Genomic DNA, 72,089 nt, shown 5'->3' on the forward strand with positions numbered 1-72,089 from the left:
TCAAATAACCACTCGTTACAAGCAAGGCATGCAGAATACCATCTCTGAACACACAACACGTCGAACCTTGAAGCAGTTGGCTACAGCAGCAGAAGACCACACCGGGTGCCACTCCTGTTAGCTAAGAACAGGAAACTGAGGCTACAATTCGGACAGGCTCACCAAAATTGGACAATGGAAGAATGGACAAACGTTTTCTGGTCTGATGAGTCTCGATTCCAGCTGCAACATTCAGATGACAGGGTCAGACTTTGGCGTAAACAATATGAAAGCATGAATCCATCCTGCCTTCTATCAACTGTTCAGGCTGCTGGTGGTGGTATAATGGTGTGGGGGACATTTTCTTGGTACACTTTGGGCCCCTTAGTACCAATTGAGCATTGTTTAAATGCGACAGCCTACCTGAGTATATTTGCTGACCATGTTCACCCTTCGCAGCCCGGAATACTCAAGCCTCTGTGCTGCTCTTTTCCTTTAGCAACCACTAGTGGCCACCCTTCCCACTTTGAAGCACCCAGACCTGATTACCATGTTCAGCTGAACCCTGTTACCTGATCAAGCCTGCCAATTTAAACCTGTCCAGCCCTTCAGTCAGGGCCTTTGCATTGAAGTTGGTGGACCATTTTCCTCTGGCCCTGTGTACCTGATTCCTGACTTGCTATTTGGCTTCCCCGCCAGCAGGCTTCCTGCCTAGAGACTTAACACCTGTATTTGTTGTTTATTTCATCATCTGCAATACAGATCATATCACCGTATTCTGCCTGTGGTTTGTTTCTTGCGCCTGTCTGTAACAACCCCCAAGTCATCATGCATCATGAGGTACAGACAGAACCCCTGGTATCCCCTGCACCTGGGCACCTACCAGATCTATTTACCCGGTTTGTGATACTTTATGACCACAGTGTACCCATCTTCTGATGGCTACTTCCAGCAGGATAATGCACCATGTCACAAAGCTCATATCATCTTAAGATGGTTTCTTGAACTTGACAATGAGTTTACTGTGCTCCAATGGCCTCCACAGTCACCAGATCTCCATCCAATAGAGTACCTTTGGGGTGTGGTGGAACAGGAGATTCAATTCTGCAGCAACTGCGTGTTGCCATCATGTCCATATGGACCAAAATCTCTGAGGAATGTTCCCATCACCTTGTAGAAAGTATGCCACGAAGAATGAAGGCAGTTCTAAAGGCAAAAAGGGGTCCAACCCGGTACTACAAGGTTTACCTAATAAAGTGGCCAGTGAGTATATATATATATATATATATATACCGTATTGGCCCGAATATAGGCCGCACTTTTTTCCCCCACTTTAAGTCTTTAAAGTGGGGGTGCGGCCTATATTCGGGGTCTAGCGCCCGACATGTCCCGGGCGCCGGGCAGGCGGCGGGGTAAGGATACAGATCCCCCGCAGCGGTGCAGGGGACCTGTATCCTACTATCTGATACGCTCAGACAGCCTCCCGTGCCAGCACTTCCCACGGGGGGGGGTACCGGCACGGGAGGTTGTCTAAGCGCATCGCACGGACGTTCACCGGCATCGGTGATGCGCCGTTGCCGGTGAACGTGCGCACGATGCATTCGAACCCCCCCGACTTACCAGGGCAGACTCCCGAGTGTCTTGCAGGGCCGGCGGAAGACATCTACGCAATACGCGTATACAACTTCCGGTGCCGGCACTTCCGCTGAGTGCTGGTACCGGGAGTTGTATACACGATGTGCATAGATGTCCCCCTCCGGCCCCGTAAGACACCCGGGAGTCTGCTCTGGTAAGTCGGGGGGGGGACAGAGTGGCAGCATATCGCGGGGAGGACAGAGTGGCAGCGTATCTCGAGGGGGGGACAGAGTGGCAGCGTATCTCGAGGGGGGGAGGACAGAGTGGCAGCGTATCTCGAGGGGGGGGAGGACAGAGTGGCAGCATATCTCGGGGAGGGGGGGAGGACAGAGTGGCAGCGTATCTCGGGGAGGGGGGGAGGACAGAGTGGCAGCGTATCTCGGGGGGGGAGAGGACAGAGTGGCAGGATGTTTTTTGGTGCTTTTTTTAAAGAAAAATACTTTTTCTTTAAAAAAGCACCAAACTTTTATGGTGCGGCCTATATACGGGGGCGGCCTATATCCGAGCCAATACGGTATATAAATTATTTTTTCTTTTTTAGGTAATAGCAATATGATGTGCATGGACAGTTAGTTTACTGGCATGGAATTACCATTGTCCACTGCACCCAGAGAGGTAAATAGAAATGTTTTTGTATTAAAGGTGTTTATTCACTAAATCAGAAGAGGTACTGCTTCAGTTTAAGCTTGGTCAGTCTTGTATAAGGCATAGATAAATGGAAAAAACTGCAAAAAACATAATAATTCTTAGTACTGTTGTAGATTAGTGCTGGCTACTATGTTCCTCATAGATACATGGAATTAATAGACAGAAATATTGGAATGATAGACCTATGATGACCTAAATACAAAAAACACCTTTAGTCCTGGAATGCTTACATCCAACATAAAATAACTAGCGGCCAAAAGTACAAGAAACAACGGATATTTCAGTATAGAGCTATTTTAGAATGGTGCATGGTGTTCATTGTTCCTGTTCCTTCTTTCCTTCCAGTAGCTATTGATCTCTCACCTACGACCTGAGTGTGCAGTTAGATTGAACTACTTCAACAATCAGGTAAAGAAATCACAGTAGGGTCTGTGGGATTTTTTTTAAAATGTGTTTTATGTAAAGTACGCAATTTTACGTAAAATTCATTAATAGTTAAATGCACTCCTGATATCCTGTGAGTTAAAAGGATTCCTGACTATACTTGATTTCCTCTGAAATCTGCATGTGTCCCATGACTCTTAACAATCTTTTATTTTTGATATTTTCCGAAAATCATATTTGGTTGTAAAATATGTATACAAGTATACAAATGTTAAATGGATTGCATCTGAAGACACTGTACAATATTTGTATTCTGCTTGCAAGTTGCCATATCCATGCCAAGAAATGTTACTTAACGTGTCAGCAGATGTTCCATGAAGGCACCAGATTTCTATTTACTGTAACATCAGAGACTTGCTTTTGCTTTGAAAGTTAAATGCTGCACCCTGGGATATTGTTGTCTATCAGAAGCATCTCAGCTTCATACAAATACAGACAGGGAATTATTCACTATTAATTTTTCCCATCATATGTATGACCTTTCATACTTGTTATTCTTCTTGTGAATATGTATATCTGACTCACACCGTATTTAAATGCTTAATATTAGACTTAGAAAAAAGAAGATAAAAGCTAATTTTCACAATAGAAGAACACTTACAAAATCATGTTTTAAAATTTCCTCTTCCCCTATGTATATGTTACATGTTATTGTTATGTGTGATCTATTTAGCACTGGGGATATACTATATGGACAAAAGTATTTGGACACCTGACCATTACACCAACAGGCACTTTGATGACATTGCATGACATTGCATTCTAAATACATAGATTTTAATATGTAGTTGGTGCTCCCTTTACAACTATAACAGCTTCCATTCTTCTGGAAAAGCTTTCCACAAGATGTTTGCGTGTTTATGTGGGAATTGTTGCCCATTCATCCGGTAGAGCATTTGTGAAGTCAGGCACTGATGTTTGACAAGAATGCCTGACTCACACTCTCCATTGCAGTTAATCTCAAATGTGTTCGATGGGTCGAGGTCAGGGCTCTGTACAAGCCAGTCAAGTTCTTCCACACCAAACTCATCCAACCATGGGCCTTGCTTTGTGCACTGGGACCCAGTCATGCTGGAATAGAAATTGTCTTTACACAAACTGCTTCCACAAAGTTGGAAGCATAGCATTGTCCTAAATGTCTTGGTATGTCCCCTTCAACAAAATATTGTCATTAGGCTTTATTTAAACAAAGTCATGACAGTGAAGACAGATAAAATCTCCTTTCACAAAAAAATATATAATTTAAATGGAAAAGTTCAGCAAAAGCATCCCTACCGAGGACACGGTGCCATCCCTGGATAATTCACTTTTAATACTAAGGCATTACTATAGATGCATGACCATTGATACATTTTTATATAGCTATGCAAGCTCGAGACATGGATTTGATGAGACATCCTTACGTTAAAACATATTACTAATTTAGTTTTTTGGCATTTTAATATGCGGGCTAAAACGAAAAAAAATCTAGTTCTAACCAAAGTTTTCTTTCTGATCTTTTTTCTTGAACAAAGCTTAAATCCTCTGATTAATCTAGCATATACACAAGGGTAGGTTCCCAATTACTTTTTCAGAAGAGATGTCAGACACACGTGTGACTTGCATTTCAGATTCTGTTAAGAGAAACAACAGTGGGCTTGAAGCTTCATTCGCCGCATTAATGATCATTGGCAAGGGAATTAGTTTGTATCCACACATGGATGGTGCAAAAACATGTAAAGAAACAAAAGCATGGAGGGTTTTGGTTGTTGTAACTGGTAAAAAAAACATCTTGTGTAAAGTCTGTAAACATCTGTCACTGCCTGCAGTGTTCTGGTCCTTCTAAATAACCCAACGTAGCCTGAGGAAAAAACAATTGTGGTCTTAAAAATGTTTTGTTCTTTTTCCTTTTTATGATTGTATGGACTTTAATCCCAACTAAGTTCTCTATAGTTGGCATAGACCAATCTGTTCAATGGAACAGTCGTAAAAACTTAGCCGTATCATTATTCTTATTGCGTCGATGTTGAGGCATTCAGCAACATTGAAATCTAAGGCAGGGGGCCCGTCTGATCTCTCCAACGTGCACAATATTGAAACGGTGTTATTGAAATGACACAATAGTGAGGCATTCAGCGACCACAAACCCGAGAGCAAGTGAATGGAGTCCAGATTATTAATCATAATGTGAATATCAAAATAAATGAAAAGATAAAAAATAAAAATATAACAATAGTTTTTTTTAAAAAAATGTGACATTTAAAAATAACTTACCACTGATGTCACGATCAGGAGAACCATTTCAACAAAATAAAAACAAAAAATGTCCAAAAATAATAATTATGTACGATTTGATAAGGTAAATTGAATTGGCCAGGTTCAAAGATGTCCCAAATAGGACATCAGCACCGACAAAATTCCAAAAATGCATACCTCCCAAATGTGGCTTTTCCCCCCAAACCAGACAAACCCATGCATGGGTGGTATCACTATACTTAAGAAATGTTGTTGTGTTTGGCAGGGAGATATACTAGGAGCTGTAAATTCATACCTAAAGTAAGATGTGCATGAAAAAACACACACAAAAATACTACTGGAAACTGTGACAAAGGCTGGTGGTAACATTTGAAATACTCTGGATTTCATGGGGTAATTTGAGTTAGCTGGCTTCATAGGATATTATATTAGGGACCAGGAAACAGATGGACAAAAAGCATAGCAAACAAAGCCAAATCACGATCCAAGAGCATATTTCAAAAGACAAGCCGGTGTCAGTAACCAAGGTGGGTACAAGCGGCAGTCAGGAACAAGGGTATCAGCAATGTCAGGAACAAGCCAGGAGGGACATGAGGGAAAGCCAGGTCATTCACAGGTAATCATGAACGCAGAAGAAGGCACTTGCAGCCAGAAACAACACAAGGGCAAGGAGGAAGTGAACCGTTGCTGTTTAAATAGTCTGAAGGGGCTGGCTGGATAATGGGCTGGTCCAAAGGAGAGCAGCCATGGTAACTCTGACTGTTAATTAGCCTTTAGCTGAGTAGTAACTATGGTTGTAAGCAGAACAGCAGACAGACCATTACACATGGGGCAGAATTTTCAACATGTCAAAATTCCAATTTGAAAATGTACACCTCCCAAATGTGGCCCTTTAGCCCCAAATAACCTGTACTCAGAAGATGTTGCCCAACACATATTGGGGTGTTGTTTGACAGTGACATATACCAGGAGTGGTAAATTCACACCTGAAGTACAATGTGTGTGGAAAAAAAACAAAAAAACTTTTTAAAATAGTTAATAACATGATACAATTATAATAATGATTGTTATCATAAACCCATATTATCCTGAAAAAAATAATATATAACTTGTGTGGGTACAGAAAATGAGAAAAAAACAAAATTACAGCTAAACATGAGCACCGCAGAAATGCTTAAACAGCCATTATTATGAAGGATATAAAAAACAGCTCTGTGCCTAAGGGGTTATGTAACCTATTTGAGATTACTTTTTAACCCTTTTCAGATTTATGCAAAACAACAATTCTTGATTGTAAGTATTCTGAGACATATTTTTGTGAGGCATGGGTCATATCAGAGAGTGTTTTGTTTTTATGAAAGTAGCAAAAACACACCTTCAATCAGCTGGGACAAAGATGAAGATTATATCATATTTTAAGACAGATTTTTACATAAATGCTGGTAATTCCAAAGGTTAATTTACTTTTTCTTGCCACTGTATATGTATATGCTTATTAAAATGTTATCTTTGAATTTTAGGTGGACTTTGCTAATGCTTGCAAGTAAATCATCACTTTAGTTGCAGTTGACAAGCACTTTTCCCCTTTGTGATTTCAAACTCATCAGACTTTATTACTTTAGACAGAATCAGTCTATTCACCTTTCCTTCATCACCTGTCTTTCATGGATTTCAAGTCAACTCCTATAAAAAATTGAGCTGTGTGCTATTCAGTAGTGATATATATATATAATTACTATTAGGGTTACTAGATAGTGTGTTAGTAATATACTCCACATCGATAATATCAATGAAGGGTTATAAGAAGCAATTAACAGACCTTTACATTCTTTGCCATACTTATATATTAAAAATATCCTGTTTAAACTCAGAAACCTCAGTAATGCCTACTCCATGCATGCTTAAACTCTTTCACTGTATTAACCTCCACCACTTATGCTGAAAGGTTATCCCATGCATCCACTGCTCTCTCATTAAAATAATATTTCCTGATATTACTCCTGTGCCCCTCTAATTTTGGACTATGGTAGTTGTTTTTCTTCTTTTAAATATATTTTATCATGTTGATTCTCTTTATGTATTTAAATGATCTTATCAGAGCCCACGTCACGCCTTTCTTCCAAACTATACATGTTAAGATCCAGTTTAGTAGCCCTTCTTTGAACTCTCTCCAAGCTGTACAATAGTCCAAATGAGGTCTCACGAGTGATCTCTATAAGATCACCCTCTTCTCCTTTTGTACCAAATTGTTACTTTGTGTGATTTTAAATTACTTTAGTGACATTGTTGTAACAGTGCTCGGGAATATGCTGGAGCTATGTAAATAAATGTAATGCACTTAGTGTGTAGTGTAGGTCATCATAACCCCAGTCTATAACAACAATCCCCATATCCCCAAATATTATTGTAGACGCAAAACAAAAGTTAGTGTTTGTACTGAAGACTTGTTGAAGTCCCAAAAAAAACCCAAACTAGAGTTACCAGTTACTATTCTAACTATTGCTGTCTCAACATCATGGGACTTGCAGTCAGGAAAAATGAATGCTGTGTTTTGTAATGTGGAATTCTGAGGTATTACAAAAAAAGAAGGTAGTTAGAGAGGACATAAAGGCTTTGGACCAAAATAAGACACTTGGTAGTCTTCCAGCTGTTGTGGTAACATTAGGCACTCAATGCGCTTTTATTACATTTGTCATGATGTTCAGCCAACTAAATGGATGGCCGAGAATCATGAGTTGTGAATTCCACAGCAGCTTCAGTGCCAATCCATAATGATATAAAAAAGAACCATTGACACTCCAGATGTGCTCATTTTTCCATGTTGCTTAACATTCCAGGTTGGCTGAGAGTCATGGGAGCTGGAATATTAATTAACCCTAACTGCAATACATGTTTGAAATAAAACTACTTTCTGTCTGCAGTCTGCAAAGTGTGTCTCTGCCCAGAGTGAAGGGGAGGAGACCAGCTAGAAGAACAGAGAAAGAGAGCAGACAAACCACTGTCAGGTGGGGGGTGCGGAGCGTGGCGCAGGCACCACTACACAAAGTCCAGTACGCAGTACAAAGAGGGGCAAATCCAAGAGAAGAGTCGGGGTCACGGTCCAAAGGTCAAGGCAGGCAGCAGACAGCATAAACGTGGGACAAAAGCCAAATAGTCAGGATACCAGGGATTCAAGGAATACAGAGAGGTTATACGCTATGATGAAGCTTAACAAAGAAGCATTGGTGTAGAGGCTTGTGGGGATTATATAGGGGCAGGTAATGAGTTATCCACCCCTAGCACCTGATCCCCTCCCACACTAATTGCTTGTTCCCCTCCCTGCTGCTACACCTGAGTGGAGGGAGAAAGAGCAGTGTCTATCTCCTCCCCCTCCCTCTGGTGGCTGTGGAGAGGGAGGTTGCATCAACGGGGCTAAGCCCCGCCCCCTCCTCTCCGAGAGCGCGGCCCGTGCACGCAGACCGTGAGGCCGGGAGTGCGGCCTGCCACGAGGCAGGGCCGCGCCGTGATCGGGAGGTCCGCGGGCAGGAGTAGACCTCCTGCCTGACGGTTCCCGCAACGCGTTTCTGCATCTATGTGTGTTTCTGCATCTATGTCTAGTTAACCCAATATAAACAGCCTACTGTTCTTCCTCCCCGGCTGCTGCTACTCGGGGAGGGGGTGCCCCTCTTGCCCCCCTCCAGACACCCTTGGTCACCCTTGATTAGAACTTCCCCATTTAATGTCATTTTAGCTATTTCCTCAATTAGTAGGTTATCAAACTCTTCTACTTGTCTTGGGGGTATATAAATCAAACCTACATTAGATACTATACGTTTACCAAATTCTAACGTAACCCAAACTGACACTATGTTCGCTTCACTAACTTGTGTTAGGTTACATTCTTTGTTATCTTTCGCACACAAGATCACCCCCCCCTTTCTTGCCTTATGTCTTCTCTGTAAATAAAAAAGAGTACCCTGGTTTTGCTGTGTCCCAGTGATTCTTCCCATTATACCATGCCTCAATAACAACCACTAAGTCAACATTCTCAGTTGCCACAACTGTTACAAGTGCATGGATCTTATTCCCTAAACCGCAAGCATTTGTAGACAAGGCTCTAAGTTTGCGAGTGTTCGAAGGCCATGTCACATAAGTATAAGGAGCCATCTATAATAAGGTCTGCAGTGTTTAAGGTAATATTTTCCATAATACTGGATACAGAATTGCAGAGCACTTTATTCCATCTGCTTCCTGGACTGGCAGCCTAACCTACCTCAGCCATCATTCATTTCTAGTTTATAAACTTGAATTTTGTTTTCTCCTAGGCAAGAAAATAACATATATTTACCGTATTTGCTCGATTATAAGACGACCCTGATTATAAGACGACCCCCCAAAATCTGAATATTAACTTAGGAAAAAAAGAAAAAGCCTGAATATAAGACGACCCTAAAGGAAAAAAGTTTTACCAGTAAATGTTAATTCATGTAAACTATTTTTTTTAATAAAAGCTATGATTGAGAAAAATATTTTTTTTGTTTTTATTTCCTTGTATTTTCCAACCTGCCCCCAGTTACGCACATCTGCCCCCAGGCTTGCCACACCAATATGGCACTGTGGCCCATGATATGCCTTTTAACCCTCTATATGCCACTGTGCCCCATGGTATGCCTTTTGACCCCCTATGTGCCACTCTGCCTCCAGAAATGCCTTATACCCCTATATCCCATTCTGGCATTTAGGGGGTTAAAATGCATATTATGGGGCAGAGTGGCATATAGGGAGGTATAAGGCATTCCAGGAGGCAGAGTGGCATTAAGGGAGTTAAAAGGCATTATATAGAGCACTCTGCCTCCAGAAATGCCTTATACCCCTATATGCCACTCTGGCATTTAGGGGGTTAAAAGGCATATTATGGGGCAGAGTGGCATATAGGGAGGTATAAGGCATTTCAGGAGGCAGAGTGCTCTATTAAATGCCCCCTTAACGCCACTCTGCCTCCTGAAATGCCTTATACCTCCCTATATGCCACTCTGCCCCATAATATGCCTTTTAACCCCCTAAGTGCCAGAGTGGCATATAGGGGTGTAAGGCATTCCAGAAATGCCCTACACACACACACACACACACACACACACACACACACTTACTTACTTACCGGTGCTTCCAATTTCCTGCTGTATTGCCGGGGCAGCGGGTTGACGTCTCATTCCGCGGCAGCCGGAAGGAGGTGGAGTTGGCAGCGGGGGTTTGTATGCGTCCGTCGCAAATACCTTCCCCGGCTGTCAGCGATCAGGAACTCTGGAACTCTGATCTCTGACAGTCGGGGAAGTTATTTGCGACGGACGCATACAAACCCCCGCTGCCAACTTCACCTCCGGAAGCACCGGTAAGTGCGTGCGTGCGTGCGTGCGTGCGGGGGGGGGCGACGATAGGAGGATCCAGGTCCCCTGCAGCGGTGCGGGGGATCTGGATCTTAGTCTCCTAATCAGACCTCTATTTGAGGTCTGATTAGAAGACGACCCCGATTATAAGACGAGGGGTATTTTTCAGAGCATTTGCTCTGAAAAAAACCTCGTCTTATAATCGAGCAAATACGGTAGTTAATGCTGCTAAATTTAACACTAAATATTGCATACATTTAGGGTAGTCTAAACCGTAAGCAGTATATTGTAAACCTAACCTAATCAGTTTGAGTAATTGTGATCTTGCCTTTGGTGGAAAGAAATCAATAAAACTGAACTATTGCATGTGAATGAGAAGGGGATGTGTAGCCTTCTCTGCTGTTCCGCATCACTTAGACGTTTAATTACCCTATACATGTACCTTACAGTAATAGGATGGATGGTAATTACTGTGTGCAGCAATTTCCTATTTTTAATCATGTTTCAATTTGCAATAAATTCCATAAATCTCTAAAACAATGACGGACCAAATTAAGGCTAAGAACATTCTTCAATCTTAACAATCCTGCATTCATGTTTTAAATGAACATATTTTTAATGCTTATAGGAATAATTTGTAAGGTGTAACTTGTCAACAATAGCCATCTTTCTTAGTGACAGTGCAGGAGCAACGCACATCCAGCTGATTGCTAGAAAATGTATTACTTCAGTCACTTATTGTAATGGGATTCTGAGAGGTGATGACCATAAGAAATGAAACTTTATAACTGTTACTAGAAATAGCAAAATATATACAACAAGCAGCGTAATACAGTTACTGAGTGAGACAGCAGTCCTCTGCAGGTGACAATAGTTGTTCATAAATTATACCCGTATAACGCAGCAACCCGTGTGCACATTTAAAGCTTGCATAAATATAATATATACAAATATTTTATGTAAAAATATACAAACTACGGATTTATTCATGTCATAAATTTTGAACAAAAATGAGTCCATAGAAACTTTTTTATGGATTATTCTCACCCCAGGAGTTTGGAAGTAAACTCCAGCAAAATTAATTTTGTTTTCTGGGAAGAATGCGGTGATTCATAAAAAGGCGGTTGTGGTTTTACATGAAATTAGTCAACACATAAGCAGGGATAGTTAAATAATTAAATCATCCTAGAAACAATGGAATTTATTTACTAAAGTGACATTTCATGGAAGCTTTTGCATTACAGCAGTATTTTAGTTCCTTGACCCAGGTGCTGGATTAACATATGGGGCTGATGGAGCTGCAGCTCCAGGCCCCTCCCTGAAATAGTTAGGGGGGACTGGGTTTTGGCAATACAAAATCAATATTAACGGGGGTGGGTGGCTGGGGTGAATGAATGTTTGTGAATCAGTATGTGTGTGTGATAGCATGGATGTGTAAGTGTAGGGGGGTTATATATATATATATATATATATATATATATATATATATATATATACAGGGCCTGTCTGGGGCATCAATACACACGGGGCAACAATACAAAAGGGGCAGTTAATGACAAAGTAGTGTAGAAAATATATTTGTTATGCTTCAGTGTGGCAGAACCTGTCCTGATGTGTGTGTTTGGTGTCGGTGTGACATATCCTGTCCTGGTGTTTGTGTGTTTGGGTGTCAATGTGGCAGAGCTTGTCCTGGTATGTGTGTGTGTGTCTAGGTGTCAGTGTGGCAGAGCCTGTCCTGGTGTGTGTCTGGGTGTGGGTGTGACAAAGCCTGTCCTGGTGTATGTGTTTGGGTGTCAGTGTGGCAGAGCCTGTCCTGGGGTATGTGTTTGGGTGTCGATGTGGCAGAGCCTGTCCTGGGGTCTGTGTTTGGGTGTCGGTGTGACAAAGCCTGACCTGGGGTGTGTCTTTGGTTATCTGTTTCCTGGCACATTACTTACTGTAGAAATAAGTAGAACTATTTAATTTTTACTTATCCAGAGACAAAACGCGCTCATGAATTTGTAGTCACTTCAGAGGACAAAATTTTCTAAGCCTAGAAATCAGTTAGAGGAAAAATCCTCAACACCACGCCCATGATGATCTTAATCCGGCCCTGCCTTGACCTCACTATCCATTATGAACATCCAACCCCAGTAAGCTCTTACAGGAAGATCTTTGCTGGTCCTGTATAATGTATAATTAAGTCAGCAAGATTTCTTCAGTCTGTGTACACACTGAATTATTCATTATACAGGGCCAACATAGCCTTTCTAGCTGCAGGAACCTGCCAGTGTTAGGTTTTCACAATGAATAGTGAAGCAAGGAAGTTAAAACCTTAATTCTCAAGCAAATTCTTCTGCCAATTCTCCTTTAGTGAAAAAAAAAACTGTATAAAAATAGATTCATGAAAAGTCTTTCCCAATTCTCATGGCTGTTTATGTTCATCTGATCAGAAACAAATCACTGAGCATACACACTTAAGTGGCCAGATTTGGGCACAGAGATGTGTGATCTCTACCTGAAATTGGGACAGCAATAACTCAGCAGAATTGAGCCAGAATTAGTTTGTGTCCTGATTCTAGGCAGCTCCATGAAGCCCCTGTAAAACCTAAAAGCCATACTCTGTTCAAATGACCCACTGAAAAAAGTCTTATACTGCCATTTCAGTTGAAATATAATCTTTTTTAACACTTAGAAGTATAAAAGTCAATATTAAGTATCACGTACTTATTTTACACATACATAAATTAAAAGGAGTCATGTGCTAGTTCATCTATTGCAGGATGATATAGGATAATTACTGTTTTGTCCCTTATTCATTGGTTTCAGCTGCACCTCAAAAAAGAGTGTAATTCTTTAGTTAGGTTGAAGAATTACTCTATAAGAGAAGTGTAATATCTCAGTTTAACTTAAAACTCATTAACAGAAGTGTAGTAGATTTAATTTATCTTTAAAATGAGTATAATAGCTCATCAATAGATTCATTAATTTTCTAAGAAGAATGCAACAACCACGTTAGGATAGAACCCCTGCTTAGAAATACTGAATAATCTGCGTATATAACCAGAATGTATATAGTAAATATTATTGTTTTGATCATCAAAAGCTGCAGCTATAGTTGAACTTAAGTAGCCAATTTGCTTAAACTCAATCGCATCACATGATGTGTAAGCTAACCACAATTTAGGTTGGCAAATTATTTCTACAGGAAGCTTTAGGAACCATAAGATTTATACTCATTGGCCACTTTATGAGGTACACCTGTTCAATTGCTTGTTAACAAAAATAGCTAATCAGCCAATCACATGGCAGCAACTCAATGCATTTTGGCATGTAGACGTGGTCAAAACAACTTGCTGAAGTTCAAACCGAGTATCAGAATGGGGATTTAAGAGACTTTGAATGTGGCACGGTTGTTGGTGCCAGACGGGCTGGTCTGAGTATTTCAGAAACTGCTGATCTACTGGGATTTTTACACAGAACCACTCCTTTATTGGGGGTGTCCTGCTAATTGCCTATAATTTCCACCTGTTGTCTGTTCCATTTGCACAACAGCATGTGAAATTGATTGTCCATTAGTGTTGCTTCCTGAGTGGACAGTGTGATTTCACAGAAGTGTGATTGACTTCGAGTTACATTGTGTTGTTTAAGTGATCCCTTTATTATTTTGAGCAGTGTATATATATATATATATATCATGGGTGGCTTTTCCTGGCCTTAGTTATTAGCTATAATATACAGTTATTAAAATGCATTTTGTGAGAGTAGTGTTTGTTTACTTAAACAACCAGAATAAAAATAAACAATCCAAGCTCTGAACCAATAAATTTATAAACTAATAAAAATAAAAAGCAATCATCAATATTGATGTTCCTTGGCACCTCTTGTCAGATGTTCTTTCTTATGCATTCACACACAAAAAAATATTGCTTAAGTAGGGTAATATAAAAAGAAAACATAAGGAAAAGACCACTGTGTAATAACAAAACATTCATTTTGATCTTATTTTTTTAATATAGCACACCATTACTTCTAATAAAGTGAATTATCATCAATCAATAGTACAAATGAGCATATATTTATCAAAGAGTATACATTTGTCATAAAGCACATTGTGAATAGGTTTCACTCGTGAGATATTACACATAATTGCAGCGTGGATGACTTTATCCAGGGTAAATACGATCTTGTCTTAGATTCAGGATAGCTTTATGCCAATCCCATGCATGTTGAAATTCCCTAACTGTATCAGCCTCTACCACCTCTAATGAGAGGCTGATCCACTTAAAGAGATAAGTAGACATTGTATATTTTAAGAAACAGAATGGTGCAAAGTCTTCATGAGTTTTAAAGAAACCACAACTTTCAGTAAGATGAAATCCACAAATGTATACAAACAGAGGTAATATTAGTTTGAAAATACATTTTCTGCCAACTCTGTTACTAGATACTAATAGTTTTATTCATTTAGCGTTTAGACTTGTTTCTACTTTATTCAATCACTGTAAGACTAACCTACAATATGCAGAATTTAGTGACTGGATGTGCCAGCTAGTCACTGAGCTATTGGAGAAAAGGGTCATTATCTCTTCAGATAACATGTTTGTAAGTTTAGCTGCTCTATATTAAGCTATCAGAATAGGTATTGTGCTTCAATTAATTAGATGGTCAAAAAAATGTAACTTTTTGTTTGGGTGAGGCTAGATTTCCATTTGGTTTTTTTTTGCTAAAAACGCCTATAAAAACGCCAATAGCGCCACCTGGCGTTTTTTTGTGAAAAACGGCTGCAGCCAGATGTTAGCTGTAATTCAATAGGAAATCGCAAAATGCCATTTCCACTTGGCGTTTTTCTGTTTGGCGTTTTTTCAGTCCTCTTTGGCGTTTTTCTGCTTTTTTGGGCTCTGTGGCAGTTTTTCAAAACTGCAGCATGTTAACACTCTGGTGTTTTTTGCAAGAAATCTTGGCTTTTTTTCTCCAATAGAAGTCTATGGGAGAGAAAAAACGCCATGAAAAAGCCATGTGGGTTTATTGCCTTGGCGTTTTTTATGGCGTTTTTTCCACAGTTACAATGCAGAGGATGGACCCAGTATCTGTGTGTCCTACGAGAAATAGGCTGAAAACAAACAGTTTCACACAAAACAAAGTCCTGGACTGGTTCATATTGAATTTTACACCATTTGGAACAAACATGCCATTACAAACAAACATACTGCGTGCCAAAAGCAACAGCAAACAATTTGCACCATCATTTAGGGCCAATCTTCCCAGAGAAGCAGACATTCGAAATAAAGCATGCCTTACAAACCACAGAAAAGAGACAAAAGGGTCTACCAAGTAAATGACATCAGGAGAGGGCAGATACTTGCCATTTATCCTAATCCCTTTTAGCTGGGTGAAACTTCTAACTTGTAAAGGCTGGAAAAACTGCCTAAGGTCAAAAAAAGCAATTTCCACAGAAACGCCAGAAAAAACTGCAGAAAAAACGCCAAAACGCAGGTAAATGCAGCGGCAGTTTTCTTGGCAGTTTTCCTGGCGTTTTTCATCAAGAAAAAAACGCCGGACAAAAACCCAAGTGGAAACCTAGCCTTATACTCATCTAACAAAATCACAACCAGCTTTCATGATTCATTAACCTCAATGTACAAAGATATCAAATAATATTAACATATTTACAGGTATATCAAAAATATGTTAATTGGGTTTTCTGGCGATCAAAATATTCTACTTACTAAAATACTGAGCACTCTTACATGCTTTTTTGTAGTTCTTGACTACTATCCACTTGTGGTCATATGAAAAACAAAACACTTCTAACTTTTTCTTGCTTGATGGGTTTTCTCACCTTCAAGTAAATTATTAAATCAACTGAAAATGTTAATTAAGCAATTACATTTTTATTTATATACATTTTTACAAAAATATTAAAATATCCAGAGCAGCTGTCTGAGTAACCAATGTGAACTTTTCTTAAACTGGATGCTGGAAGTTTAATAAAAAATATTTGCTATATTCCAAAGTAAGATGAACTTTTATGTTCCAAAGTCACAGTAGTTTAACTGCTAATCATTTCCTTAAAACATTAAACTGAAATTATTGGTGCAAAGTCACAGAGTTGTGATTATTGCAATAATATTTTAAATGTACTTTCATTAAATACTGGAATTGTAGCAGTATCTAATGAGTGTCATACTAATTCTGTTGCATTTTATCACCATTTAATCCCTTTTGGGTGAATATCTAAGAAATTGCAAATGATACAAGGTGATTCACCTATTACTTTTTATGGCAAGCTTATAAAATGGACTAAAAAGTAAAATCTTAATCGTTTGCTTCTATGGAATTAAAGTCATAGTAAGATGAAAGGATAATAACGTAGTACTGTAATGAAGTAATTGTAATACTGGGACAGACCATTTTAGTGCTATCAAGCTGATTTATGGTCTACCTTTTTAATACTTTCATGTTCTAATAGACTGATTTCATTCAAAATACAATATACAACATTAAATAATGTTGGACTCATAATTTTTGCCCCAACACTTATGTATAAATCTTTACATTATTTTACTAATTCTGGGGAATATATATTTTAATTTGAGATATAATAACTGTTTTTCCAAGATGGTAGTCTTTCTTAAGGCTGTTTTCAATAATAATTATGACAAATTCATGTTAGTAAAAATACAAAAAACAGATATAAAATAAAAATTAAAAAACAGATATTATATTGTACTTCATTATAAACAGTTTTGTAATCACACTTGAAACACTATTCCATGTGTGGTTTCAGCAAAACCCCAAACTGAGCTATCCCAATCGTAGTCCTCATTGGCTTACAGGCTTGTCATTTTTTGTAAAAAAAAAAAAATGTGATTAAGCTCAGCCACGGGACCCTGTCTACCTTAAATGGGTATAATCTCAATCCATGAGGTTTGACCATGGTATTGTTAATGCAGACTGATTTGCTCATCTCCAGCAAACTCTGGCCAATTGATAGTTTTTGATGATGCATCAAAGTACATTAGGAATTTAAATTCTGATCATGTTGCATTTGTAGCTACTGAACCATAATTAGATCAAGAACTTCTGGAAGAAATTGTTTATCTAGTAGTTAGAGTAGTAGTCAGACATTTTGGAATTACTCTACTGTTAATAGAAATTGATATAAGTAGAGAGGTAAGCGAAACATGTACTTACTGCTTATTAAACAGCGTCAAACTGAGAAACCATTTTTACATATGAAATATATATTAATTGAAAATGGTGGTCTTTTTCTTGTAAATATACCACTGATATATTTTTCTTCACAAATTGCAGGAAAACTCTTTTAGTAAACAGATAAAAGACCTTAGTATTAGTTTATTCCTCTGTACTTGAAATAACCATAAATCAGGCAATATAATGTAAGATTTACTTTCTTTTTTTAATTTGGTTATGCTACATAGTTAGTCAAATCAACAAAAAGGCTATATTTCAATATTCATTCTTATAGAAAGCATTTGAATGAATGTTACATAACTGTTGTCCTAACTGTTTTATAGCATCTACCATTTTGCTAGAAAAGTAAATCTTCCTGACGCTAAGTAAAACTTACTTTCATGAAATAAAATTAAAAATCCCAGGGGTTCTGTGGACTTCAAGCTACTTGTTTTGAAATTTTAGTTTGCACTACTGCGGTGGGAGCAGCACAAGATTCCCAAAAAATAACAGTATCTCTAAAATATAATTCTTCCTTGACCACAGAGTTTATAGGCCGGGGTGAAGCTGTGATGATGGTTATGGGGAAATGCCTGACGCTCAATGATTTAAACTTTTAAACTCATACAACTTCACTGTTATTTAACTTCTGTGGCCAAGTTAGGGTTATATCATACTTTAGGGCAGCTGAGTGGGACAACTCCAGAGCGAATACCTGATGGATAGATTCCAATAATGCTATCTCAGTGGACGTAGCTCCACACCTAGTGCCGCATTAATGATGTGTTATAGACCGGCCCACTGGTTTATACAGTGTCAGTCCCACTGAGTTCCTAAAAGACCTTAGTAAAGGTTTTCCCTATTTCTACTTCCCAAGTCTCCATACATTTTGCTCCCCTCTCTCCCAATGGGGCTAACAACAGCCTATAACAAACTGAAATTTCCCACGCAGTATATGGGGCCTGCTGACACATGCTGGTAATTGGGTCTCCCCCTGAGATATAGTCTATAGAGACTCACGACAATTCTCATATGTGGCATGTTATTTTAATATATTTGTAATATTCTGCTCCAGATTAAATTCTTTCTGTAGAAATGTTTTAGTCTATGTATTCCCCTTTCCCTTCATCCAGCTATAGATAATGGACCAAAAACCCTCATTGACTTTCTCATGCTCTTTCACATTCTCATTCATGCTCCTCACACTCTCATTTACTCTCCCTCATGCTCTCCTTTACTCTGCAGAATTACATCCGAACCGTAAGGGTAGAAAACAACATTTGTTGTCAGAAAACACATATCAAAAGTGAAACAAATGTTTCCGGACTGCTTTGGGTCGTTAAAAAATGACAGCACTTTAGGTGATGTCCTCTGCCCTGATTGGAGGATGGGGGAGAGTACGTCACCACAAGCACCTCCATTTTGGCAGAAGTTCCCATTGGGTTATGTCAGCCGAAATACGGACGACAATAGCAGATTGAAGATGAAGAGAGAAGAGAAGGACAGGATGAAAGACAGAAGGTAAAGAAGAAGATGTGGAAGTGGCTGGCAGAGAAGGTAGGGAAACATTTAGAAAGCCTGAGAGAGAGTAAATGAGAGTGTGAATGAGAGTGTGAGTGAATTTCATGAGGGGGGGTCCGATTTGTGGGGGAGTCTGGCCTTGTTTTCGGGGCTTCATAGGAAATTTGCAATTCATACGAATCCAAATGCACAAGTCAATCAAATACTTTATGTACTGCATATGCTGCAGTGCAAAATGGTAGTTCATTAAGATCTATTGACAGGACATTCAAGATTTATTATTATTTTAACAGTGACAGAACGTACTGCTCATCTGCCATGCTTTACACTTGTAATGCACAGTATGAAGCCATTTGATGTTGTCTAAAACATACAATGCCTGACAATAATAATTAAATGTATAATGAAAATGTTATATACATTGTCTCATCATTTCTGACATTTTCATAATTTAAAGATCTATTAATCTCTGCAGGACGCTGAAAAGAGTGAATAAACATTTTCTAACTTACTGCAGGGAGGAAGGGATGTACATTTTCTTTCAAGATACAATATTTATTCTTTGATAACATTTGTATCATATATAAAGTTGTTTGCTGACTTCCCTCATTTGCATTTAAATCATTCATTATTAGCTGAGTGGATGTTAATTATGTTCTTTGTGTAAAATATCTGAAATTAATTACAAGGTAAGGAAATATGGGCTTTTGTCCACATTTTTTTGTGTGTTTGCAGATGTGTTTTTAGACTGCTGGTAATAATATTGGATTATTTGCTGGTACTCTGGCATTATTTCACAAAACAAGTTAATACATTTGGGTTATGTATGAAAAAGAATTCTAGCACACTGGTAAAAGTGGAGCCATCAGCACAACAACCAATGCAATATTTAGCATTGGAATTGAATTGTGGATTTCAGGACTAAATATTTTTTGAAGAGCATCGTGGTGGTGAGTGAAGAAATATCACGTTGGGACATTTAAATTTACCTTGACACTGGCATTGGTAGCCTAATTCTGGCCTAGGCTGCCCAGTAGGTCCCTCTGCCCAGTGGGCTGGTTACAAGGGAGATCTCTGATCTTCCCAGCTGGTCCATTTATAATACGAAGGACTGTGTCAGGATGGGCCGCCTGTGTCGTTAATACAACATATTCCAGAGCTCAGCAGTGTGGTGACAGCTCCACAGATAAATACAACACTGATGGCCATGCTGCCTAGATTTCTGCAGGTCTTGTACTGCAATTTGGTAACTTGACAAGGTTCCTGGAAATAGAAATGTGGGGGTAGAGGGGGGGATTTAGTTTGCTAAATAGGGAGCAAGTCAACTAGCAAGCAGTAGAATGCTTCTGCCTGACTTTTACAACTTTGCACTTGTATTGCTTTTCATACATATCTCCTCTTCATACATATCATGCTTTCATTATAAAATGTCTTGTCTAATTAAAGAAAGCTTTTACCATATTAAAACCAACAGGTGATTAAGCTTTAAAAGCAATTTATTCATTTCTTTGGTTTGTGATGGAAAAACCCTACGCATTGTTATTTTTTTTTTGTAAAATTCACATGTTTTATTAATAACCTGTTTTCTACTTCACATCAGTTTTCCTAATAATCTAACAGGGTCTTTAACTGCTCTGGGAGTTAGACTAATGAGGCATCTGCTCTAAATGCATGCAAGTGCTTCTCTGTATAATTAGGTCAAGTTGAAGCAGGAGATGGGCCCTTCCTCTTCAGGCTTTGGTAATTCACATGCACAGCAACATGAATCACTTCGCTTGCTGTTTGCAGAAATTCTTTGTGCAATTGATAGTCAAGAAGTGTGTGTGGTTTGTTACTGACTGGCACACGTACTATAACTGACCTGGAAATGAATACTGTATCATAGCTATTTAGATTTAAAGGTATATTACACCATACCTATTTATTTAATAATTATATTAGTTATAATAATATAAATGATATAAATTACGCAATGTTTAATGCATTTTTACAAATAAATAATCTGTCTACCTACTCATCTGCCTACCTATCCATCCATCTACTTACCAGAACACAACATAGCGTGTTAAACATCTAAGTAACATTAATGATCATTTTTGTGATTGTTTTTTAATAAGCAAAGAATTGTCTTCAGACCAAGGCACTGGCGTACAGATAAATAGATCCTTTTTTAAGCACTTTATGATATTTATTATCAGTTTTATGTTCTGAAAAAAAAAAACTGTATGTCTGCTTTCTATATAAATATATTTTGGCACATTTGCACATCAGAGAACAACGAAAGCCAACACAAGTCATGCATTGATTTTGTTATTTTTTAATTCATCATTTGAGGATATTCTAGAAAATCATTGGCACATTAGAATAATGAAAAAAATGTTGGTAACAATAAGTTAGAGTGGGGAAGTGGTATAAGATTGAAAGACCGTATGTGATTTTCATCGATGTTTAGAATGTATTTCAGATTTTCCAAGGACAGGATAAAAAATAGAAACACTTAAACTATTGAGTATCAGAGACTATGCAGAGATCATTAAGAGGAATGTCAAAAAAGAGAATACTGTAACATGAAGGTGAATGGCAATGCTCCAAGGATAAGATGCATTTTCTGATGCACTGGACAAATTACTGTTACAGACGCACAAAAAACCCTGATCTCTCCTTTGCTCCATAGAAATGTGAAGAAAGAATTGTTCGCTTTGAAATAAGTTATCAAATAAAAAGTATTTTATTGTACATACACTAACAAACACAAAAGACAATGGTTGTGAATGTATAGAAAATATTCACTCAAAACTTTGTTATGTGTGACTGAGAAAATTATGTTATTGATAGACATAAATTAGCTGTTCCAAGTTCTATCTTTTTAACAGGTCTTTGCCTTTCCTCTGATGCAGAGGTATCCCTTAACCAGGCTCTGTTGTCAAGCCCCACATAGTTCCCCTGGAGAGCTGAGGCATCCAGATGCAGTTCCTCAGTGCGCATTGTTAGTTGTCTGTAGGTGCTAGGTCTGGTACTACCTTTGCAGTGACCACCAGGAATGTGGAAACCAGATGTATTTGAAGTCATGGTGCCTTTTGCAAGGCACTCAGTTGTTTGTCTACTCTGGCTACAACATGGTGTATTATCACCTGTCCTTCGTCCCACACACCCTACTTGTTCCTGCCAACTTATTCATACCTGACTGATCTGAATCTGTCTAGACCTCCTTCATAGTTTTGACCCTCAGCTAGTTCTCAGACCTCCCTTTTGCCGTTCTAAATTTGGACTGCCTGCCTCTTCACAGGCCCTTTGTTAGTACCTACCCGGTCCCGGAGTTCTAGGAACATGCAATCCATTGTAGATACGTGAGTTGCAAGCGGGATTACAACCATAGGGGATGGGGCAGAAAATGAAGAACAGATGTCTCTGGAGAGGTAGTAATACAAATCATTGGTCAGATGTCAAAGCAGAGGCTCGAGGTCAGCGACTTGGGAGCAATCTTGTAAATTGAGCTCAAACAGATGGCATTGGATGGATCTTTTTGGATCATTCACCCACTATGTTGGATTCTTGACACCTTTGCTATATACCTGACCTTGTCTCTATTTTTTTCCCATTGGCACCTTGCTTAGCGGGTGCGTATTATGGCTTAGCTACATCTCTGATCTTGTTAACTGCAGATTTCTTCTGGTAACATGCTTGGTGGACTATTGTTCAGGTTACTGACCTTCATGGCTACTACTACTCTCTGCTGGCACCTAGGCTATGTCATTAATTGCCACATCTGCTACTTCAGCATAATATCTTTTAATTGTCATGTTTCCTGCAGTCTACTACTATGGTACCTGATTCCGGATCTGCTACCAACTTCATTATATTCCACATTTCCTTCTGTGGTTGCTTACTCACATCTAGACCTTCTGCCAAGGTGCATAGTAATGCAGAAGCCTCTCTGCAAAAGGATTATCAGCTGTCTCTGATAAAGGTATGTATCACATGAACTTTGGTAAAAATCAAAACCAAAATGGTATCATACCATGGATCATCTTTCCATGGAGCTTGACTTCATATTTTTTCAATTGTGAAGATGTTTACCTCACAATTTAATAAAAAAACAGTATTATTTATTTTTACCATTATAATGAATGATATATAGGGTGCTACATTTGAACAACTGATCCTGATATTACAATGTGATGCCAGATGTTTTATCTATGCTTTCGGCAGCCTGTGTCAACATTATGAAATGTCTGTTTGATTCATTACAATGTCACCTTGTTGAATGAAAGATATATCATGCCTGGCACATTTATTGGAAAATTCTATTCACCAATGCAGACAATGCTGTTGATCTGAAGCCTGGTTTAATTAATCAGAGATGGGCCTGAAGGAAAGGTTCTTCATCAGTGATGTAATCTCTCCGGAAGACAGGCTTTGAACTGAGGGGGGTCTAAACTCCAAGTATGAAGAGGTTTTACTCCCTCTTATTTTTTTCTGTTAAGAGCCATCATGTTTTAATAAACATACTTTAAATCACAAATGCTGCCTTAGCTGTTACCTCCAAGTATTGAACAAAATAGACAACCATGTTGTTAACAAAATGTAGAACTTCATAAATATGGTCTATTCTTGTTGGTCTAGATTTACTAAGCATTTAATTGTGGATTTTATTAAGTATAAATGTTTGTTAATGATCAGCAGAAAATGGTGTTACTTGTGAATAAAAGTAATGATGATAAGGACAGGTGTGTGTGTGTCATTAACAGGAAAAGTAACAAGACGCCGGGGTGGAACAATTGGGGGTTACAACCTGTGCAAGATACTGGGGCCTACACATCTCCTAGAAAAATCAACCAGCCCGCAGCTTTTTTTGGTAGCATCAATATTAATATTCTGTATGTCTGTCTCTCTAAAGCTGTGTAATTGAAAAAGATCTTTCTACTACCGTATACTGTACTATAAAGGTATTCTGAGGCATTCAATAGGCCAGGATACTGCTGATGTAATCCTAGAAAAATTAAGCTTCCTGTAGATTTAGTTTAACTGTTTTTTAGGATATTAGAACCAAGAAGCAGGACTGCGGGTCCCCAATTTTCAAGAGCTGTCTAGCTGTCCCAGGTAGCTTCCAATCTATCCAGTAGGGACCATGGGCCAGTTAGGGAGATCCCCTGATTGGCTAGGGAGCTGTAAAATTAATGGAGGTTTGTGCTACAATGCAGCTCTCATGTGCCCACCTCAGAATGCCCGTAAGCCAAACACCATTAGATGACACTTCTTGCAAGGAAGGGGGTAGTTATCAACACCCACTTGGGCAGTGATCCCCTGTCCTTTCCCACCTCTTGCCACACCCCCTATGTAGACACCTAAAACATTGGGTGGTATAAGGCAAAGTAGGTTAAATTAAGGTAGGGCATACATTTACAAAACTTACGTAGAATTCTCCCCGCCACACCATAATATGCCCTCATTGATAACTATGCTCGTGTGGAGCTGACGTATTGCTTTATATGATTGTTTCACATATTATTTTGGACTGTTATGGAGCTCATTATAGCATTGTCATTTTTGCTATACCTCTAAAGCTCCAAATATCTTCTTTTAGTCATTGTCTGATTTGTGTGCTATAAATTCACATATGAAACATTACATTTAGGGGGCTTGCTAGCTAAACTGATACTAAATTAGGGGGTTTAACAGAACTTCAAAAACACCCAGTCTCACACATATGTCTCGCATGTACACCACACTCATACCAGTGTACACGCACTGCGCACCCTTTACATTTGGTAGACAATAAACACTGCAAAGACATTCCATAATGCATCTTTTTTCTTTTTTGTAAGTACCAATCTTCCAGACTGGGTGCTTTCACCACTTAATATCCATGTCAACAATGCCTCTGCTTACCTCAGCTATGCTCTTCTCCAAATGATACGTACTTCCCATTTCTAATAGTCATATTGACAATGTTCAATCTTTTCTTGTTTGAATATTTTAACATTTGCTTCCAAAATGAAATGTATCCCATTGGTTTAGGCATGTCTGGTGTAATAACTGTGCCACATGACTGAATAGACAAGAAAATTTGATACTATTTGATCTTCATATGCTTAAACGGTTAATGAACCCTAACTTGGATATGCCACCTTATATTTTGGAAATTTCAAATACTAATCACCCCTAAACTGGATGGAGATACAAATTTATGTGCACGCTAAAACTATCTCAATGTTAACGTAGCACCACAAGAAAAAAATGGCCTCAGATATAAACTAGGACACTGCTGTCAAGTGTAGAAAATGGGGCAAAAAAATAATAAAAATGGTCACACATGACCTCTACTAAAACAATGCACATTCCTCAGCAATGCCTACAGTCTAATTAATCAGTCCCTATATTTTATATTTGAAAATACAATTATAGTGATTCTTAGCCAATGTATCAGAAGAACATGACTGTCAAAAAGCATTTTAACACAGCACAGTTTTAGGCTAGGTTTCCACTTGGGTTTTTGTCCGGCGTTTTTTTCTTGATGAAAAACGCCAGGAAAACTGCCAAGAAAACTGCCGCTGCATTTACCTGCGTTTTGGCGTTTTTTCTGCAGTTTTTTCTGGCGTTTTAGCCTTTCTGTGGAAATTGCTTTTTTTGACCTTAGGCAGTTTTTCCAGCCTTTACAAGTTAGAAGTTTCACCCAGCTAAAAGGGATTAGGATAAATGGCAAGTATCTGCCCTCTCCTGATGTCATTTACTTGGTAGACCCTTTTGTCTCTTTTCTGTGGTTTGTAAGGCATGCTTTATTCCAAATGTCTGCTCCTCTGGGAAGATTGGCCCCAAATGATGGTGCAAATTGTTTGCTGTTGCTTTTGGCACGCAGGATCCGGTCGCGTATGTTTGTTTGTAATGGCATGTTTGTTCCAAATGGTGTAAAATTCAATATGAACCAGTCCAGGACTTTGTTTTGTGTGAAACTGTTTGTTTTCAGCCTATTTCTCGTAGGACACACAGATACTGGGTCCATCCTCTGCATTGTAACTGTGGAAAAAAAGCCATAAAAAACGCCAAGGCAATAAACCCACATGGCTTTTTCATGGCGTTTTTTCTCTCCCATAGACTTCTATTGGAGAAAAAAAGCCAAGATTTCTTGCAAAAAACGCCAGAGTGTCAACATGCTGCAGTTTTGAAAAACTGCCACAGAGCCCAAAAAAGCAGAAAAACGCCAAAGAGGACTGAAAAAACGCCAAACAGAAAAACGCCAAGTGGAAATGGCATTTTGCGATTTCCCATTGAATTACAGCTAACATCTGGCTGCATGCGTTTTTCACAAAAAAACGCCAGGTGGCGCTATTGGCGTTTTTATAGGCGTTTTTAGCTAAAAAAACCCAAGTGGAAACCTAGCCTTACAGATAATAATCGGCATTTTTAAAACCTGCATGTCCCTACCCCAAATTATTGCGAGATGGACACTTAGGCTAGATTTCCACTTGTTTTTTTTTTGCTAAAAACGCCCATAAAAACGCCAATAGCGCCACCTGGCGTTTTTTTTAGTGAAAAACGGCTGCAGCCACATGTTAGCTGTTCTTCAATAGGAAATCACAAAATGCCATTTCCACTTGGCGTTTTTCTGTTTGGCGTTTTTTCAGTCCTCTTTGGCGTTTTTCTGCTTTTTTGGGCTCTGTGGCAGTTTTTCAAAATCGCAGCATGTTGACACTCTGGCGTTTTTTGCAAGAAATCTTGGCGTTTTTCTCCAATAGAAGTCTATGGGAGAGAAAAAACGCCATGAAAAAGCCATGTGGGTTTATTGCCTTGGCGTTTTTTTATGGCGTTTTTTCCACAGTTACAATGCAGAGGATGGACCCAGTATCTGTGTGTCCTACGAGAAATAGGCTGAAAACAAACAGTTTCACACAAAACAAAGTCCTGGACTGGTTCATATTGAATTTTACACCATTTGGAACAAACATGCCATTAAAAAACAAACATACCCAACGCATCAACTGGATCCTGCGTGCCAAAAGCAACAGCAAACAATTTGCACCATCATTTGGGGCCAATCTTCCCAGAGGAGCAGACATTCGGAATAAAGCATGCCTTACAAATCACAGAAAAGAGACAAAAGGGTCTACCAAGTAAATGACATCAGGAGAGGGCAGATACTTGCCATTTATCCTAATCCCTTTTAGCTGGGTGAAACTTCTAACTTGTAAAGGCTGGAAAAACTGCCTAAGGTCAAAAAAAGCAATTTCCACAGAAAGGCTAAAACGCCAGAAAAAACTCCAGAAAAAACGCCAAAACGCAGGTAAATGCAGTGGCAGTTTTCTTGGCGTTTTTCCTGGCGTTTTTCATCAAGAAAAAAACGCAGGACAAAAACCCAAGTGGAAACCTAGCCTTATAGTAGTTCGTGATACAAGTGAGCTACATAGGCCACATTGCTCACCCGATGCACAATGGGTTTTGTTGGTTAATGGTTCTTGTATTAAGTGGTTTTATCTTAGAACCAAGCAAGCGATTGTAATAATTCATAAAACTGCTACACATGTACATTTATCTCTATCAGTGAAAGCTTAGCTTTTATAAAAGTGCCAGTGCACCTTCTAAAAATATAGCATAGTTACGATATCCCAGGCTTATAACAGCTTAGAGAGGATCACCATAAACGTATCATGTTGATAGAATTACAACACCTCACGTCAATCTTTGAAAGCTCTTTCTTGCTCTGTTGAATCACATTATGAACTACAAATGATTAAACTGCACTACATTTTAGATAGACAGCCACATGTCTTCAGCTGCATTCTAAAGGACATCCTATGTCCCCAGTGTTATCACGGGTAATTATAGGAAAGCTTGCTGATATAAATGCAGGTCTTTATGTGAGCCCAATTGAAATTCTGAATTGTGCGCGTAGAGAGCCCTTTAGAGTGAGACTTTTCATTCACTTGTGTGTTTTTACTCTGCTTCTGAATTGACTCTTGTGTCAGATCTCAGAAGGGCAGCACTTTTTTTAATTGTTTCTCTGCATTAGAGAAGGAATTTCATTAAAATGAAACAAAATAAAGACCCACCAAGAGACGTATGGTTTTTGGGTCAAATAAGGGTTATCGGGAGCTCTAAATATTATGAGAGCTTGCGGACCGTTCAATCAATTTTTCAGCAAGCGTTTTAATAAACAAACTGACTTAGCTAGAAATTTTGGTTTAAAGAATTATGTTGATAACAGAATTATTCAGACTTTAATGGAAACAATTCTAATACAACAAATATCTTGAATGTTAGTGTAAGCGTTTTTAATGCATTTTGGTGCGGTTTGTATTAATTGGAAAAAGCTAGAGAGCTGTTCTTTGTTATCAAATCAAATCTATCTTAGTTATGACAGTTATCTCTCCTTGTTACAACAATGTTTAAAGAGACCCTGTCCATTGACAAATAATCTGTGAAGCATGATTTGGTGTGCGTATGTGAACTGCAATTCCCAGTAAGTGTATTTTAAATGGCTGGATGATAGGAAAACTGGAGGAACGGTTCAAAGCATGTCAACATACTCATGGTATATCAAAGTATTTGTTTTTAGTGTTGGTACTAACCTTCAGTACACAGAACTCCTCAAATCATGGCATATGAAAAGCCTTGGTTGTTATTGGGGGTGCTACCTTAGGCCTTCATTTGTTTCTTTGTGCCTCCTACACCTTTGTGCCTCCTACACCTATGGGGCATTTCTGTTCGCATGGATACCATCACACACTGAAATATCACCTTATAAGCATACACGGGAACTCTCTAGATTTCACCAAATGACCCCAGAAATTAGAGATAGTTACCAGTCCTTAAGGTCAGTGTATTTAATTGCAGGGCAAGGGGTGTCATTTGACCATTCCCTTTAACTTGTGGTCAAAGCAGCACATATAGTTATATATGTTTTTAATAATTCAGAAAATGATTACTTAATCTATTGATTTACTCATTACAGTTTAATTATTACAATACTTGCAGAGGTAAAGCATCAGAGCAAAGCAGTTTTTAAATAATAAAATGCAAGCTATGAAATAAAACTATAAAAAGTACTATCTTTATCGGAGAGGAGAGACCAAATTAGCAAAACCACAGCATTCTCTCCTGGTGAAGCCAATCCATCAGCCTGCATGTCAGTTTATTGTAATCTTATGCAATCCAATTTCTTCCTATACCCAAGTCTCCAAAATTACATTTTAAGATTAGATTTTAATCACTGTATAAAACAAGGCTAACGTGGAATTCAGCAAGATGCGGAGACAGGCATTCTATTATTTGTAGGCCAGTACAGTGAACAGGTAGAAATGATTGTCAATGCCTGCTTTCTGTTCATTTAATACTTAGCTTGTATGCTATTTATAACTAGTTCTATATAAAATAATGTAAAATGTAGGCGACATTTATCTTATTAAGCACTATATAGGGTATGTAATAAGTAACAAGCTGGAATTCATGTGGAGACTAAATTGATTAGTTATATCTAATAGGAGGGTGAAATTGAAGAATGTGATAAAGTAAAATAAACATTATTGGATTCAGGAACGCACATGCGCTTGTGCAATACGCAGGATAGAAATGTGTGCCAGGACACAGGCAGCAGCTGTTGGTAAAATAAGCAGGCTGTGTTTCTAACTGAAACACTTCTTATTTTACTTAAAGAAGAACATAGAACGTACAATGTCTGGGCGCACATTTGCAACAGTTATTACAATTAATAGTTCAGTATTGGTCCCAGGGTGTCTATATAGTAACAAAGGGTTTTAGCCAGCATTAATGTCATGACTGGATTGTCTCTAAAACATTTGGATTTTCTATGTATACCTTTTATTATAAATGTGTTTTATATAGAACACTTAGTGTGTTGTGTGCTAAATGTGCCCCCCCACACTGTTTTATTACAGGGTTTGACTGTAGACGCTAGTCTTGTCCTGACCCTTGAATATATGTATTGTAAGAAGCGCTGCGTAAATTGTTGGCGCTATACAAATAAAAGATAATTAAAATAATAATAATAATAGACTTATCAGGCTGAATTGTGCTGGCTCGCCCCTTCTTTAATCATATTTTAGCAGTAATCACCAAAAAGCTTTCTTTACACCATATGGATCAAAGACACCTATAATCCTTGCAACAGACCCTGGTGTATGTTTATTTTTTTTGCTTAATCATTTCTGCAAATAAAATTGATTTGCAGTTGAAGTGCACTTTTTTATTCTGAAAAAAAGATTTATAAAATGTTCTTAGAGAGATAAAGACTGTCATGTTTTCTGTGGTTTGCCTTCCAAATCTAAAGATCAACATAATATGTTCTAATAAATAAATATATATATATATATATATATATATATATATATATATATAATGATAATAACAACAATTTTGCATGTATTTACACGTTTGCAAAGTGATCTGCAGAATTGGTCGAAGTCAGCAATAGCTAGAGGCTTTGTTCTATAAGTTTAGGTCCTGGAAGCTAGCTATTAACTTAAGTAAATAAAACCTGAGGCTATTTATGAGATGAACTTCTGGAGAATGGGACAGATCTTGTTTGCATTTTAAACTGTATAATGAAATTAACCCAAGAGGGACATGCGACACAAAAAGAGTTAATGTGGCCAGTGTAAAATATATGAATACCCAGATATAATAACAATAAAAGTTACATAACAATATATATCTTAGACTTGTGCACTCAGATCATTTCCCAATTTCATTAATCCTTATGAATGTTTTCCGGAAACAAGAAGGGAGCTCCCATAGAACAAATGAAAATAAAGTAGGGAGCTCAGAATTTTCATTTGCATTTCATTGCTTTATTAGTCTCGCTTAATTTTACTCGCACTCTGTCGGGCTGTCTCACACTCTCTCTCAATGTTTCCCTACCTGCGATGCCAAAGGCTTCCATGTCCTTGTCTCCTTTTCCTCTGCTCTGTCTCAGGAATGGAGTAGAATCCCACTGGTGCCTTGGTGGTCTCCACATGGATAATCTTCAGAGAACATGTTTTGATGGAATCACTGCACAGCTTCCTCAGGAAGCTATAGAGCTGGGTGTAAAGTCAAATGTTCCTTAATATTTTATTGCTGAATATTTTGATACCCTTCTATTTTTCAGAAAACCTCCTAATGAAATCTTTAAAAAAAATCTACTCATGAAAATGAAAAGCTGTATCACTTTTTATTTCCTTAAATGCTATTGCTAAGTGATCTGCAATGTAACCATGATGGTGTGATTACAGAAACTGGACAGGGCCATTTTATTTTCCTGGAAGTGGACATTAGACAGAACATGGCATTTACAGTTATTTTTAAAATATAGGTTTTAGCCGACTTCTACTCACCTTTTTGGCACAAACACTAAGGCATGGGAGTTTCAAGAATGGTCCTGAGAAGAGGGAACTCCTGAAAATGGCTACATGACTTGGGCAGGACTGGTTGGCCCTAAAAGGGCTGTTAACCATTGTTGGGAAATTATTAATTAGCAAAAGGAGGGCTTGAGAAAGGCGGTGGATACTTAGTTAAGTATGGGGAAGTGACCCTATGGTTTTGTAGTGTAATGGTCAGTTTTGGTGACCTAGTATAGTGCAGGAGCAGGCCATCGCTGGGTGTAGCCTAGCTCGTGATGGACAGGGCTTTGGCCACACTTCCAGGGTGCTCCCTGATGCCCCAGTGGTGGAAATCACAGTTACAGTAGCCTCTGTGCTAGTGGGGATGCCAATGGCTTCCAAAGGTGTGATGACAACACAACCATACTGTGATGGTTAATGTGTTAATGGTACTTAGTTCAATGTTTTAGAAAGTTGCCCTGGTATAGTGCAGGAGCAGGCTACCATGGGTGTGTGAGGGAATACCTGGGCATTTTGTGTGCTGTCTGGGGGAGGTTTTCCAGAGCCTTGGCGTAGCTGGGTCTGGCTGGGAGGTTGAGTTAGTGGGTGATTAGGCTGGTCAGTCTGGACCAGCATAGTTTAGTTAGACAGGGCTCCAATTGGGAGCTAGGTTTTCTTTTTATGATTTGGTTTTGGGGTTTGAGTTAAAATAAAGTGCTGTTTGGTTAAAAGCTGGTGTTCCTGACTCTGATTGGCCTAGAGGATTGTGCTTAGGACCCCTAAATGTGACATGTATGGCCCTCATGCTACAGGATTTGTCACAATATTCAATGAGTGGTAGATCCAGCTAGTATTTATTTCTTTGTGGTCTGTCCAGTATTTACAATCATGCTTTCCTAAAAAAAAATAATAATAATATATTTGAAGCAATTATGTGAGATGTTATTTTTGCAAACCCTATTTGTTTAACTATTCACAGCAAAGTATATTAGATTCAGTTCTGTTGCAGAAGGCATTACTTTTGCTGCACAAAATGTCAAAGATAATAATGGGGTAGATTTACTAAGTAATGATAGGTTGGAGACATTTTTCAAGCAAATTCCTTCATGTTAGCCTAAAGAGCCTGTTCATTAGTTTAAAAAAAGGGCCATGAAAACTGAATGATTTCTAGTTTCACTTTCAATACCATCATCTCACTCACAAATCTCACTGTAATATAGTTACCTGGATACAAAAATCTAAATTATTATTTAAGTATAACGATACATATAAACTTAAAACGCAGGCTGCGCATTAACAAAAACTAATAGTTACATTTTATTTGATAAAAATTTGTTGAATTTCTGATCATCTGATCCTACCGAAAAACTCCAATTTCACAAGTTGCCATTCCAACAATCGGATCAATGAATTAAGTATATAAGGTAGAATTTGACGACAGCTAAGAAACATTTGGTCACTTGAGTCTGCCCATTTTTTCCTTATGTAAGACTCAGATCTTAATCAGTCCTTAATCCTGTCTTAGATTCAGGATGGCTTTATGCTTATTCTATGCATCTTTAAATTCCCTTGCTATATTAGCTGCCGGGAGGCTAAACATATTGAGTTCCCTTAGTCTCTGCAAATATTTAGAGCAGCGCCAACCAAGCAAGTCTTGCTGTACTCACAGTTAACATTTAGTTGCTAACATTCTGTCCAGAAATATTGTGAAAAAATATAGAACTAAAAACATTGGGAGGCAAAGTTGTGAAGTCATGCTCTGTTCACTTGACATGTTGGCAAGGTGATACCATGATATGCTCTTGCCATATATTGAATGTACAAAGCCAGTTAAAGAGTCACAGGAATACATCTGTCTCTAGTATGTTGCAAAGTAGGGACCACAGGTTACAATGTAATTGAAAAAAAAATGAATGTGCCTTTAACCCCTTGATGACAACTGACAGTCCGGGCACATCAAGCAAAAACATTCAGTTAACGACAATTGACGTGCCAGGACCGTCATGGATTTAAACGGGTGTAGAAAGCGATCTGCGTTCACTTTCTTCAGCCAAACTGTGTTGCTGTAACGCCTCATTGTGTAGGCATTCAGCAACACAGAGATCGGCATCAGGGGCCATGTCTGGGGCGTCAAAATCCGCCATACACCCTCCCCAGGACGCGATGTGACTGCTCTAGGGAGATTCCGAGTGATGTTAGAGTGCTATGTGTATGTGTATATATAAGTGCATGGTGTGTGTATGTATGTGTATATTGTGTATGTTTGCATTTATGTGTAAGGTGTTAGAGTGAGTATGTGTGTGTATGGTGTTAGTTACTGTATATATGTATGTATGTAAAATTGTATATGTATGTTGTAAGAGTGTGTATGCATAAATTTGTAAATTGTTAGTGGATATGTGAATATGTATGTATGTGTTAGTGTCGCGCTGCCTCATGACCATCATCGTACCTGCCAACATGCGAATTCATTCCAACCCCCCACCACAATCATTATCTCTATAACCATCAAATTCATTCCCCCTTATCATATTACTCCTAACCATTTCCATCCCCTACCATTATCATCACATATTGCAGCACAATCATCACCCTTTCTTTATGCCCCCTTACTTTTCATCATCTCTATACCCACCCTTTATTCCTCCATCAACTAATTACCCCTCCCTTACCATGCCCCCTTCATTTTCATACAATATTCAACAATTATTTTCATTAATTCATACAATTCATGTTTTTTTCTTCTCTTATCACATTTTTGGCCTCTCGCAGTCAGCAGCATGTTCTAAACTTTGCGCATTTGGCAGTCAGCGTTGCGCCAGATATGACCACATATCTGGTGTAGAGCTGACTGGCAGACACACCATGGAAGTTTAAGTAGGAGATCTGTGAATCAGCATGTGGTGCATTGGTGGCCACAGCCACACATATAATTAGGGGAAATTGGCCTTTATCCTGGTAGGCCAAGGATTAGGCTATTGAGTTAGTACAGCCAGTTTAAGCTCTGCAAGTATAAAAAACAGTCTCTTATTTATATAATGGAACATAAACAACACACTGGGGGATATAAAGGATGGAGGATGTCAACGGACACATCTTTTAGACAAAAAGTAGCACACAAAGCTCTATTTTATTTTAAAGACACAAAGGTGTCTATGGGCGATTTGTACAGCTATATGTGGTTTGTGGTGAAATTTTCATGTCAACGTGCCATACCCTTGGGCAATTCACGGTCTTGCATTTTTCCCCTAAGAAGAGCTTGTTGCCACTGAAAATAAATACTTAGCATCTGCATGAAGCATAAAGCTCATTTTATAATTTTGGTAACAAATATAAGCATTAATCTGATATTTGAATTGTAGCCTACGAAACACATATCCAATATACTCCTGACAGCAGAATACAGAATATTCAGCAATTTGCTGTCATCTACTTCGTCCAGATAGAAGCTACTGCAAAAAAAACCTTTCAAGATAATAACCAAACCATTACCCTTTGCCAAAAAGGAAATTGTATAAACACAATGCATTCATGTTTAACTCCCATACTGTGATGATTTTAAGAGTTTTAAAAACCTTGCGATAATAGGAAGGATGTTTGTTATATATGAAAAGAAAATGAAGTGGCAACACAAAACGATAGTACCAAAAGGAAAATCAAATATATTGATTTATAAATTAAAACCTAAGCCAAAACATTTTATTTACACTACACTGAACTTTCAACAAACAAAATAAACATTGAATAATTTAAAATTATTATGGCAAACTTTTTACGTTTATGGTCCAGACATAAATGTAATTTTCACAAAGACGCTCTGGTCCATTAGAGAAATAAGAATGCTTCTTAAAAGCTACTCATAGCAATAGGGTTTCACATTAGCCCTATGAGTCAGGTCAACCCTTTCCAACAAATAATGATGGGAATGAAATGTTTGACAATAATTGGTCCTTTGGTGACGTTGCCTGACTGTGAATGTCTTCAACTATTCAGTCTTTCACTAGAGTTGCTAAATATACCTCCTATGGTATGTCTGGTCTCAAACATGTCATCTCAAACATTTTATGCTGGGATATTTTTTTTTCTAGTCCAAGACCCTGCTGTTTATTCTACATAGGTTATAGATCAAAATACACTTTTGATTACTTCTCTGAGCAAACATCCACACCACTTTCATAGACTGCAAAGAAATAAAAATGCCTCCCCGGGAAGAAGATGGCACAAAAGTCCCCTTGTTACCTTTCATACAGAAAATAGATTTCAGACAGTTGTATTCACAATATCACAAAGAAATCCACATGCAGATAATATATGAACCAATACTTTTTATCTAAAAGGCTTTTTTCATGAAACAAATTACATTTTGTTCTGTCTTATTTCACTAACATATAGACCTGACAATGTGTATGTAACATTATGTCAGGTCCCTACCTCCAGGCACGTCACTGCAGCATGTCCAAGACAGAGGGCGGCGTGGCAGCATGCCCCTTTGTTGGCAACTGCGCCTCCACCGAGTCCCTGCTGTCGGCTCCTTGCATCCTTGCAGGGAGTTGGGAACAGTGGCAGCGGGGAGCCGCGGTTGCCAACAGAGGGGGCGGCACTTTAACTCGAGATCTTGGTGCCGCCTCCTATACTTTTGTGAGGTCAGGCACTGATGTTGGACGAGAAGACCTGGCTTGCAATCTCTGTTCCAGTTCATCCCAAAGGTGTTCGATGGGGTTGAGATCAGGGCTCTGTGCGGGACGGGCAAGTTCTTCCATACCAAAGTTATCCAACCATGTCTTTATGGACCTTGCTTTGTGTACTGGAGCACAATCATGCTGGAATAGAAATGGTCCTTCCCAAAAAGTAGGAAGCATTGCATTGTCCAAAATGTGTAGGAATGTCCCCACATAAAATATTTTGTCCTAGAATCATCTACACTTAACCAGGATAAAGGCCCATGTATTAGACTTTTAGTTGAGAAAAAGGTACCACAAACCTCTTTTTCTATTAACATCCCAAAATTATCCTTATAAGAACATTCGTAATTCCGTTCTGCAGTTATGTTTCTAAGGACGTTTTAGTGAACTGTCAGGCTTATTACTACAAAACAGAAAGGAGGGCTTTTATGTGATCCCTCTGCCTGCTGGTAACAGCCAAACTAGGATGTTCTTTGAAATTAAACTGGATAGTTACTTTCAAGACAGACTATATCATATTAATTGGATGAGAAGAAATCTGAACTCTTTCATTGAGTGTCTTTGTCCAGCTAATATACCATTCATCATCCAGTCCTTTCAGATCCACTAAGGCTGGTGTCAGCAACTGCATTGTGTTACTGAAAGATTTACTAATAAGGCTTTAATGGCTTATCGAGTAAAGTCAATGTTAAACAGACAGAAGGTCTCTATTATAGCACAATGCCTTTAGATAGTACCCAAGTATGTGAGGAATTCCATATTAATGAAATAATCCTACAAAATTGGTATGCCATTAACATTCCACCAGGATACCTCCTAACATTTTGGATAATACAGATGTAACATAGTAATTTAGGATGAACTTCTGTCATAAAGTACAGCTAAAACTATAATGTTAGATGATAAAATTCCATATATAACTCCAGTCTAAGTAATTCAATTTCCAATTATTTTTCTCAAAAATATATGATATTTACATTGAGGGAATTACTTGATTAAAAATGAAATTACATTATCCACTGATGTATGAATGAGTGAAGAAGGAAACAGAGTGAGATGCAATCTTGTTATCTGCTTATGTTGCAAAACTAAAAAGATTTGATTCATTTTTTAAACAGCTGTTCCCGATATCATGTTCCTGTTTGATTTTTCTGATTGCAATGCAGATGTTTCTATCATAAACACATCACTTTATCAATGCATTAATAGAGATATTTATAATAAATTGCATGTAGGGTTAGTTAATACTTCAGATATTGAGACTACATTTCCCATGACTCTCAGTCTGGTATGTTCAGCATCATGAGAAAGTGAGTACTCAACAACTGTAGTGCCAAAAGTTAGCTTTTATATCATTATGGACTGGTACTGCACCTGCCGTTGAATGCACATCTCATGATTCTCAGCCATCCATTTGTGTTGGCTGAACATCATGAGAAATGTAATTGTCACATCACTGGGTCCCAGGACCAGCGAGCAGGCTGCTGCCAACCAGTGTGAGGTCTCTGAGCCAGAGTAAAACTCGCTCTTGTCTCTCCTCTTCATCTGTTGCTGCTCCTGTGACGCGCAGCAGGGGGCGCACCTCTGATATACTTTGAGATGGGTGTGGCTTATCATGGCGCTGAGTTTAAATACACAGAACTGTATCCTTCTGGTACCCTGGTGTAGGCTTCTGAGAAAGTTTCCGTATTGCCTTTATTTCTCCGTATTTTAAACCTTGCCTGTTTTACTATCCATTAGCCTAGTGGTTTTGCTATTGTTGCAATTCCGTGTACCAGACCCTGGCTTATCTGACTGCCTGATATGTGTACTAGACCCTTGGCTTATCTGACTGCCCTCTACCTTTACCAGACCCCTGGCTTATCTGACCACCCGCTTCTTGTACCAGACCTCTTGTTACCAAAACAGGCTTTGCCTTCAGACTCAGAAACCATATTTACCTGTCTGTACTCAAGCCTCCTAACTTTTGGAATCATCTAAGTCCTGGTTCAGTTTCTAGGGTTTTGGGCAGAATAACATATGCGGTGAGTGCTCAGGTTATGACAGGCGTAGCGTTACTCCAAGGTCCTGGACTCATCTGAGTTTGGCAAGACTCTATCCGCTCAAGGGCAGGTACTAGTCCCAGCGTACTTAAGGGCACCTCCAGTTCTTCTGCATCTACTGGTCCTGGCAACGCTTCTGCAGCTATGAGTTGCAGTCCTCCCCTACTTGATGAACCAATGTTTCATATAATTTGAATTTAACCCTCAGATGTATTAGTCTGATAAAGTCGGTTATGTCATCTCCCTTCTGGCCAGAAAAGCCAGTGACCCCAGTGACTTTGAGGAATTAGTCTCCCTTCCTCTCAAGATTGACAATAGGATTTGAGAAAGGTGCTCTCAGAAATCCAAAAGGTTTGGACGAACCGCCCCTCAGGTTTATGGTCCTACTCTGGTAACTGGTTTACCATCCTCCTCTGAGGAACCTAAAGCATTTGGGATCTACCAAGAGGTAATCTCTTGTAAAAAATATATATATTTAGAAATATATCTAGAAAAGCTACACTTTTTTTTGTATCCGCTTTTATAGAGATATACAGTCAGTGAATATATTTGAAGAACGGCTTACTGCAAATTTAAGCAGCAATTTCTTCCTGCATTTTTCCAAGTTTGAATACATTCATACCGATCAAAGAAAAAGATTTGTAATCTATCAGTTCCTATGATTAAATAGCATAAAATAGAACCTCGGTGCTACACTTTGATCATCGCAAACCAGTGCATATTGTAAATAGTGTAACATAGCACAAAATACTGTTATAAAGGATTACTATGCAGATGGAAACAGCATTATAGTACAATACATAGTCACTGATTACTGGGTGAACTGTTGCCAGATTGTAAGTGAACCTGCCAAGCATATCCACCACTTTTTCCCAATTCCTACTCTTTGTAATGAAATACACCCATTAAAGCTATGAAACAATGATTAGAATAAGCAACTATTAAAGATCTGCATGGTTACGCCTCCATATTAAGTAATCTCTGTTTTATTGTTTAGTTGATAATTGTCAAGCATGCGTGAGGGTTGGGGACAAGTGTAATGAGCCATTTGTAAAGCATGGCATTTACCCGATGGTCTCTGAAGGCCAAGTTAAACAGAGGTAACTAGTGAATTTGTCCTCAAATTACAGATTTATAGCATTAGAGTGCGTGTGGGCCTTAGTGTATGGTGTTAAAGTGAGTAGGTGCTGGAGCAACTAAGGACACTAATCTGTAACAGCAGCATATTTTTTGCCACCCTTCCAGCTCCACAGGAGACTGTACAGACACAGACACCTAGAGGCTGCCCATGGTACAAGTCCTTTTGACGAGTGAAGACACAGACATGAAAGTGAGTTGAACTTGGGTTAAGGAGTATACATAGTAAATTAAAAGTTATTAATGTTAAGGATTATTCTGACTGCCTAGGGAATTTTTTTTTTTTCTGTGAAGCAAAATTGGCCTGTCCTTTTGCTTTTGTCTGTATCAATGCACTTGAATATATTGGACATTTTCAGCCTTAGTAAACTATAATGTAACTCACTGTGTGAGGAGGGTCATATTGCTCATTTACACTTAATAACTATAGTAACATAGTAACATAGTAACATAGTTCATAAGGTTGAAAAAAGACCAAAGTCCATCAAGTTCAACCTATATACATATTGTGTCCCTAGGTTGGACAAACAATTCATTCTAATCTACCCAATCCCATGCACTATTTTCTCACACCTATTATAATTTATCATGTAATTTAGCCTTGTGAAATTGTCATTAGATCTGAAGAATGGCCTCTAAGGTCTCAAAAGCTTATGTGACTTCACATTCTGCTCTGTTAAAATTAGTCCTCTAATATATATCACACATTTACATACAGTACCTTCTCTGAGACCAACACAACAATAACTTTTATATTCATAATGCAGGTATAAATAATATCTCCAGTAAAGCTCAGTAAGCAGCTGTGGGTGTGAGTTGAACTATGGTTAGGTAAAAAGAAAATTGAGAAAGCTGGACGTGGATTAGGCAAAACATCTCATCTCTGATGTTCATTATGAGCAAAAAGACCCTTTACATCTGGCAGTAAGATGGGTTGGGTATTGTTATTTGGTTTCTAATGGTGCACCGCGGTTGGCGTGTCTGCTTTTTACCTTCAGTCGAGTCTTGAAACATTGCACTACAATATATTGATATGAACATAGAATGCAGTTAAGACATGCAATGATAATTGTGCGATCTGCATGGTTAATGGGAGAGTGAGAGATTGTGTATATGTGCGTATGACATTTGTGTGTGCGTGGGAGCATACGTGTGAGCGTATGCTGTTAGCACATGTGTGCATATATTACTGTATGAGTGTGGGTTTGTTACTGTATGATGTCATCATGGGCGTGCAGTTAGTGTCAGCACATATGTGTGTTTGGCATTAATGTGAGTGTGTGCATCACCATGTATCAGGGGTCAACCTATGGTTAGTTTTGAGAGGGAGAATAGAAAGATAGAGTGTTAGTATAGATAAGATGAGAGTTGGTACCGTGTTAGCCGTAGAATTACAGGAGACAAGTGGAGTTTGAATGATACCTTTATTGGCTATATTAGTATATATGTGTAAGTAAATGAGTGAGTGGGTGTTAGAGAGCGTTTGCATGTTAGTATGAAGAAAACAGCACCTAGGCATCAAAAACCCTAGAATCTTGCCTCCCATCGCTAGTTTGGTGCTGGCTCATCTGGATGGATTGTGGTTATTGAAAATCAGAAATGATTTTCATTTTAAGATTAAAGTTACTTACAAAAGCACAAATGTTTTCCTAATATTGTTTTTTTAGCTTTGCTGTGAGAATTTAAAATCACTCCTTCCCACACAATTCTCTGAAACTTTTCCTTTTGAAGATATTCTAAAATAGCCCCTAACATACATACTTAGAATATATATGCGTATTACAGATTCCCTACGAGTATTATTAATCCTAGGTACCGGTCCTTCCACCAGACCTTTACAATTTCCTTTTGATAAGTAAAGATAGTATTGATTTTCAAACCTCATTCCCTTGCTCACAGAAAATCAAAGTAACCAGCTATTGAATTACAGCAACTAGCTTCTTTTAGTTGATGCACAATGCAATTAACTACGTTAATAACAATTATTGTTTTAGTCCGAATAGAAATAAATAATGATACATATTAACTCTAATGAAATGGTAGATTTTGCACAAAATAAATTCCAGAGTGAGAGAGTAGTGTGCCAAAGATGAGAGAAGTAGTGCGTTATAGTGGTTTGACACTCTTACTTCTTTTCTTCAGTCTAATGAGACTGGATTTAACAATTCCCAGCAGACATGAACCACATTTATCTCGTACAGAACAAGGATACAAGAGTAATTGAACATCTGTCTGCGCTGAACAAAAGAAAAGAAAAGTTTAAGTCTATCTGGTAAAGCGGAATAGAAAAAAATAAGCAAATAAGCAATTTTCTTGTTATTTAAGAAAAAAGGCAAAAAGTAAATATATATCTATTTTTACAATACAATGAAAGATGTTACTTGTCTCGTAAATTAGGTTTGTCGCTTTCAAATGGTATATACTAAATAATTTGGCCTTCCCAATTACTAGTGAGAAAATTCAATAATGTTAAAGACACTATATGTACTAGCCAAAGCTGGGTATAAAACACACACAAACACGCAGTTTTACATGGGCATATATTTTATTCTTGCATGCATAAATCAGATGTCTATCCGGGGCCCCATAGGAGTTGCAGACAGCCCTGAATATGTTCTTAAACTTCCTACAGTGAAAAAGATTGGCAGTGATACAACATATAAATATCACATATATCAAACACAGCATTTTAGTTTTAGACATTTTTTTTCTGTACGTGTTTATTTTAACAATTTTATCTCAATGGGTTAGTCAGAAAATAATTTATAAATGATCTAAACAGAAATGTCCTTAAAAAGCTATCATACAGACCTATGCAACAAAAACATAAAGTGGACTGCAAATCAAATATTTAGTGTTATTTTTCCAAGCTATATCTGTAACTGTATAACTATTAGATTTTAAGTGGTCGAACATTTTTACATCAGTCTCACTGTTTGTAAAGTTTTTAAACTGCTTATGCAATGTCTCGCTTTATTTACCACCTAACATACTTCAAAGTCATCTAGGAAACCTTTGAAAGACAGATAAAAAGGCATTTCACCTTTGTGCCAATTAAATATGAAATATTCAGTTTGTAAAATGATATAAAATAAATAATTATAGGAATCGTTCACGCCAAAAGGATTTAATTAAGTAATGCAATTAATCAAATATGCTAGCAAATGGTAATTCTAGGTGTTCTGATTAAACGAAATATAATCAGTTTATTTAATAGGGATCTATTATTAACCCGCATTCATTTGGATAAACATCTATTAAAGGATGTCAGATATTATGGTTCTTACATACAGATGCAAGCACTTAAACCAAATATTAAAGCCGTAGAATGTCAGACATTGATGATGAGCAAAAGCTTCCAATTTCGGGCTTAAGATCAAAATGTATGATTACGTTTTTAATTTAGCCTTACATAGTGTAACTAATGACAATTGGGATACATTTTGGATACATACTGGCTACACTGTATAGGTGTAGTAACTATTGCTGCAGTAGAGCTGACATTCTTTCCAAAATCCTAAACATGACATTTGTATACACTAACCTTGGCTTTACAGATGAAAATTATAAATGTATATGTATATATATATACATATATATATATATATATATATATATATATATATATATATATTTATATATATTAAACACACACAAATCCTACATGTGAAATTTGTTTTTACTGAAGGAACTTATGTAGTTGTGTTTAAAGATTAAAATAAGCAACAATTATAATTATAAACCCCCTTTGGCAACCCCCAGGGCAATGCCTGATAGCAAATCTAGTTCCGTTTAGAGGATCTTAAGACCCATTTTCTTTCCACCCTTGTAATAATCCTATAATATTATATTGTGTTCTACATACCCTGATATGAATGGGATAGTCTTGACCAGAAGTTATGTGATCCTGTCCTATGTCACAAAAGATTGTCACTTCCTTGGCTATACATGCACAAGAAAAGAGGGGGCATTTATGTATAAGTGTTTCAGGGCCCCAAGCTCCTTAATATAGCCTTGCCTTTATGTTTTTTTTATTTGAGCAGCCGTCTAGCTTTGTGTTCTCGATGCTGCAAGGTTATTCCTTGTTGATAAAGATTCCAAACTGTATTTATATTTTTAATCCACATTGGAGTCCATTATGCACGGACACCAGTGCATATTGCTACTCGCAAATAGTTGTAGCCAATGCAAGTGTCTGCCTAATGCTCCCTTGCTTTTAGTAGACCAACAAAACTCACCACAAACCCTCTTCCTCAACACAAAATCACCCTCTACTGCTTACTCTAAAGAAAACACCAGATCAAGCAAGCAACTATGAAAGCCAAATGAACAAACAGTATCCAAAATGACCCCCCAAACAAAACAGAAATGAACAGAAAATAAGGCATCCTCTGTCCACAATTGAAAAATCTTGCCTATACACCTTGAATTTTGTTATGTATGGGATTTGCTGCAAATCGAACAAAAGGGCCAAAGCTATCATGGCCAATGCATAACAGTTAACGTCTGGCCTTGCTGCTACCATCGTTGATTCACCTAGATTGTGCAGGAATTCCACTGATTCCTGTCACATGAAATAATATGTGGCCCGTGTACAACATAGAGCTGGATCGAACTACATCCCTGTTTCCATTAGATTGATTCCTGGCACAGGGTCCCTTAACTGTCTTCTCTGGCAATAAGACATTGCTCCCACTGTTACCCTTAAAGAGAAATGGCCACAGAGTTAGAACTCTTAGAAACATGCCGAGCACCAAAAATATGTATTTCATTTCTAATAATGAAGCACCAGATGGTACAAGGGAAAGATAACTGTTGGAGAACATGGTGGCACCCTGGTTAGATGTCCAATGGGGTACGTTTCCCATGCCTATTATCAGAGAGTTTCTGCGTCGGTGTTAAATGCTAAGAACAACAGATTTGAACTTTTTAAGTTGTACCATTTTTCTGGATATGACAAATTTTTTGGTGTGTGCCGTAGGCATTGAAGATGTATAGGCAGTGTTTTAGCCACTGGACAGAAGATGTCTGGATTTATGTTTCTTACAGTTGGACATGGGAATTGGTTTCTTCGTCTGACTCTAATTAATTAAGGTCTGATATGTTCAATACATTTAGGGAATAATATCCATTTAACTTATGTTAAGCAGTTTATATTTAAAATTTGGTGTTTTACATAAATCTAAAGAGAAGCAGTGTGTAATCTCATGCACCATGCTGCCAAATAGGCATATGTTTTAAGGCACCAATCAAACACAAACACTGTAATCAGCGTCTTGTTTCCTAGGTGTTTTTTCCTTATAAACAAGACAAAAACAGTTGATCACGTTGCAAGAATAGTGTTTTCCTTCTGATGAAATAGCTGTTTCCTCTGCCGATCCAAGTCTTGTTATGTGTTAACATAATGTTCTTCAGTGCGTACCCAGGCAGTCTGACTAGCGCTGAATACAAGGTGACAGAAAATGTGTCTGAAAAGTTTGGGGGGAAAATCCCCAAATTTTAATGCAATCCTTAGCTATTTCTTCTTCACATATTGAAGCTGTAATATGCAGCTATTCAGGACTCATTTATTATCTGGGGCATTACATGTTTATTTTTAAAACAGCTTAATTATTTATTAATTGCAAAGGGCTTTTCCATTTTTTTTGTTACTCCTCTGAATATGTGCATTTTGGTTTCAATGCAAGAATGGCATTAAAGAAAATTTACTATTAACCTTTTTTATCCAGGAGGCACAGGGAAAAAAACCTACCTGCCATATTGGTTATAGTTCAATAAAATTCAGTAAAATGCTAAAACTGATAGGTAAAAGTAATGTAGCTGCTTCATTAAATGATGCAGCCAGCATTAAAAAATATTAGGTAGAAATTTGAATGGGTCACAGTAGGCAAACTTTACTCATGCAGAGTCGTCACAAAGACTACGTCAAACTAATGCGGCTGATATCCCCATGGTCTCTTTATATTGTTCCTGTCATATTAGGTATAAAAAGAAAAATACCCTTCCGTGAATTAAAGTCATAATCTTTTTAAAATTACTCTTGATTTGGTCTATTTGAACACACCACATGCCTAATTTATTCCCTAATTTCCAGAGTTAATATAGATACCTGGCTGTGAAAATGAATATTTGGGGGGGGGGGAATACAATGCAACTCAGTAATCTCATTTAACTTTTTTATTTATTTATTTTATTAATAATTGCTTTTTCTGTGTCCTTTTTTAACGATTACTTTGGAATCTGTAAGAGACTCTAAGCCAAGATACTTATTGTTTCTGCGTCTCCAAGAAAATAAATCCTATATTATTGTTAGATCTTTACATTGGCTTTCATAGAATTTGGGTGTTAAGGAATCGCTGACATGATATAGTAATTGGATTTAGATCCTTGCGAAGTTTGCTGTATGAATAACCATTAATAAAATAAACTCTAGTCAAATAAGGAGACATACATTTAGATCGAAACATTATAGTTATAAAATACCTTAGGTTCCAATTTAGAAACTTCATGGAAATATTGGGCACTGCCGCTGATGTGAATACATTGTTTACTGGCCCCTCTGGGGGTCCCCTACCTCTTGCTGCGCCGTCCATGCAGTTGTGGTGTTGACCGCATCCCTGGTCTCACGTAAAAGTCACTCAGTGGCCGGTGGTACAGTCGTGGAATAGGCCATATCTCCGGCCTCAAGTAGATGGTGCACCATCTTCGGTGATATAAAGGAGGTGTAGGCCACATCCTTGTCCTAAATTGTATTCAAACTCCACGTGGAATTGCAGGGGGGGGGGTGTCTCCAATTGGCTCAAGGAGCATTCCCATTATTGGATAGTTCAGGTGGACATACCAGTCCTGTACGAGTCAATCAACTCTGACTGGGAGGAGCAGATTATATGCAGCCTTATTTAAACCCTGCTAACCCTCACTACTTTGCTTGTGTATTGGCAAGCTGCGGTTCTTGTCCACATGCAGTTACCAACTCCTTGTTCTTGCTACAGCTTGTTACCCCACTTGAACCTGCTCATCTTCTGTTGACCTCCTGGTATTTTGACGTTTGGCTTATCACATGATTCTTCTGATTATCTCATGCCCCACAACCTCAGCTTGCCTACCTTTGACCTTCTGGACTGATTATTAACTTTTGGTTTTGGGCTGTCTTCTTCTGGGTGTCTACACCTTCAGCTGAAAGCTCTCAACCCAATCCTGACACTCTGTATTAAATATCTTTACTTTGCAAAGTAACCACCGTTGAATATAACGAATTGAAGCAGGAGCACTTTTGGGAAATTTTAAGAAGCAGAGAATTGAGATATGACGTAATCTTTATGACAAGGCTGGTTTTGGAGGCTGTGCTGAGCCGGCACATTGTCCATGGTGGGGCAACAGGTAGTTCGATTGCCCAAGAAGGAGATCTGTCCCCTGGTTTTGAAGTAGAGGGACTGCCGCACCACTGAACCTACCGTCCAAGGCCTGGGCCTAGTCAGCCTAGGCTGGGATATGTTACAGCCTTTCACAATACATTTTTTGGTGTTCACAATAAATGCTTTCTTCTATTGAAACATGTAATATCTAACAGGTAAAACACATGTTATGAAGGGTATCTAACTATCTTTCTCAGTATTTGCATAAATATTTCACCATTTTAACATATTTCTGCTGTATTATTAAAGCTGATTTTGTTTATGAAGCGTATTTGAGACTGGCAAGAAGAAGCCCGATAACTTCAGGGCAGAGAAATCGATTTGATGATGCTGGCCTTGAAATAGGCTGCTGCTGATCCCAGCCTCCATGAAGTGATCTTTTAAAATAAATATTAAAACAGTTTCACAGACTGACAAAAAAAACCCAAGCAATAGGTAATTTCAGCTTAAGAGATTTATGTAATTTAAATATATGTTTTATATCTACGTTATGTTGGGTAAATCAGTTATGTAATATAAATATATCTTTTGTAAATGTAACTTATACATCTATGTTGTAGTAAATCAGTTGCTTTTCCAAAGCAACATGTTTTTTCTCTTAGTTATGCAGGAAGCATTCATTCTTTTTCGAAAACTAATTTGCAAACAACTTATGCCAAGCAAACAGTAATGCTTGGGAAAGAAGGTTAATGTGTTTGCAATGCACACTTCACCTTCAAATGGCGTGTATTCTTCATTTTTAAACCCTTGAGTGCATGTACCATAATGATTTCATTATATGTATTAAACATCATTACTAGTGAGACCATCTGTGCTTCATGAACTAATAGAACAAATGCAAAAGATGGCTGGTTAGTAATTGCCTACTAAACATGTCGTAATGTTATTTTGCATTATGGTTTTGTAATGTGTTTGCCATAGTAATGATTGGTTTTATATTTGTTTTCACACTACCATATCTTCTGTGTGATATCCACACTGATGTGTAATCTGCCCCCCCCCCAAGATCTTGTGTTATTTTGGCCCGAAAAACTGAACAGTGCTGTTGTTACAGACTGCAATAACTACCAACCTGTTGGCTGACTGGGGATGATGGGATCTGCAGTCAGGAGCAAGGTGGCCGCACTTGCCTACAACAGAGTTACATTTTTGAGCTAAAATATAAACATCAATGACAAATTCATGTTGAGTCGTGCTTTATAAATTATAGAGACAAGGTGGAGTTTGACATTCTATAGAGCAGTTACAAAGTTTTACAGTCGGAAAATTTGCATAGCAGAAAGGTCTCCCCATTTGACAAGCTTTTAATCATTTACTAGAGTAGCTGCAAATCAGTTCTACGTGTAGCAATTAGCTTTTATGCATAACAGCCATAGCTAATTAGTGCCAGCTAATACATGGTCAGCTCTCCTACACATGTTTATTGCCCTTGAGAGAAAGCCTATAATAACAAAATATAAAATAAGCATGCAGGCTGTGAATAAGGATATCTTATCAAAAGCAATTCTGGAGCATCGGCAGACATTCCATTGGTTGCCATGGTGATTGCCTAATTTAATCTATAACACTTAATATATCAAATACTGCAGGCTTGGAATAATCGCAATGACCTAAAATATGAGTATAGAATGATGCTGATTTTTTTGCAGATCCCTGACCACTTATTTTGTTGGGGGAAGGTGGGCTGTCCTTTAAGATTTCAGCACGTCCTCAGATTGGAGGGAGTCCGAAAAGATCCAGCCCTGCTGTTGGCCTTTTGAAGTAAGGAAGTAAGGAAGTGGTCGCACATCCCTTCAGCGAGCGCAACCCCAGAAGACGATGACTACGGAACTGCTGTAGGCTTATGATGGCACATGGTTACCCACATGTTTTCAACAAGACCAAGACTGTTGCAAATATCTATGCTGTAAGTAAAGCTAGGCATGCCAAAGCAGGCCCAGCATAAACGCTTCCTCCACTTTTCAACAACGGGTCATTACAGCATACTTTTGGAAATGTTTAATGGACTTATGACTCATAATGGTCAATTGGCTGACTCAGCCAACTTGAAGTCCAGGCATCCGTTAAGAAATACTGATATTGCCATATTGCCATATTAGCCCAAGAAAAGAGAGTTTATCTTTAATCAATATTATTATTATTTATTGTTTTTTTTATGGTGCCATCGTATTCCGTACTGCTGTACAATGGGATCTTTAATATTTGGTCAATACCTTTTATTGGGTTGATATATTTTATAAGCTGTCTTAACTTATGTAATGTTACGTTGGCTCAATAAAAAGTAACAGTATTGACTCGACTGACTTGAAGGACTCGAGACTACCGTTATCAATTGCTGTTAAGTGGAGCCATATATGTGTTGTGGAGGTACCATAATATAAAGGTGACTACAAGACATACAATTAGATAATTAATGAGATATAATAATAGTAGGTAGCCATGCAGTGGATGAGAAAGACACGAAGCAAGAAAATATGAGAACGAATCATGAAGTAAAAAAATTTTTTTTATTATATTCTATCAATAACTTGAGTTAAAAAATAATGAAGTATTTACTAATTTGTGACCTGGTGAGTATAATAGGGCAATGTTAGGAAATTTTAACATAGAATAGCAATAAACATTGCAAAGAAGCAATTAAGAGTTAAGTAGCACAGTTTCTGCTTCAAGAAGAAACTCGAGAAAACCAAATATGGGAATGGGTACTCAAAAAATATAATTTTATTTACAGTTCTTAAAAAGAAGGTTGCACCAGGATGACCTCATATAATCTGTTATATGTCACAACATAATACAGAGCAATATAATTATACAAATTATAATGTTAAATTATACGGAAGCCTAATTACTCAATAATATACAAGACGTTCAAAAAGTTTCCGCACTTTTATATTTTGGTTGGAAACGGTCAAGGCAGGAGGAGTAGAAATTGGTCGTGTCTTATTGTGTCATGTGACTGGCAAGCCGGCTGCCCTTGTAGTTTAGCATAAGCGTTTTCACAGATGGCTGTGAAACTTATAAATGGCACCAAAGAGGAATATCAAAAGTGATACGCTTTTTGTGGGCAGAACGTGTGCCAGTAGCACAAATTCATCTTCACAATTGTGTGCTCAGTTGAAGAAAGCTGAATGTGAGTGTTGGATCTGTCTATGCCCTGATTCATGACATCCTTAAGTTCATTAAAGTGTGTGCCAGGTGGGTGCCTAAGCAGCTGACAGAGGAGCATAAGCGCAAGCGCTTAGACGGTTTGTTCCCAACACATGGCCTGTCATCGCGAAGAAGGTGATGATTTTCTACAAGCCTGAAAACAAGCCCCAAAGTATGCAGTCGAAGCATCCATCATGATGATGATGTGAAAGCAGCGGTGCATCAGTGGCTACTATGTAGAAAAGTGACATAATTTGTTTTTGATGTAATTTGTTTTGAAATAAAGAGTAAAAAAAAAATTGGAAACTTTTTGAACGTACCTCGTATAATCCTCACAACATAAGCTCTATATTGTAAACTAATTTTGAGCAGGGCCCTTCTGTTTTTTTCTTTTAAGTCAAATTGTTATGTTATATACTACTTGTAATGTCCAGTCTACCCATGGCACAGTGCTACGGAATATGATGTGCTATATAAAACAATAACAAAAAGCAATACAAAATCTAATTACAAAATAAATCATACAAACTAAAATATCTTCCTCTCACAGGGAACAACAGGGTCGCCATGAGAAATCTTGGGGCTCAAAGAGCTAAAATCTGGGCCTCCATACCCCCTCCCATCAGGCAACCCCATTTCCATCCCACTCTCCCACCCATTTTCCACCTACCACCCCACCTTATGATCCTCCCATAAGCACACCAAGCTTAGGGTTGGTGGCGCCTGGGTGCAGTATTCTTTGGCGCCCCCTTCCCCATAACTAACAAGGCACGCCAGACAAAAGAGCCCTGGAGCAGTGATACAAGAAGGGCCCATCTTGTGTAGCACCCAACTTATTTTCTGTCAGCGCTAATACATAACATAACACAAAGGGGGCTGGCTAGGAGCATCACATAAAGCAATACTAAAGGGAGGGCTGTCTGGTGGGATAAATATATGCGGGGGTAATTTTTATGTTGATTATTTTGTATGGCTTGCAAATGATGTTATAAATATCCAAAGGTCCTTGGCAGAAAAAAGGTTCCCCACCCCTGGTTTATGCTTACTAGAGAAATATATATCCGATTTATTATTTAATTTTCTACATAGCACATTTTTGCTAAGATCAGTCAAAATAAGTTAACATTCCCATATTCCTACAATAAACATCCTTCAGTGCAATTATTCCAATTATGTAAATAATGTTTCCCTTAATTAAATTGTCACCAGTGACATATCTATACATATCGTTTTGAAGAAATAATGAAGGGTCTCCAGCTGCAAAACATGCAGTTGCAGACAAAGTAAACAGGTTTATTTATGTGGAAGGCTAGAAAACAGGAGCATGCTGGCATTAGTATAATTATTCATATTAATGTAAATTTTATCCATAAGGGAATATAAATTTACACAGATTTTTATCATTCAACTAATATGACAAAATAAGAAAAAGAAAATTAAATAACAAATAAGAAAATGTATGAGCTTATTTAAGTAGAACAGAAAATAATTCCAAAATAGGCCACATTGATCTGCTTAAAGGGAATATACTGTATGTTAAAAATATATCCATTTAAGTCGCACTAACACTTATAGAGAATAGAATATACAGAAGGAAAACAAAATTAATCAGTAAGCAACACACTCTCCTTTAGGGAGACATTAGGGGACATACACGCAGGGCCTGCATGACTGGGCTGGCTGTAAATTACCCAATGTATCTTTTCTATGTGGTAGCCCAATGACGACCCTCTGTTAGGGGATTATGCTAATGTTAGCTGTTACCCCTCCCAATGGGTATTTATTGGTACACAGGGGGGATTTCCCTTCAGTTTTAGAAAGTTATACAGAGTGAAGTTCCCGCAAACCCTCCCTTGTTTCGTTGTGTTCTGTTATGGCAGGGGGTCCCTTGGGTGTGGCGTCAGTGCGGGAGTTTGCCATCTGAGGTATGGCAACTTGGGTGGCATTAGCCGGGCGGCTACATGCAGGAATCCTCGTGGGATGGCCCTGGGGAGTTCATATCGGTTTCGCTACTGTGCAGGAAGGATGCCGGTAAGCGCTCTTAACATAGTTTACACCTGCGCTAGCATTCCCGAGGGATCCCATCCTAGTAAGCTAGGACGTTCATTGGTTATGCACTTTATGATGATGTTATTAGCTGGGGCTAATTGCATGTTATTAATATATGTTTACATGTTTGAAGTTTACGTTTTTGTATGTCACAGGTGTTTAATAAAAACTGTGACCGTTTTAAAATCCAGCAGGTCTTTTGTCTTTATTGGGTGATTGATTATCAGCCATGTCATGCAACAGGGAGAGAGTAAAAATTTAAAACATTAAAATTGACAATAACTACTATAACATGTTAACACATTAAAATCTAATGGTACAGAAAGAGAAGAGGCTGGGCCAGACTGGAAATTAAAAACAGCCCTACAAACAATTGAATACTAACTCCACATTTCATGGTGCTATTTTAAAGCACGTGCCAGCTTCTAGCAAATGTTTTTTGTTTAGAATAGGAATAAATCCTGTGTTTTAAAATATATATGAAAAACATATTAGCCTTAAATAAGATATGTATAAAAACACATAGTTCCTAATGTCATGGCCCATGACATCATGAAATGGGCTGTGACCAACTGAGAGGTCACCCATATAGTTTATATAATGCAAAAAAAATATCTCACCAATTAAATTAGCCATTTTCAAATTATTTAAATAAATGACTGAAAACAAAGTTATTTACACAGGGAAATTACTTTTACAGTAGGTAATTGCAAATAAACTTGTACCTCTCCTACGTATGTGCAAGTGTATGGTGTTGGAGTGGCTGTATGTATATCTAATTGTATGTGTATGTTGTAAGAGTGTGTGTGTATGCATGTATGTGTAAAGTGTTAGTAGGTATGCATATATGCACGTATATTTATGGTGTTAAAGTGGTTATATGTATGTGTTAGTGTAGAACTGCGCCTGACAATTATCATATCCTTCAACATCCTAATTCATTCCAATATCCAACCACAATCATTATACACGAATCACCATATTAATACCATCACATCATTATATTCTTCCCTACCATCATTTCCATCCACTACCATTATCACCCCATATTGCCCCGCAATCATCCCCATCCATCTTCATGTATCCTAGCCTAACTTCTTATCCTCTCTATACCCATCCTTTATTCCTCCATCATCTTAATATGCTTCATTGGGCATGCCCCATTTTTAATTCATACAATATTCAACAATACTTTTCAGTACTGTACAATTTAGCACAATCACAGGCGACATGTCCAACAGTCCCAACAAAACAGCTTGCCCATCCCATCTTTGCCACAAATAGCTTGTCTATGCAATCTTGCCCCGAAACAGCTTGTTTGTGCCATATTTGTCTGAATTAGCTTGTTTGTGCACCCAAACATCTTGCCTGTGGTATAGGTGGTATCTATATATCAGGTATAGATTTCATTCTTATAGAGCTTGTTTATAACAGAATACATTGTTTATGTATCAGAAACATGGATACTTGAAGACAAAAATGTTTACTCACATAATAGAGACAGTAGTAACTGGAAAATTAAAGAATTAATGCACATTGCAATCAAATAGTTTCAAAAAAAACTAAATAAATCAAGTCAACATCTTTAAGGTTTAGCTTTTAAACAGGCATTAGACAGATGGGTTTATAGACTAATTTAATGTGTGAATCCTTTCATAACATCAAGCAGCCAACTGAAAATAGGTGTACTGGGAGAAACATACACATTATGTCTGTTTTTCCTGTAAGCAAAAAGATAACCATGTAAGTAAAAGTTTTGCAAAAAACATAATTAGGTTGTAAAGTACATTTTAAGTAAGCTAGTACACATTTATGTCTCATATTCATCCCGCTGTCAAGAAGCATATCTTGCTGGTATATGCTGATGTCACAGGGGGGGTTATGCATGACCTTTTTTCATATAATGCCCAAATGGCTCCCACATTTCTTGATTGTGAACAGGTCCTATGTGTAATGGAAATGCACATATATATATATATAAAATCAAGGTGACATAGAGGTGACATGGAGGTAGTAAACACAGGTAAATGGTCACTAAGACAAGGGGAGAAGGAAAATTATATGGAGATACAGGCATTAGGAAGATAAGGGCATCTGATGTAGCAATGCTAGCAATGCAAAAATTGGTAATTTTTTACTTAATTTAGTGCATCTTAAACTCTAGTGTGTCTAGTGTGTCAGCAGACCAGGGGGAAGACCTGCTCCAGGGGTTTAAAGTCAGTTAATTGAAAATAAGCATCAGATCTCAGGACAAAGCCCTCTACTGCAATCAAGTTTGAAGTAAAAATGGCTGCTTTATGAAAACACACTATGGTACAGACATGCTCATAGCGATGCAACATGCATCTTCATAGTCACAGGGCATAATCCCTGTGATTTCTGGATTGTGGGACAAGACTTCTGGACCTTATTGACTCACATTTAGAAACAGGGAGAAGAACCTGGTCATCTTCTTGTTGGTAGCTTTGTTCATGAGGTCAATCTCTAGACAACACAGGAACCAGGAAGTCTACCGGGACATCCCTGGTTGTTGCTTGTCAGGGGAGAGATTAGGAAGGTCTGTAGTGGACGCATATGGACGCATGTGAGCCAGCACCTAATCATACCTGGGAACTCTCCGCGTTTAACCCAGAGATCTCGGGGGAGAAACACCGCTTCTCTGGTTCCCCGGGTCAACACCCGAATCCTCAGGGTCACAGAAAGGGGTCTTGACACGCCCCACTTCCCGCCCATTTGCCCTTTAAAGTTCCCTGGTATGCACCTAATGCACCACAAATCTATAGGCCCCCATAAGGCCCAGTGTGAACCAAAGCGACACCTTCTTCCACCTCAGCAGGTCAAGAAATGGGTTCTTCAATGACAATCTCCCGTCCTACAGAAGGTGAACTGTTCCATCTTTTGAATTGAGTGTTAGCCCCAAAAACTCCAGCCACTTACATGGTGCCAGAGATAACCTTTGAAGCTTTATTGTGCAGCCCAGGTCCACAATAGTTCTTAACACCAAATTGACCTGATGCCGTTGAACATGGGCTAAGGGGCTTTCAACAGACTAGCAGATTCCTCAAGGTATTTAGAAGGATGTCTAACAGGAGATAAGGAAGCAAAAGACTTGCCTGGTACAGAGGAAGGTACTTTTTTTTTTTACAATTTGTGAGCTAATTCTGTGATAATTTTAAAGGTGTAAAAATTCCATGCCTAGCTCTCCGTAACCTTTTAAAATATGATAGAAAGGTCCCAAACATCCTAAATAGTCTATCTGACCATTTTAATATGCAGCCCTTGCATTGCTAAAAACCATTAGTTTTCTTAATATGATCTCATGGGGAATGTTTTTTTCTCTGCTTCATGTAATCTCTCAAAACAGATAGCACCACTAAATTATATGTGTCCTGAGCATAGCATGGAAAAGTAACGATAAATAGAGGTATACACATGTGCTTGTAATAAATCATTATAACAAAGAACTAACAATTGAAAGGGCAAATAATTAAACACCAGCAATATAAAACCATCTTGTTACAGCAATAAATAAAATCACTGCTCATAGTTCAAGAGCAATGCAATTATTTTTGTAGTCTAAAACAAGTGTCGTTTTGCACAGTTGGCAAGAAAAACAACAGAGCTGGTTTTCATTAAAATAGCATTTGTCTCACATGTGCCATTATAAAGTAAAAACCCATCTATACAACTGTGTTAAATCTGCAGTTAGAGTGAATAATACATATTCTGTGCCTTTAATAAAGAAAAAAACATTTATTTGATAAAGCTTTGTACACTAGACACACTTATTATTCCCCCCACTGCTTAAAGACAAAATGAATAGGCATATGAACTTATTTTCATTTTAATATTGAGAAACTTTTATATTAGTTGGTGAATGCAGCAGCTTCAAGTAATGTTCTTTAACCCCTTAAGGACAATGGGTGGTCCCTAAACCCATTGAAAACAATGCATTTTGAGCCCGTACATGTACGTGCTTTGTCATTAAGGGGTTAATGCACTCAGATACCCCAAAACCTTCTATAATCTTTGTAGTTTTAAGCAGTATGGTTGAATGGCTACACTTTACCAACTATGAATGTATTAATTGTCTTTTAGTCAACAACCATTTACCTTTTAAAACCCCACCTCTAGTGTTGGTGGAGAATGGTGGAAATATGGAGACCCCCACTTCATATTTCATAATTTTCCATCATTAAGAATCCAATCCCTCTGTCCTTTCCTGTAAGTAAGTGTATGATAAGGATTAAACTAAAAAGAAGACAGCGCTAAAGACATATAGATATTAGATAATAATTTATTATAAGCATAAAAAATGATGAAACAAATATAGATAAAATACAAAAATGCAGAAAAAATCAACACATGAATGAAAAATGTAAAAAAAAAGGATACAAACAAAGTATAAATAGTAAAATAGCAATCTCCACTATAGCTTGAATATACAAGAGAAAAAAACTCACTGTTGAAGAGAGTTATGCTGGCCAGACTAGGCGCCAACATTGCAGCGTATGATACACTTTAATGTATTTGTATAAACTCTATATAAACTGTAGAATCTTTGCTTAAAATTAAAGTGTAAATGCATATAAATAGCTATATATCACAAAGTCACATAAAATGCCTTGATAAAGGTGCACTTACTAGCCATGGCTCTAACTGCACATCTGAAAGCAAAACAGTCTCCCTTCGGTCATTTAAAAGTGTTGGAAGGTATGTCACATGAGTCCCATGAACTTTTAATACCGTCCGTTTGAAGCAAAACAATAACATAACAAAGGCTTCAACTTGGGTATACTAATGTTTTATTTTACCATTTTAAATTAATTATTAAAATTGTATTTTGATGACATCAGGTAGTAGTCAATATACTGCTATCATCATTTGTAAGTATACAATCACGTTATTAACAACCATATGTTATTGAGGTCAATGAATGTCAAAATTGACCCAGTATATATTTTGTTGTTACAACAAAAGGACAACGTTCCTAAAGAAATTGAAAGACTGAACCTAAAAGCAACATTCCTCAAACATAAACATGACTTATATCTGCTATCCCAATTACCTAAGATATGGAAGGGTGTCTGGTAAAACAAAAATGTAAGTATAAGACCATAAGGACATTGAACTTCTAAAACACCTGTCCCTCAATTTTCGCATTAACATCATCTCTACAGTGGTATAGATGTCTTCACCAGGAGATAAGAACATAGACCCTTCTGTAAACTTTGAGCATCCTGCTATTTTCAACTTTTGTGACAGATAAAATATTAACTGATCAAGATTGGTTTTGCCTGGGGATATTAATGAGGAGACCTAGCCTCACTAAGAGTATTGAAGAATATCGGTAAGTCTACATAAAATACCACTCACTCCTTGTGGGTAAGTCTGCCATGGAAATATGTTTCATAAAATGAAAGAGTGAAAGTGAATCATAGTGAATGTTGGCACCGGGCAACGATTTTTGTTCCTGAATTAAAAACACCTCCAAATTTTTGTCCGAATCAAATGGGCCGGGAACTAAATTTGTTGCCTAAATGTAAACCGGAAAATGTGTCTGAATCGGTATTGGCCCATTCTACTGCCAGTGTTTGTCTATGGAGATGGCATGCCATGTGTGTTTTCTGAATTGGTCTTTAGTATGTAATTGTATCTTTTACCTGTTTATATCGCACTGATCTGCATTTTTAGAGGTAAAATGAACTATTTTATTTTCTTGTATTACTTCTTTGTAGAAAGTTTTGTAGTCTATCTTATTTGTATTGAAGATGTTTTTTACCTGCTTATCCAAATTACATATACATTGTTAGTGTATTTTAGTGTTTGTAACAGTTTTGTGCCATGACACCATAGACACCATGGTCATTTTCATTATCCATTTAAAATTCTGAACTGTTATGCCTTGGATCTTAAGATATTTAATCATTTTGTGAATGTATAATAATGAATGTCAATGTATAGTTTTAATCTATTTTCTGAATATATAATATATTTTTAATTTCCATGTTTTATATCAGTGGCTGTGTGGAACTGTGCAAAAATTGATTATTTATACCATTTAATGCTGATGAAGATGTGATTACTCAATTTCTATAATTTAAAATGTCATATATCCCAAACTAATTCTGAGATAGATTTTGACAGTCAATTAGTATGAAATGTCTTTATTACATTAGAGAATGGAGAAAAAAAGGTCTCAGCTAAAATATCCTAGTATAGAAAGTTCTCAATTACAAGGGGTCCATGTTTAAGTTTAAAAACAGAAAACCTTATTGATGAGTTAAATAAAAAAAGTAATTATTTGCAGACTGAGAATCAGAAATGTGCAAAGATTAGAAAAGTATATTGTGTTGTTGTGTTATTATAGCTTGAAACATAATTAGCTAGCGGATTAACATTAGATAGCGGCTAATACAGTGAGAAATTTAAACATGTATGTGATAAAGCTATCCTGAATCTAAGACAAGACACCATGGGCTGATTAAGGGCTCAGTCTCTATCAGGAAATATGGGCAGAGTAGATGTGCTAAAAGGTTCCTATCTGTCGTCAAGTTCTATGCTCCTATAATAGAAAGAATATCGTGCATGTGGATCAGGAAATTAAGTCGCATATTGAACATATCTCATATTTTAATGAAGCTTAGTATATAACTATGATTGTATGCGCCATGTGCATAAAGTAGACCGTTCAATTAAAATTACTTTATAGTTACAGCCATATATGATTGACTTATATTGTACTTAAAACTTAAAAAATGTTCCCTATAATTTACCTTAAAATGATGTATTCATGAATGTGTGTTACTGTGGTAACATGAATGTGTATGTGTAATTGTTTTGTGTGTCAGCACGAGTGTGTATGTATAAGTGTGTCAGCATGGAAAAGGTTTGAGCTGTCTGGGGACCAAGATGTAAGAGACAAGCTGTCTAGGGACAAACTTGGCGCTGTTAAGCTGTTTGGGGACAAAAGGTAGGGATCTTTGGTTAGGGACAAAGATATCAGAGACAAGATGTTTTGGCACAAAGCTGGTACTGTTAAGATGTTTTGGAACACACATGCTAGAGACAAGCTGTTACTCTAAAATAAAGATTAGAGTATGTGTATATTTAGTCAGCATGCCTACATTTAGTACACCACTATACGTGCGTTACTGCATGCTCATTTTCTTCATTTAGCACAAAGCACCCAAATTCCCTACTAACCCAGAAAACAATGGTCCTCAGTATCCGCGCCAATCAAGGTCTTTAGATGGAGTTAGCTCTCTATGGGGAATAAGGAACAAACATTTGCACTCAGTAGAACATACCACATTAAAAATATGGCTGAATATTTATTTCACCTCATTTGATCTCAACCATCATTTAATGAGTGAATCTTAACCATAACAAAACTTTGCTTTCTTATTTTGATGTTTTTCAACCACCAAAAGTAATCCTGCCTTCATATTTTGTTCCATTGAAAGAACCTCACTACATTATTATTATTGACATACTCCAAAAAATATACATCTGTGTGATGTTTTACTTATATAAAGGTTAAAAGCTAAGTAGTTGTATATTAATAATATTATAATTGCATATATATGTAATTTCTGCTGGAGAAACATAACAAAATGCTTGGAAATGTATATACTGTTGCCTAACCAAACATTTTTTTTTAAAAATACCAAAGAGTAGATCGCCAGGTTCTGAAAAGTCCTGGGATTAAAGGGGTTAATTTAAAGTTGGTGGGTAAATATGTTTTTTTCACATTTGTTTCTAACAGCAGAATAGTAATATGTTAATAATGCACTTAATATTTAATAACAAAAGTTATGGTGGTGGAAATGTAATGGAAAACCCTTCCACTTAGCAGAAAGAGGTGAAGTAGCCAGATCACCACTCGTGGACCGCTGTTTCATCCTTAATGGGACTCGTCAGCATTTCCCAGTGTTTTGGCTAGTACAACCGACATGATCCATGAATAAAGTGGATATAGAAGCGAAATTAGATCATTTTTTACCTTATTTGCATGCGCCTACCCAGAATCCCTTGTGGCTGTAGCAGCACCACTAGATTTCTGAGGGAAATAGCAAGCCTTCTGGCTTGTCTGGTGGATGTAGATTAGAATTGTTAATATGGCTTCTGCTAACCCCCCTAACCTTTTTCCCCGGTACATCAATTAGTGTTTTCTAAGAGCAGTTTTAATTCAGAGCTTTTGTAATGTCATAATAAGTCATAATATGATCATAATATATAAATGAAAATGTGGTACCGGCAAACAACCCATCATGTTTCCAACCTGTCATGTTTTGTGCTTTAACAATGGTAAGAAATGTCTTTGATTCTCAGTTTCAAGAATCTTTCATGACACAGGGCAAGAGTGTGTGAGATGCTTTCAAAGTGTGGTTAAATTGCTTTCTCTCTGTAACTTTACTTTCAGCAACCTCATGACTTGGAAGAAGCTGATATTTGACCTCAGGTGGAATATGAAGAGGAGACCTCTGAGGTCCTGGAACATCATTTTCTATGTTGGCTCCATAAAAGGTTTCTACAAAATACTGCAAATAAAGATGTTGAATATCTTAATTTATTGTCTACATTGTTACATTATATTTAAAAAGTGGTTTTGAAAATTATACTTGAAATGAAAAAGAATTTTCATGTAAAAAATATAAGCAAGTGATTTTAAATATACATAGGTTGACAAATATCTAGAAATTTAAGGTTACAAATATTTACAAGATAAGATATAAAGTCCCAATAGAGTGTTAACTTCTCTGGCTCATTAAATACCCTACTGCTATGGATGAGAAAATACACAGAACATTTATTCCAAAACTCTGTACAAAATGTCACCCACAAAACCAAGAAATGTGACTTGATCACACGTCTAGTCTAGTTATAGAAACCTAAATTCCAAATAAACAGAACACCTCATTAATTGAAGTATATCATCAGTGGTGCACTCATCTATGATTGATAGCATGAGAAAGGAAATGTGTACTATCCTAATGAAGCAGTGTATCAATCCTAAAACAGTTTAAAGTAACCCGAAAGTAAAGAAATCCATGGAGCGGAAATCTAACGCAGGGTCCAAGAGAGGATGGAATAGCCCTAAACGTTCCTCAAAATCACGTAAACAAAAAGACATATCTCTGCACATACAAATCAGACATCATACCAACAATACCAATCTGTAGAACAAGTCTAAACTGAATCTCTGCAGCATTATCAATGTTCGTGTATGATTTTTGAAAATATTTTTTATATTTATTAGATATTAAATTATATTAAATCGTGATACTTGTGTTACTTTATTAAAGGAGCAAACAAAGTCCTACCTATCTATAACCAGAATGAGAAATCTGCACACTCCAAGGGAACCCAGGAAGGGCCAGTTCCCCAGTAAATCCAGTATGTAAATAAAGGCTCCAGGCACTCAAGAGTTCCAACAACAGGCAGATTTATTGAGACAAAAAAAACAACGTTTCAACCTCACAATGAGGTCTTTTTCGAGTAACTTGAAAAAGACCCCTCCCTACTACCTATCTATAAATCTTTTTCTTTGGACATTAAATTGAAATGCGACATTCAAGTTATTAAATGTTGCATTAAAATATAACATATTTCTTATTGATACAGCTCGTTTTGTTTCTTTGGCTACTCTGAACTAATTGCTTTAAAACGGAGCATATAAACTTAATTTTTTTTTTCATCCAATAAGTACCCATAAGACCCACTGGAGAACATGAGATTCAGTCCCAGGAATTCAGTTTTTTTGTGAAATGTGATTGATTTCACAACTTATGGACTGTAATATGATTGCACCATTGCCATAAACAGTGCTTATCTTGATGCTTTAGCAAAATAAATGTTACAGTTTAAGTTCTTCTTGAAAGAAAATGCATACAAGAAACAAAATAACTAAAAAATCCATTGAAACAAACAATTATACCAATACCCAGCATATAAACATCTTCATTTAGGCATAGGTATCATTAAGGAAGGCTTGGGTTGATATACTCAGAGCCGTCCTTAAGTGTTCTGGCGCCCTGTGCAGACTAATCCTCTGGCGCCCCCCCTCCTCCCAAAAAAAAAGAAAGGAAAAAAATCTCCCCCTCTGCCCCTTCTCACTATCTACCACCTCTGCCCCTTCTCACTGCCTTCCCCCCTGCCCCTTATCACTATCTACCCCCCTGCCCCTTATCACTATATCTACCCCCTATCCTTACTTACCTTGTTGCCGGAGTCCTGCGGTGGGATCGAGAGGCGTCTGTCTTACCGCTCTGCCGCGGTGCACGCTTCACAGCTTAGCGCCCGAATAATTCCGGCGCTCAGCACTTCACGAGCAACCGCTCGGCGCCCCTGTCCGGGACTTAACCCCTTAATGACAAAGCCCATACATGTACGGGCTCAAAATGCATTGTTTTCAATGGGTTTTCAATGGCCCATTGTCCTTAAGGGTTTTTTTGTAACTTTATTTAACATCCTCCATGTTAAATAAAGTTTTTTTAACTTTATTTAACATGGCGGATGTTAAATAAAGTTAAAAAAAAACTTTATTTAACATGGAGGATGTTAAATAAAGTTACAAAAAAAAACAAACAATGTTTTAATTTAAGTCCCGGACAGCGCCCCTGTTGCCATGGCGCCCTGTGCAGCCGCACAGGTCGCACACCCCTAAGGCCGGCCCTGGATACTGTAGATCATAATTAGGAAAAACAGAATGTGGGTGCTTAACTGACATATATGAAATATAAGAGGATGGCCATAAGCCAGACAGGCCATTAGGTCAGTTGTACAATATCTGCATATGTCAAGGAAGTTACCTGTAGAATTCCATAGTAATATAAACAGAGCTCTATTAATATGAATCAGTAAAGTCAAGAAAACCTGATGCTGCATAACTTTACTCCCTTAATATGTTTAGATGAGAAAACAGAAGCAACAAAGACATGTGGAAGCTTTATGGCTTTTGGCACACTGTGCGTGCAAAAGCATGGAAATGTTTTATGAATCACTAATGTAAACTTTTTGAAGGAATACTTTTCTTATTTGGTAATTTTGTTAAGAGCAGGAACAATACTTTTGAAAAAGTGAATATATAGCTTTGGTTTGGATACATTATTATTTTTATTAGCATGTAAGATTTCTGTGCACGAAATGCCATTAGCTCAATAGACATTAAAAATCCCTCTCATCCGTATTATCAGTTTCACTCAGATGCGGAGTGAAATGTGATCTCTGACACAAAGTCCATTAAAACAAATGTTTCTGCTAATTAATCGAGATTTTATACTTTCAGTGGAGGTCTGACAAGAAGATTGTGGGGCAATTGCCATGTTGTCTGGTCTGACTTTAAGACTTTGGACTTCTACCTTGACCTTGTCCTGCACCTTTTATTGGCTTTATATATATTTTGTTTTTGTAACTGTGTATTGGACAAGCAGGGATTTTGTCATCCAATAATTAATTTTACTGCCCCCTTGGCTCTGCCCCTTTTTTACCGTCCATGGGGATGGAGTAATATGAGTGCATCATACACAAGACCACCTCTGCATTGACAGCAACTACATTGCAGGCATAGGTCACAGGTTGCACACCCTAAAGGCCAGCCCTGGCACCCATATTGCACACATAGGACTTGCCCCAGCAGCCAGATCTCCTCCCATCTCTATTTATCTCTCCCTTTTCTCCCTCTTCTCTTCCCCCCTACTCTGCTCCCTTCTCATATCTCCCCTTTTTTTACCTCTTCTTTCTATCTCTTTCCTTTCTATTTACCTCTCCTTAGCTTTACCTCACCCTTTCGGTTTATCCATCCTCATTCTATTTCTCTCTCCTGATCATCCTTTTTATCTCTCCTCCTCTTTATCTCTTTTCTCCCTACCCCTCTTTTCTTTGACCCCCTCTTTCTCATTAGCTATCCTCTTTTTTATTTTTCTCTTTTCTCCCATCACTATATATCTGCCCTTTGTCCACATGTCTTTTTCTTCTCGTTATCTCTCCAATTATTCATTATTTCCTGTTTAAGCTGTAATTCCCCCCATCTCTCCCTTTTCTTTCTCCCCTATATCTTTTTATCTCTTCATTTTCTTACTACCTCTCCCCTTTCTCACTTTATATCTCTGCCCTTTCTCCCCATCACTTACCTTGCTGATGTCCTGTGGTGGGTGCATGAGGCCTCTGTCTCACTGCTCCGTCGCTGTTTGCGTGGATTTACTGCTGAGCCAGGGGCAAATTCATAGTCTGAACTCGGGAGAGGCACTCACATTAACACACATCCAGCCATTCGCACAGACACTCACAAAAACACAACTAGACATTCAAAACTAACACACATGCACACACACACTAATATACACAACCAGACACCCATACATCTGCTAGTAATCTACATTTGGTTACAGCGCCACACAGTGACATTTTGCTTCAAACTTTCCTGGCATCTTATATCATATTTTAGAGTCAGACATGTTTTTCCTGTCATGTGTAGGCGTATGAGGAAATGCCTATATTGCAGATGCACTTGTGTTTCATAGAGATGTTCCAAGTCTGTGATAGAGGTAGGACATTTAAAGAAGATGATTGCTTTAGACGTTTTGGACCCATTCATTTTGTGGTCTTGTAATACTTTGTGCCGATTTGCCTGTGTTTCAGGTGATCTGTATATGGAATCCAGTTAATAATTATTAGCTCATGTCACATCTCTGCCAATCACTTGGTCCCTGAAGGACCTACTCACATGGAATAGTAGCATTGCAAGTACAGTTTAGCTAATGCTTTGTGTATCAGTCAATTGACCTGTTACTAGAAATTCAAAGGTACATTGACAACTAGGGAATTATTAGTCAAAACATGTATTACAAATCAATGAAGGTAATTTTTTCATGAAAATGTGGTACATGAGAAGTATAGAGAGTGTTATACTTTAATTAGCATTGGATTACTTAAACTCTATAGCGCTAATCTGGAAAGAAATGATTTTTCAGGTTAAGTCTAATCACGTTTAGATGTCTTAAGAACCTTAACTTTATACTTATTTGTAACAAGTGCTGATTGAATAACACTATATATTAATTTATTCTAGCTTTGTGATTTAAAACAAATACATTTAAAAATTAAAAAAATGGCTAAAACAAAAATAAAATCTTACCTAAAAAGCATTACTGCTTACATAAAATGTGGTGTGCGTCTATTTACCATACCTTTTGATATGTGTGTCTGCCATTTTCTGTTTTAATCTTAATCTTCAGTTTATTTAGCCTAATTGTATCTTTCACAATTGAGGCTGTTGAATAAGTAGCATTTGTGCTACTACTGCTTTATTAAGTTCATGTTGTGACCCTTGCTATTTACCAGTTCTGTAAAAATTAGAGGAGAATGTGTAGTGTTTCCTGCTGTGCAGATTCTGTGAGATGTCACAGGTGGAGAAATGTGAATACTTGTGTTCTATGCACTAGAAAAGCCATTTTACTAGGCAGCATTTCTATTATTTTACTGCATATGTACAAACTACCAGTTGACCAGAAAGAAGATTTCAGGGAGTAAAATGCTTTATATATAATTAAGAAGATCATGACACCTACATGTGTAGGAATATTCAGGTGAAACTGCTGACCTCTTGGAGGTGGAAGACAGACCAAGGCATATTATTTAATGCTTGCTGAGGGTCCAAATGACAAGTGGGGCAATGGAAGACATGCTTCGAGATCAATCTGGACTACAGAAGCCATGCAAAGTCAGGCAAATGGTTTGAGTGAGGTCCAATGTCATCCTGCCTTAGCTAATCCTAAGGGAGCCAACTAAGACATCACTCTACATGTGTGTCTGGACATCCATTAACATATTGTAGTTTGTGACCACATGTGGCCTACTAGCACACACCAAGAAAGATGCTTGAGTATGATGGTTAATGAATGTACTCTGCTTACAATAAATAAGTAGCTGGGTCAACAATAGACCCTTTTTTTAAGTGTTAAAGGCACACTTTCATGATGAGCTTGCAAGTGATTCTATTCAGTTTAGATATTTAAGTATTTGGCTATAATGACATACAGTGTTTCATTACTGGCCTAATCCCCCAAAAACCCACAATTTAGGAATGAAACTTGCCAGCATGCATCCATGTTTATGGCCTCCTAGATAGACAGCGTGAAAAAAGGCAGCTCTGCATAGTGTTTCACAACTACATTAGGAGACCAGGATGATTTATTGATTTATCATAAAGGGTACAACCCTTGAAAAAATATAATATTATTAAACAGCTACACCTTAAAAACCATAAGCATGTAGCCCTGCAGGATACAAGTGACAAAAGCCGACTAAAATAGAAAAACATGAAACACTGTATATGTGGCAGTATCCTGTACCTGGTCTTGGTATTTAAGGCATAGACACATGCTTATATGCACCATAAATATAAAAGGAGAGAAGCTTTAATGCAATCTATATATGATTATGTGGATTGGAGGTAATGGATGCCATATAATGATATGTTATGAATTGAAATATGATTGTTTAATACAACCAATATGTTTCTAAACTGCTCAGAGAATCTGCTGCTTTAACAAAAACAATTCCTTAGCATGTTTTTCATTAAAAAAAGTTGAAAATTAGCAGGATTCCTGCCAAGAACTCACATTTCGTTCCATATAAACAAACTTGGCTTAGTTAAAATTAGCTGGAGCATAATTGGTTCATTATATAATTTTGCTGGCAAAGCAGAAAGTCATGAGTCTTGTCATGGTTTCATATTGTTTTCCTCAATCAGGAAGCTTGGTCATTAACAAACAAAATACTTCATTAATATGTTTTTTTATAAAAAAAAATTATTTATTTTGCATTAAATATTTACAAACAGATCAATAGTTAGGTGTTATGTATACAGATTTAACACAAAATTATATTTAAGATAATGTTTTGCATGTTTGCAGTTTATAAGAGAGTAATAAGAATAATCTAATCTAGAATAATGGGGCTTTGTTTCAAGTCTGTTATTTTACCTTTAACATTATTTATTTACTATTTATATCCCATTGGCCAATATGTGAAGGGAATTCACCTCAATATTTACAACAATGTCCTAGAAATGTTCAAACTGCTACGATGACAATCAGTTGTGGGCTGATGATGATCATATCGCTCCTGACCAATAGGAGTAATCTGATCATCATGACATCCAAGGTTTAAAAAACAAAAAAAACACACCCGCAAATTTATTTTTTTTATTTAGTAACTAATTATTACTATTTTAACACTTATCAGTGACACTTTGTCACTGATTATTGATAAGTCTCGCAATACATTTAATTTGTAATATTTTTTTAACCTAATAAAATGATATGTGACCACTGATTAATGACCAGATCAATAGCCAGTGACCTAATCTAATCATCATCCCCATCACTAACACTATACTGTAACCTAACATCTAACCATACCTAACACTTTCGTGATCCACCCTTAGGCTATCCCCTAACCCCTAAGGTAACCACTAGGTATGATTACTAAGGTGTTAGGTTAGTTGTTTGAATGCTAATTGGTTCTGAGACACTAAAGATACATTCGTAAAATTGGTCCAAAAACCCAGACAAGGAGAGAAAAAAAATACCTTCAACCCAGGGAATGAGAGCCGACATAAAAGAAAACATTTCAAAAAATGCCCCAAAACCCTAAGAAGGAAGTGACAGTCCACTTAGAGAGCTAAATAGGGTGTCTGAGGCCCTCTGGCTTTCTGCTTATTAGGGAACTATCTGAAAAGGGTAGAAAGGTGTTGGAGTGGAATCAGCTGCATGGGATGCAGACGAAGATAAAAGATGAATATAGAAGAAAAACAAGAAGATGCGGAAGTGGTCGACAGAGAAGGTAGGGAAACATTTAGAGAGCCTGAGAGAGTGAATGGCAGAGTCCACCTTAGGGCAACATGACGGTGCTTTTAGTGACGTCCTCTCCCTGGATTGGGTAAATTACATCATCTGAAGCATCGCCATTGTGGCAGAAGTTCCCACCAGGATATGTCCAAGAGATGTCATTGAAGACAGAAGATTGAAGATAGCAAATTAAAGATAGAGGAGAGAACATAAGAGATAGAAGATCAAAAAGAAGGAGCAAAAGCAGTCAGCAGAAAGGAAGTCGTTGGCAGAGAAAGTAGGGAAATATTTAGAGAAAGTGAGAGAAAGAGTGAACAAGAATGAGAATGGCACCTCTCAAAAAACAATTTGGTGGAAGATAGGTATAGCAACTTTAAATACTTTACGTGACTGATCATAATAGATCGGGGGATGTTGAGATTTCCACAATGGCACTAAACTCTGGTTTCACAAGTTATCCTGATTTTTGCTCCTTTCCCTAGTGAAACAAATGAGGATTGCACTCATGGATGCCAAGAGCAGCAAAGGAAATAATGATTTTGCAGAGGTTGGCACTGGCTAGTTTTATAAACATGTTGTGCATTAACCCGTGGTATGGTTCCCTACAGTAGTAGCATATAATGACACTTTAAACACCTAGTTCATAAGGCTATAACATCTATCCATGGTATTGTATAAGAATAATCAACATCTGTATCTTCTCCATTAACAAACCTATACAAATCCCGAAGGAGTTTAATGAACATTTCTGCAATCCCTGGCTTGCAAATCATTCCAAGCAATATTATTAACGTTAATTACACTTATCCACAAGCCAACTGAGTTAATTTGGAAACTGTCTAGATGGCATGTATTGCAAAGCCTGACAAAATTGGCAAGTGTCTTGGGAGCTTCATACAATGTATATCTTTCAAGAGCAGAGTATTACTGGTAATCCTATAAGCAAAGGAGTCTTCCAGGTGTAAGACCTCTTTGTATTGGTTTGGCTTTCCAATACTTTCATATTTAAAAAGGAAACCATTTTGTTCTATTGCGGTAACCTACCCCACACTTTGTAAATCAAGGATGCAATAACTGTTGGTTTGACTACTTTCAGCTTGCATAGGTGTTAGAAAATTTCAGTACCATGGACAACAGAGGTTACTATATAGCACACTTTTGTTTTTCCTGTACCTTCCAATTACCACTTAAAAAATGGAAAAGCGCACAATTTACCCCAATCGCTATATGTTGAAATGACATTTCCTAATCGGAATGCAACGTCTGTTACATATAACCATATATCTAAGCACTAAGACAGCAGTAAACGAGCCCCACCTCTCTCAATACTAGAAAAGGGTTAAATTCACAAGAGCTGATAGAAATGCTGCAAATTTGTCATGATTTACAAATTGGGTTACAGCTATTTATGAACCGCCACTGTATTTGCTCAGAATTATTTATTCATGAATAAGTAGAGACTTTCTTTTTCATTTGAATACAAGAAAACTGCATTAGCTCAGCATTAAACAGCACTAAAGATGACGGTGTCAAGACCTAGAAAGCAGCATTAATAACAACTGGATGGGCAATTGTGTGGCGAGCAGATATCTCCTAATGTAAGACACAAAGTGATATAAAAAATTCACCCTCTGTAGCGGGGCATTTACTTTGCTGGCTGAGGTCACCGGTGCTTTAATACCTCATACTGCGGTGGAATATATTTAGGTACAAATAAGGATTCTAGTAGGTGCTGTAATATAAGAAACAATGTTTAGCAGTTTAGTGCAGAATACAGACTTTTATAGACATGCAGACGACCCACTAGCTATTGGCTCGAATGTTCTTTTCTGTTTAAGATTTAATTCAGTAATAAGTATTTTAACGGCCAGTTCACGTTTATTTTTATATAAATCATAAACATATCGCTGCACTGTGATAAGAGGCAACTTATGATTTTTTTATAGCTGCTAACATGACCTTAGATTGGCAACACAGCCTTTGGGCATTTTTATGACTGTTCTGTTATTTTTATCGAAAAAGTTAGCACTCATAAGCACTTTGAATTTAAGACACCGGAATCACCGGTATGTGCCACTTTAGAAAATACATAGATACCGTATGCAGAGAACTATAGATGAGGTATAGACCACTGTCCCAGGAAATTCTCGTAACCAAAGCAAAGTTTCTTTTCCCATGTTTAAACTAAATCTACTCCCTTTAGCAACACAGATTTTACCTAGCGCAGCCAATAAAAATATGGAAAAGTATAAACCAGCAATAAACCAGGCAGTGAAATAGGAGTGCAGGCATGAAAGGGAAAATAAAGAAAAACACAGAAAACGTAATATGTGATAACAATATGTAAATAATCTAGTATTATATTAAAGTCCTTGTTTTCTTCTGATATTTGATATAAAACCAATTTTAGCACCCTGTAGTGAAAGTCATGCCCCTTCAGTCTTACTTCCCACAGGTGAATTCTATCTTAATACAGTTTACAACTAGCTAATTAATTGAGCTATAAATAATATAACTATATAGCCGGGTCAATATGACAATGTGACCCTGTGGTGTTGTCCCATCTGAGTGACCTGTGCCATACAACTTATACCATAAAGCTGAAATCCATACATCAGGGAAGTAAGCATAGGTAAATAATTCCGGGTAGTGCAAACTTATAGAAGGAGACTTGAAGAAGCCTTTCACAGGCCACTTTCAATATTTTAAAGGGCACCTGCCGGTCTACAGCTTTAAGAGTCAGGATGTGTCACCAACTATGGATGTGATTTAGATTTTTCTTGTGTTCACTCACTTTGCATTTTAAATGCTAAAAACTAAACTAATAACACTTTTCGAAAACATTCTTACTTTACAGAATTTTTCCCACCTGCCTAAAACTTGCACAGTACTGTACACAGATAACTCTAATTATTGAATAAACCAAACATGTACACTAAAAAACACAATTTCATTTGAAGGAACACTCATTTTTTAAATAATCACACTTTCATTAATTATTTACATAGTGGACAATTTCCAGGTTCATAATAATAAAGTATTGATTAACTAGCCTCTGCAAGGTTTTGTTTTTTTATTTTACTCAGTACTTCCCTGCAGACAAAAAAAGAAAACTATTTATCTGACTTTTCTGACAAAATGCTTCACAAAATATTTAGAGTGAAAGTTTTAGGAATTATAGAGCTCGGAGCTTGGATTTATAGTTGCAAACAAAATCAATGAAGGGAACAAGAGTTAGGGGCTATGCTGCTATTAATACTAATGTGGTTTCCTATGGTCTATGCTATACATTTCAAACAGATTTAACCTTCAGCTCACAATGCAACATCGGTCCATGCAACAACCAAAGGCTATCAACGTATCAACCTCAAATAAATAGCTTTCTGCAGTTTTAACAAAGGAGACTTCCATCATCAAAAGGTGTGATTATACTGAAGGTAGAACATTTCGTATTGACACCCTGGTGTGATTTGCTATGTTATTTTGTAGTGTGTGATGCATTGAGGGGATTCTTTTCTGAACTAAAAGTTCTAATCTTTAAAGTAAAACTATAGCCACTATACACACAGCTTGAATAAAAAAACATATTTGGTACATTTAATAAATCATTTTGTTTATATGTGTAAATAATTGCAAAAACATATCTACAGGTGAAAACATTGGAATTACTCATTGGGCATATCAGGTATCAACGTTGAAAGGCTAACACCTTCTGGCCCGGGGGACAGGTACAGCTGAGGACTTTGAGTAACAAAATTGTGATACAATTCAAGGTTCTAGCTACTTAACTCATGCTTTAGTGTCCAGTGCTTTAAAAAACACAATTAGGAGAGAATTTGTATTTTCAGTTTTAAAAAAAGTAAGTTACAGCCAGGTGCAAGACTGCAAACGATCACTTTCTGCCATTTTTGTGGATCCATATAAAAAAGGAGAACACTGAAATGTTGGGACAGACTCATGCAGGCCTCTGCTTGGTACTCATGTTTGTACTTTTTTAGGCTTTTTGAGCCAAATGTTAGTGTTAGCTAGGATTTTTGTTCCACGCTAGCATATGAGATAATTATGTTGGGCCTTTAGTTGTTAGTAGGTTGTGATACTGGTAAAGAATGTTTGCTTTATTATTGAAGTCTTAATACATAGTTCTTCTGGTGAATATTAAGGCTCTAACAGGACTAGGTTCACATGATCATTCAGCAAAACAGCAGAACAATGACATACAGATGGATAGGCAGGGCTTAAAATTGTAGAATGTATGTGCTTAATGTTAATAGGTAAGGGATAGGAATTGTTGAGGACCACAGATTACGTAAGGGACATAGGGGCATCTTCTAATGAATGAATGTAGTCATTTTATGCTATAATTGTCTGAAATATCCATGAGGTGAGGTAGAGAGGTTTAAGGCTCTTTGATGGACAACAATATACGAAACCATCACGAGTCTGTTTTTCCC

The sequence above is a fragment of the Spea bombifrons genome, chromosome 1 (assembly GCF_027358695.1).
Source record: "Spea bombifrons isolate aSpeBom1 chromosome 1, aSpeBom1.2.pri, whole genome shotgun sequence".
NCBI classification, from domain to species: domain Eukaryota; kingdom Metazoa; phylum Chordata; class Amphibia; order Anura; family Pelobatidae; genus Spea; species Spea bombifrons.